The sequence below is a fragment of the Pinus tabuliformis genome, chromosome 5_1 (assembly GCF_031772625.1).
Source record: "Pinus tabuliformis cultivar Carrire ecotype Pingquan chromosome 5_1, CPIR1, whole genome shotgun sequence".
Lineage (NCBI taxonomy): Eukaryota > Viridiplantae > Streptophyta > Pinopsida > Pinales > Pinaceae > Pinus > Pinus tabuliformis.
Genome location: NC_142305.1, coordinates 73257761 through 73329849, shown reverse-complemented (window position 1 = coordinate 73329849; position 72089 = coordinate 73257761). Strand labels below are relative to the sequence as shown.

Here is a 72089-nt window from a genome sequence, read left to right as displayed (position 1 = left end):
TACAGTTTAATGAATATGTTTTCTTATTATCATATATGGTTTCATACTTTAACAAAACATTCACCAAGACTTCACAATGTTTTAGTATTCAGTAAAAGATTCGCCAAGATCTTACAAGATTTTATAATCCAGTGAAAGATTCTCCATCACTGTACAAGATAATATAATCTGGTGAGAGATTCACCAAAAAAATTATATATACATATTATATTATTGATAAAATTGCCTCCCATTTTTCCTATGTATCATGGGGATTAGCGCATTTATTATACATATAAATTTAGAGTGGTTCTTAAAATTTTCCTTGATCAACTCCATCGATGGCTTGATCCTCGTTCACAATAGGTGTAGAGACTGGAACAGAAGAACACAAGACAATGCAATCTGGAGAATCACTAGAATGCAAAGACAGACGTTGAAGTAAAAAATACATGTGACAACCCATGGGCCTCCCAACCAAATTTGTGCAGAAACTAAAAGCCGTGATGATGGGAGGATGTGACATTTGAACGGACGTGTGTGCATGTTCTCCCACATCACTATACGGTGGTGAAGTGGTGGAGTTGTTTGATAGGGGGAATGCAGATAGTCACTTGTGACAGCAACTGTGTCCACTAGTGATTGTGCAGCTCCATCATCAACGTATGTTGAGCGAGGCTTGAACTTCAACTTCATTTTGGGATAGAATGTTTGTGAAGGAAATATTCAAATCCATCCCAAATATATTGGAATTTCATCTAGCTTTTTGGAGCTTCAAACTGGAGTACACGAAAGCGGTGCCAAAAATCCATAGGCTGTTCATGCAGGGTCTTTCATTGTTTTAACAGTTTTTTGTCAAGAGGCTCAATATCAAAATGATGGAAATTCAATTAGATCACAGAGCTACTTAAATGAGTGCATGCAATTGTGAGGCAAGCTACGACACCATCATTGTGGGGATTCACGAAGTGTGGTGGAAAGCAACATCTTGACCTCAACTTCATCAAACTCCTCTGCATCCTCCAAGAATGTGAGGAAGTCATGTAAGTGCTCGGGCTAGGCCACTTCGCCTTCACCATCGTACGTGAATTCCGACAAGAGATCATAAAACTCCTTCATGATGTTAAACGGTTGTGCATTGGACAAACATCGCACAGAGTGGACTCTAACGATATCCATGATTGATGTGTGAAGGTTCAAAATAGGATGTGAGGACTTAGCTTTTCATCTAGCCCTCCTTCTAGCGCTAGAAATTTTGATGATGTTGGACCCACCAACATGTCAGGGGATGTCCCCGGTAATAATTCCTAACTAGACCTCAGACCGTTTGGAGTAAGAGTCCCAGCAGTGTGTAGTATGATATCTCCATGACTGCGGTTGCGCGCAGAGGTAAGTAATATGTCCTTGTTGGTAGCAAGGGTGTGACCTTGCAGCAAGTCAAGGAAGGTGCATGAAAGACTGCAACACATGGAAGGGGGGAAGAGTACGCCCCTTAGAAACTTGTGATAGCACGCAGCTTGAAAGGGAACACACGAGCAAAAAGACATCACGAGATGGAAAGAAGGATAGCCGACGATCCAAAGTGATGGTTTATATCAACAACATGCTTCGATAAGATTCATACAAACACATACGGAATAGTCCATACATACATGTGTAAATTACGGCTACATACATCATTAGATTAACCATGATAGCCGAACTACAATAACAACATATGCATGAAACGTGTTGGCTCTGTTATATCAAAAGAGTGAGAGATCCAATCATACATACAACCATGACTTCCACTATCCTTGATAATGGAATTGTTAAGTTATGGTATGTTCTATGCTTATAACAGTTTACTTCTTTTTCTTATTATATTCCACCGATTAGCAATCACATGTACATAAAGTAAAGTGCAGATAGAACATTAAACGATCGACATAAAACAAGCCAAGACAAGAGACACAAGATGTGGCGGCTAGCCAGGGACAAACCCCACAATGTGTGGGGAAACCCTTTGATCAAGTCTTCTTTTATCTTCAATAATTCAGCAGAGAGAAATAGTACAATAAATCTGATTCATATCAGCAGTAGAAAACCCTAGATCAGTAGCATCAGCCTTCTAGGCCACGCAAGTCAATCTTTACTTCTGCAGTTGCAGCTTCAGTTTCAGCAGTTTCCAACTTCAAACTAGGGCAGTCGATATCTTGCAAACCGTTCATCGGATTGACTTCATTCCACCACCAAAAGTTGCGGCTTTCAAAGGAGGTTCAGATGAACCTACAGTGCAGTTCCAAAGAGGAGATTTTCTAGGCCACGCAAGTCAATCTTTACTTCTGCAGTTGCAACTTCAAATTCAACAGCTTCCGGCTTCACATGTGTGTGAGAGAGAGACCCATTTCAGTGCAGTAGAGAGGAGACTCATATCTGCGCAGTAGAGAGAGAGAGATGTGATGAGATGAGTGAGTCCAAATGAGGAAAAGTCCTCTTATATTTATACACAACGTTGGTGGGTGAATAGATGCGACTGTTGGGCTTCTGAGCCTACATGAGTTGTAAGTCGGCTTGATAATAATTACATAATCAAAATAAATTCATATCTCCATGAATACTTATCGGAATTGGATGATCTTTATATCAATCCTACACCTCTCGACGAGAGGAATCTAATAAAAATATTATTAGCCATGAATAAGATGACCCACATGAAGTCTTTCCCTGGTTTCCAATTTTAACACTCCCTCTCAACCATGGAGAACTTCATCTGCAATCTGTCTATTGGTCATTACTATTCATCCATCAAATGCACTGCCTTGTACAACCTAACCCTTTCCCTGCTCTACTCTATTTTGCCTATTCTGCTTTGTCTTGTTCTGCCCTGCACTGATCTGTACTTTTTTTTGTTCTGTTCTGCTCTGCTCTTGCATTGTTCTGTTCTACTCTGCTTTTGTCCGAATTATGAAGAAGAAGAAATGATCGAGGATGTGTCATACTGACTCAAAGTCAGTCTCAGAGTATGTACCACTGGTCCGAGACTAGTCTCAACCAACCCAAAGTCAACGTCATAGTGAGTACAACTCCAATGGTCCCAGACCAATATCATCCTCCAATGACTCAAAGTCAGTCTCAGAGTATGTACCACTGATCCCAGACCAGTCTCAACGGACCCGAAGTCAGCGTCATAGTATGGTACAACTCCTACCACTGGTCCCAGACCAGTATCATTGATCCCATATCAATGGAGGTCATCCTAGCGTAGGGAGTACGGTAGTTACAACGATGCGTCCATCGGTACTACTATGGTCCCTAACTTCATTTCCCTGCTCATTAATCAGATGAGAGGTACTTCCCATGAGTCCCAGACTGCATGGATAGGATGCCTCAACACGAGAACTAATCAATCCTGTCCTCACAGGAGAACACATCAATCCTGCTACAATTGCCATGGAGAACACATCAATCCAGGCCTCACAGGAGAACACATCAATCCTGCTACAATGTCGCCACGGGGTGTACATGTATATCACCAGGGGATAGTGAATAATCCTGTGGTCATATGCTGCTCCAAGAAGCACCCCGCACCCCCCTGGAGCTCTCAGAGCTCAATGTATCATACATGAACCTCATTGGAGGGTCTTTGAACAACTCCAAGTTGTTCACGGAAATTCATAAATTTTACTTTCCCAAGGGGTTTTGTCAGAATGTCGGTGACCTATTCATCTGTACCGATATGATGGAGCCTTATAGCTCCTCGTTGCACCATATCTCGAATATAATGGTATCTGATATCAATATGCTTGGAGCGATCATGGAATACGGGATTCTCTGACAAACGAATCCCACTTTGGTTGTCACAAAGGATCACAGTGGTATCCAATGTGAATCCAAACAACTCACTGAAGAGCTTTCACAACCAAACTGCCTCACAAGAAGCCATGCTTGCAGCAATATACTCTACTTCGGCGGTGCTCAAAGCCACCGACTTTTGTTTCCTGCTCATCCAGGATATTGAAGCAGATCCCAAGGAGAAACAACACCCGGAAGTGCTCTTACGGTCCTCCACATTGCCTGCCCAGTCAGCATCTGTGTATCCAAATAGTCTCACATCTCTGGCAATGTATCTTAACGCATAAGTGATAGTGCCACGAAGATATCTCAGCAGATTCTTGGCACCAATCCAGTGTATGTGGTGGGGTTCAACCATATGTTGGCTCAACGTGTTGACTGCTGGACGGGAGTTCACTAAGAACATTAACGCTCCGACAAGTTGCCGATACTCGGTAGCATTTCGTAAAATAGGTCCAGCAGCACTACCTCTTAACTTCTTGAAGTCAAGCTCCATCGGAGTAGATACAGGCTTGCAGTCCACCATTCCGAATCTTTCCAATATCTTCACCACATATTTTCCTTGAGATAGGAAAATTTCTCCTGGCTTTTGCCACACTTCAAGTCCTAGGAAGTAGTGCATCAGTCCTAGATCTTTCATTTCAAATTCAGAGGCCAGCTCCCTCTTACATTTGTGAATGAGAGGGTCTGCACCTGTTAGAAAGAGGTCATCCACATACAACACCAGTATAAGAGGCTTGTCATCTTCAACCTTAAAGTAAATGTTAGGATCGGCTTCACTCCTAGTGAATCCCAACTTCATCAAGTAGCTATCGATCCTCTCATACCATGCTCGGGGTGCCTGCTTCAACCCATAGAGAGCTTTCTTCAACCTGCATACATGAGATTTTCGATCATAAATCTCAAATCCTTCGGGTTGCTCCACGTAGACCTCTTCTTTGATTGAGCCATGCAAGAACGCAGTCTTGACATCCATTTGATGTAGGTTCCATCCTTGTGAAGCGGCAAGGGCTAAGATCGAGCGGATGGTCGTATATCTAGCAACAAGTGCAAATATCTCATCATAGTCTATACCTTCCTTTTGGGAGAAACCTCGAGCAACAAAACGAGCCTTATACTTTTCCGTGCTTCCATTTGCTGCATGCTTTATCTTGTAAAGCCATTTGGAAGTAACAACAGTCTTGTCCTGGGGTCTGGGAACTACTTCCCAAACATCATTCTTTATGATAGACTCATATTCTTCGGTCATAGCATCCTTCCATACTTGATGCTTGACGGCATCTGAGAATGACGAAGGCTCATTTTGTATGATCGTGCTCATGATGGTCAGGTATCCTTGATACCTATTAGGTTTCTTACTTTCACGAAAGGTTCCTCGGGGTGCAGCATGTCCTTCAGCATCATCAAGTATCCCCCTAAGCCATGAAGGCCTCTTCCTAGAAGAGGAAGGCTCATGTGGATGAGGATCAATCAGATCCATGGGTTCTTCTACATCAGGCATTGATTCATCATCCTTTTCTTTCGGTTCCCTGGTGTCGGCTTCTTGAGAGCTACTCAAAGTCAGCAGATTGTCCACCTTGTTGAGAGCCATATCTTTGTCAAAGGTGACATCATGACTAATCACGACTTCCCTTTGACCGGTGGTGAACATTTCTTCAGGAGTTTAGGAACCCAATGCTTGATGAGGGCATCAATTTTGTACATATACGGCGGTGATTGTAGTTTCAGCCCATAGAAACTTTGGAAGTCTTTGATCATGTATCATGGCCCGAACAGCTTCCATCATCGTGTGGTTCTTCCTTCCCACCACACCATTCTACTCAAGAGTATGTGGTGTAGTAGTCTCCCTCTTAATGCCAACCTTAGGTATGCCTGAGTAAACCAATTGTAATATATCGAAGGTCTTGCTTTGGCTTGAGGGGAATGGTCCCCTTTTGAGCTTTCCTTTGGCACATCCCGGACATACACCTTCTTTCTCTACTTGGAATTCGGGCATCCCTGTTACCATCTATCTTACATCGGGTAGAGATTTGTAATGAAGGTGGGCAAACCTCTGATGCCAAAGTTCGGACTAAAGAGTTGTGTCACAAGACATGACACCTAGCGGACTTCCATCGACCTAATATAATGAATCAACACTAAACCCAAGAGTAAAGGCATCTTTAACATTATTTTTCCATATACATACCTTGCTATTGCTGAAGGTTACCTTGTAGCCTCTGTCTTCCATTGCCAAGATGGACACTAGGTTCCTTTTGAGGTCAGGTGCATTTAATACATCCTAGAATTTCTAGCCTTCTTGAATGCTTGTCCTCTTCCTTGATTCCCAGCTCTCCTCTTACCTTTGTTGTTGAATTTGTCATTCCTTTGATTGCCATCAGAGGGATTTCGAATTGCACCACTGCATACTGTACCATGCTTCTCTAATCATGATTATCATCATGTTGCCCATGTCCATGATTTTATCCATCATAATGCTGCTCAAACTAGTGTGCATCATCATCATGCTATCCTATATGTCCATGATCTCATGTTGCCCTTTATGTCCATGATCTCGTTCATCATGATGCTCATGATCTCATACATAGTGACTTGCTTTATCGCAAATGTAACATCGTCATTTTATTCTAGCCTAAGGTCCAGCCTTTCCTTTTGATTTAGTCCCGGAATTATTTCTTTTCTTTGCATGAGAAGAAAAGGCAGCAGGAGGACCTTTAGGCATGGGCATTTCTTGCACTTCTTCCCTTGTTTCTTCTTGAATTCATCTAGCCATTAATTCCTCGAAACCAGGAATTACATTATAGTTCAAAAGAGTAGTCCTGAACACATACCATTCAAATGGCAATCCTCCAAGAGTTGTGAGTGCCATTTCTCTGTCAGTAATAGTTTCCCCAATAGATAGGAGATCGTTCTTGATCTCGGTGATTCTTAAGAAGTATGCTTGCATACTTTCATCTTTATCCTTCTTGATTTCCCTCAGCTTATTTCTAAGAAACAAAACTTGATTTGCATCATTAACTTTAAATAAACTCACCAGTCTATCGTAGATTTGGAGGTGTCCAGTTCAGAGATGTAGGCCACCAAGTGCTTGTCGATAGAGTCCTGGATGATCTTCTTTGTTTTGACTTCTCCATTTTTCCATTTGTTCCAGGCAGCGACAGATGCATTTGATGAAGGCTCAACAATATTGCCTCTTACATGGTCCAGCACTCCTTGATCTTCAAGGGTTAGATCGATAGACATCTTCCATCCGTGATAGTCAGCTTTCTCACGAAGCTTGTCTTCGGCAGGAAAGAGTGTTGAGGACCCCATAGTTCTTTTAGGATAGCCTTGCCAATCTTCTCTTCAATGATTTCTCTTGCTCTTGGTCGGGCTTTGTCTTCACCTCAGCTCTGATACCATGTTAAGTTATGGTATGTTCTATGCTTATCACAGTTTACTTCTTTTTATTATTATATTCCACCGATTAGCAATCACATGTACATAAAGTAAAGTGCAGATAGAACATTAAACGATCGATAGAAAACAAGCCAAGACAAGAGACACAAGATGTGGCGGCTAGCCAGGGACAAACCCCACAATGTGTGGGGAAACCCTTTGATCAAATCTTATTTTATCTTCAATAATTCAGCAGAGAGAAATAGTACAATAAATCTGATTCATATCAGCAGTAGCAAACCCTAGATCAGTAGCATCAGCATTAGCGGCTTCATTATCAAACTAGGGCAGACCATATCTCACAAACCGACAGTCGGATTGACTTCATTCCACCACCAAAAGTTTCGGCTTCCAGAGGAGGTTCAGATGAACCTACAGCACAGTTCAGATGAGGAGATCTTCTAGGCCATGCAAGTCAATCTTTACTTCTGCAGTTGCAGCTTCAGTTTCAGCAGTTTCCAGCTTCAAACTAGGGCAGTCGATATCTTGCAAACCGTTCGTCGGATTGACTTCATTCCACCACCAAAAGTTGTGGCTTTCAAAGGAGGTTCAGATGAACCTACAGCGCAGTTCCAAAGAGGAGATCTTCTAGGCCACGCAAGTCAATCTTTACTTCTGCAATTGCAGCTTCAAATTCAACAGCTTCCGGCTTCACATGTGTGAGAGAGAGAGACCCATTTCAGCGCAGTAGAGAAGAGACTCATATCTGCGCAGTAGAGAGAGAGAGATGTGATGAGATGAGTGAGTCCAAATGAGGAAAAGTCCTCTTATATTTATACACAACGTTGGTGGGTGAATAGATGCGACTGTTGGGCTTCTGAGCCTACATGAGTTGTAGGTCGGCTTGATAATAATTCCATAATCAAAATAAATTCATATCTCCATGAATACTTATCGGAATTGGATGATCTTTATATCAATCCTACACCTCTCGACGAGAGGAATCTAATAAAAATATTATTAGCCATGAATAAGATGACCCACATGAAGTTTTGCCCTGGTTTCCAATTTTAACGGGAATGTTATAGTCACTTCCACCTGCTCCTCCAAAGAGATGTACTAGCTCTGCACTGTGGAGAAGCCAAGGCTCGTTACAGTATACTCCAAGCTTTCTCTAAATTATCCCTATAGGAAGCTTGGCTCCAAAAAGTTTGTAAAATGAGTTATGAGGTTCTATAAATAGCAAAGGGTGGGGTGACCCTTGACATTCCCCTTTGTGATTCTTCACTTACCCCCATGACTCTTCAACTACTACATGATTGTTACATTCTACTATTGACACTTGGGATTTCACTGTTACAACATGTTTACATTACAATCTGTACATGCACCCATGTGAGACAAAAATAGGCTTGAGCAAGCCATGTAAGACATCACTAAGACTCAAACAGATGTGGGAAGACTAACTCTTAGACATCCTTGTGATAATTGATGATGGTGAACTGATTCCAAACTTGGTAGTATGTTATGGTGTCTATGTGTTTTGTGGTGACATCCTTCTGAAATCGAACTCTTGCCTCCATTGCTTATGGGTACACGGATTTGGAACCTCTTTCTAACTTATCAGATAACATGCGCATCATAGTCTTGAGTGCAACCGTACCAACAACATACTAGCACATTTTGTCTGCGCTCATCTGCAAGTCTGCGTTGGTGGCTATGCACATCAACTGATCAAAGTACATGTCCAGCTTCAGTCAGACTTTGTTCTTTGACTTCACCTTGGTGAGTGTGTCAATGGATGGGATTACATGTGTGTGCACAATGACATCCATGTTCTTGAACACTCATGTATGTGAAGCCTACAAACTGGTGATGAACTACAGGAGTTCCTCATAGTTCTGGATCTGACTCCAGATGCATGCCTTCAAGTCTACCGCCTTTGGCTTGATCATCTTTGGCAAGTGCAATGGGGCTCCTTTGTACCTCATTGTCCATATTTTCATGTGATCAACAGTAGTGTGCAAATCTAATAAGATGTGTGCTCTCCTAGCACAGCATTGCTGCCAACTGTTGAGATGGACAACTGACTTGTGCACAGCGACGAATCTGAAGTACATCTTCCACATCACTGTCTCGAGACACAATACTTCATCTAGTATCACTCTCCTCGACTTTTCTTTGGCGGATTTTGTAACATGCTCTCCTCCCTGCTTGGCTGCTTGTAACTCCTTAGCCTTTCGATTATTCTCAGCTATAAAGAATCTAACACTTGAGTTGTTGGCTTCAGCATATGCTTTAGTAGCTTCGGCCAATGCATTTGGATGCTTATACACATCAGACACAATCACTCATTCTTCAAAATGCGTAGGAGATACATGGACATCCGGAGTAGGCACTCTACATGACTGCACAACTCTGTGTTGTGACTCGTTGAAAGATATGTTGTGCATCTCTGCTTCTGAATTGTCTTTAATGATTTATGTGTCTCCTTAATCGCTTGGGACTTGCTCTGCTTCTAAATCTGGTGAAGTCAGTGGGGTGACCTCTTCGTTCTGAGGCATGAGGTCAATATCCTAATCTGACTCTGGCTGAACCATATCTGTTTCCATCTACTCTAGCATCTGTTCAATCTCTTGAGCCAAGTCCTGCTCTTGCGACTGCTCATCGTGTCTACTCTGTGCCAGCTACTCGGATGAGTTAATAACCTATATGGGCGCAATTTCATCAATATGTGCATGTTGCGCCTCCTATTTTTCTTGTCCCTGTTGCGCTTCCTTCTATCTTTTGTGCAACTCTTGTTCTTCCCTGAGTTGTCACTTCAACTCCTACAACTCCTTTTTTGTTTCCTCCATATTTTGTTTCTCTCTTTTCCTTTGTGCGATCCTTCTGCCCCACTTTCACCTGTTAGCCTCAATCTCCAAAGTTGCTTTCAACACAAGTGGATCTTCTTTGAACTTGCAGCTTTGTTTTGCCTCTGCATTGTCAACAACCTTCCTCTTGCCTTTGTCACGTGCAGTGTTGCTACCCTTTGCTGCTACTGATGATGTTGTTTCCTTTTGTTTTGCTAACCATTGTACAGCTATGCTGACCGGTTCATTGAACCTTGAGAAGTGATAGCAGTATCTCCATGGGTCTTCCTTAGGCCAATGACACGCCCTGTGGATCCAAGGATGTTGCACTCTCGTACAATGATCCTTCACTAAGCAATGCGGGTCATATGGATTAAAACTTCTAGTGTCGAAGGTGAATCTCTTGAATTCCTTTGTCTCAGGTTCAGCATGCTTGAGATTCTAGATCTCATACAACCAAATCTGCAAAGGAAGAGAGAGCCAAGGTGCCTTCTTCTTCCTGTTGACAAACCTTTCAAGATGTGATATGACACTTCTTGCATGACCAACTTATCCATGGAAAACTTCGATAAAACATGTGGAGCCTTCTCTGCGTTGTACATTCGGATGAAGGTGCCAAGGGGTGAGGCATAGCAATCTTCTATATTGATCAATGCCTCCATCATTGCCTGTGACATGCAATGTGGATCCTGTTCAAATATTATCATGTATACCGAGGTGACAAAGTGGTCTAGTAATTGTATGATAACTCCATGAAAGTTACATTCAGAGAACAACCTACAATAAGTGTGCACAAAGGTTTCCAAAGGTGTTCATGCCCAACCCAAGCCTGGGAACTGTTGACGGACACAGACTGCATCAAGTATGTAAGCGGACATGTATATATTTGCTTGATGACCCTTGGGTGGATGTCGGGTTTCTGTTACCTGTTCCTTCAACCTGAGATCCAACATGTCAGAGCAGTTGCAAGGTATTCTTTCGCTCGCCAGTTGATCCAACATAATCACCCAACTCTGCGGGAAGGTTCATGTGATCTCTTGGTCGTATAAGTGGCACACAAATATGACCAAGAGCTAATATGCCTTCTGCAATATTGTCGTCTAGTAAATCTGGCTAGGTATTGTCCTGAACTTGTTCGGCTCTTTCACCCAGCTCTTCAATATGTCTCTTGAGTTTGCACTATTGCTGGGTCTAGTGAAGGGTGTATCCATCGTGATCATCGGTTGTGGAAAGTGATACATCTCCTGAAATTCCTTCGTCGTGAAGGTAGAAATTTGTGTTCCACTGATACTGCTTAACACCATTGTTTTTGGATCAGTATGTGAGACAATCCAGTGGATCATGTCTGTGCATGGGAATGTGGGATACCTGCATGCAATTCGATCCAAGCCAAACTTGTGTATGTTGACATAGACCTTGCAGTCTTTTAGGTTCTCTTCAAATGTTCCTAAAAAGGTGTCATTGATGTCCTTCCATTTCATCTTGATATCCTTATCTATGAATAGCTTAGTGTCTTCATAGATAGACAAGCTCATAGACACTTGCTCAATTGCATCTCTAATTGCACTCTCGATGATGTCCTTTGAGCCTGCTTTCTTGGAGGCCATTGTACCTGTACTGTTGAGAGATGGACGAACACCTGTGATACCTAGAGACATAGAAACATTCATGGCAAGAAATCTCTCAGTTGAAAACCAAAACAACTTGAGGACTGACATGCAACACACCTGGGTGACTGACTGGAAATATTGCGCAATTTTTACCGGGAGGCTAGAGGACTAACTGCCAAAATTGTGTTAGCATAGTCTGGACTATCAGTGGGTTGAATTACTGCTAAAACTGCAGAATGCATAGTCCAACTTGGCCTACTGGGAACTAAAACTGCACAATGCACAATTTCAGTCAGCAATGACTGCAACCCAGCAAATGCATTTGCGTAATTCCTGGGGCCAGCATGTCACTTCCTCTCAGAATTACGTAGAGAAATCCTAGAGGGTAGTAATGGGCCAGCTTTGCACAATTTATGGGAGGAAGGAAGAGCCTTCTCTCTCAAAAATGTGCATTACAAGCCGGGCAAGGCAAGGTTCGAGCCAAGGCAGCACAGACCCGCTGATGGGGACTGAAAACATGAAAAGCATGAATATATGGTGAAGCTAAGTGAAAACAAGAGTGAATGATCATACATGTAAACAGTGAGTGCAAGATTCAGAAAACAGAAAAACAAGCAAGTGTGTGAAGCGAGTCGCCGCAACGGTGACTGTGAGTGCAGAAATAATGTCATGCATGCGACAACGGTGAGATGTAATGAAAAACTTGAAACAATGCTTCTACAAGATAACATGAATTAAAATGATAGCACGCGTTCATTGAAACCAAGAAAATATCACTCACACAAACCGAAATACAAAAAGCGACAGAAAAGCAGCAAAAGACATGAAAAGCATACTTAACTGAAAAAAGTTGAGCTTAATGTGCCAAATGCTCCTAGATGCAATGTGGGATGTTAGAGCTCCAATATCGATGTGAGGAATGAGCTCTAAAGCATCGCATAAATAAGTTTTGATAAGATCGTGGCTTATGACGTGCATGCCACAAATCTAGGAAAAAACAACGCTTGGCGGGAGGTTTCTAAAACGAATTTTGCATGTAACCTCCAGCTACTAAAAATGGATCCCTAAAATCTAGGGATTCTTTTTTATTTTTGCCTTTTTTCAGGAAAAGAAACCCATGCATGCAAACAAATATTTCTCAATCGTAGAGGGAACTGGTCAACTTGGGAGCACATGCAGCAGCCTGCAAGCCTTGGAGTAGCTTTTGCACAGTTTCTGGGCTAAGCAAGTCTGGCTGTCCCTTAGACATTGTGCAAATTCTGGACTGAAGCCCTGGTTATCAGTCAGAATTGCACATTTTTTTAGATAAAGCCCATTATTGGGCTACATTACGCAATTTCTAGAGGGAAGGTTGCCTGATTGTTCTACGCATTTCTGGAGAGCAGCAGGCAGCCGATATGGATTGCACAATTTCCAAAGGGAAGGCTAGTTCCCTTCCAGAATTACGCAATTTTCCAGGTGAACATCACAACCAGAAACTGACCAAGTTCTGGAATGTCAACCTGCAGGTGGGAGGAAAACAAGTTGATAAGCTATTAAAACTCAACTATAGAATTTGTACTTGACAGCGCAATACATGCTGCTAAGAATGGTTGGTAGGGAGGCTCCAAAACGAAGCTAAGGCAAAATTTTGGAGGGTGGTTGTAGCTGCTACAACACAAATATAATCTATCTCATTGTGTCACAAGATGACCCTAGCCAATACTTAGCCAATTCTTCTACTTACCAAGCTCTTATTTCCTTGTGTTGTTTCCTTGGGAATTATCCCCTTATTAATTAGGGAAATTCCCAATTAGAATTGTGTGATCCCTATAGAACCTTCTTTGACTACAAGCACCACATATACAACTCGAAAAATTATACAACTGATAGCACATTGCTTTTGAACTCCAACCTCAATTGGTTAACTCAAATTTCATGCATGCAGGAGTTAATTATGGTTGATTTATCAGTTAACTGGTTGAATACTAAAGTTGCACCCCACTACTAGACCTCCTACTAGTTCCTTTAACAGTTGTAACTAGTTTAACTGGCTTTAACTCAGTTTAACTGAATTAAATTATTACAACTCAAATTAAACTCAACCTAGGCTCCTAAAATTTAGGAGCCACTCTACATGACTCAAATTAGGCTCTCAACTCAAATTAACTGAGCCAACTAAGTGAAACTAACTTAGTTTAACTCGTACAAGTTGTCTTGTGATGTAGACTTATAATTTTCTCCTAATTTAATTCAAGGGAAAATTAAATAAGGATTTTTTTGTTGCCATTTTCAATAAGACAATATTCTTCTTTAGACCTGGAACAAACATCACATCCTTGAATCTGAGACGGAACCCAACTCCCTCTGAAATATCACTATACCAATCTTAGTCGTGTTGTACTTATCATCATCTCCCATATCGATGTGCATCTGGAGGTCTTTCTCCTCCAAATCACTGAAAAAATATGTATTCCCCATCATATGGAATGAGGCACCATTGTCCAGGTACCATACGCTTCCCATCACTGTGTTGGCCATGCATGTAATGAGAGTAAAATAAAGCTTGAACTGTGAAGCCAAAGCGTCATCTACTGCTCCTCCTGAGGCCTTCTTACTTGTCTTCTTGTGTCGACACTTCATGGCATAGTGCCTGAATTCATGATAGTGAAAGCACTTGATTATGGACAATTCTTTCTTCTTGCCCCCTTGACTAGATTCTTCTTTGGGTTGGGACTTATTTCCTTTCCCTTTCTTTGCCTTTCCTTCCAAGGCACATTTCTCCTCATCCTCACCCTTGGATGAAGTCATGTCTCTAGTATTACGCCTTATTTCATCATGTACTAGGTCAGACCATAAGTGCTCCCAACTTGGTAGTTTCTCCCTACCATTTACCGAATCTTGATAACTATTCCAGCTCTTGGGAAGGCCCAAAAGGACTAGAAATACCAAGTCTTCTTCAGGTACATTAACACCGACCCCACCAAGTTCATCAACAACACTGTGTAGACTTGCTATGATATTATGGAATGGTGTCATTCTTCTGCATCTTGATACTTCGAAGCTTGTCCTTGAGTACCATCTTCCTGTGGTCACTATTATTCTCGAAAAATTCTATCAGTGATTTCCACATTGTGAACGGAGTCTCTTTTCTGTGGATATTTGAGACATTATGATCTCATACTCCCTCCAATATGGTTCTCCTTGCCTTGGCAACCTCTTTCTTCCACTGAGCAAGATTATAGGCATCAGATGCTTGGGGTTTTGCTACATCTGTCTTGATATATTTTAGCAGCCCATTGTCATCCAATATTGTCTCCATGCAGAACTTCAATGCAATAAATTTTGAGGTTCCTACCAAGGCATACTCTAGCCTGAGTCCATTGAAATCCATATTCTCAGTCTTAAAGAAAACCTGCAACATTAGTCTTCAAATTCGAACCTCCTTCAATGACAACTTTGAAATCTCTGCTCTATAGTGATTCCAGCTCTGATACCATGTAAAATTTAATGTGTAGATTCAAAACTGCTCATGAAATTTACTAAATCACAAGACTTGAAGCTACTCTACTAATCTACGAAAGTTAATTCACCATCTAGAACACAAATCATAGACATGCGAAATGAAACATCACACATGCACAAAAGGTTTATCTAGGGAAAAGAAACTACACAAAACCCCTTACTATCTCTATTGCATTAATCTGATAATAGAGATGAAATACATGTGCTTTCTCAAGCTTGAGCATACCTTGCAAGTGTATAATCTATCCCTCTGCCCGACTGAATGACTCTGCCCAACACTTAGCCATTTTTCAAGCCCTCCAAGCTCCTATTTCCTTGCGTTGTTCCTCTGGCAAATTGGCCCCTATTATTTAGGATTTTCCCACTATTGAATTGTGCAATTTCTTTATATCTTTCCTATGACTGTGTGCACCACTTATACACATTGGAATATGCTACAACTGATAGTACACTGCCTTGGAATCTCCATTTCAACTAGGTAATTTCGATTCTCTATATGCAACATTTATTTTTGGTTGATTGATGAGTGAACTAGTTGATCAGTGAGTGTGGTTGAAGTTCCACTTCTACAACTTGACCTCCACTAGTTCTTCTGACAGGTAGAACTAGTTTAACTGACACTAACTCAAATTGATTGAAATGGACTGCTACAAATTAGCAATCAAACATACTGAACTGAACTCAAGCGTCCCTAACTCGAATTAATTGAGTTAACTGAGTGACAAGTGCCATGTGACCTCATTTAACTACCTCCAAGATTTTTACTGAAATAGAAATTCGAATTTTCTCTAGTTTGACCAAGACAAAATCAAACTGAGTTTTTTTGCTGCATTTTCAACACCTCTAGAATCATCATGAAGGTTCCAAGAAGGTTTTCAAGACCCTAAACCTAATCTTTACCCTAATTATAGCTATCAAAAACTTAGAAGATAAGGGGAAAAGGTTCACTTTCTTAATAATCACCCATGATTCCATAGAACAAGCAAAAATGTGAAAGGGATACTTACAAAGAAAAGAAACATAAGCATATTATAGAGAACTATAGAATGCCTAGTGTCTTGCAGATAACAAAAAAGCTTAACTAACTTTATAATCTATGTTGTCATCTCCATGGTATAGAAAGCATTGTTTTCCATCCAAATTTGATTTTCCCATGTAAGTTTCTAGAAAAATATATGTTCTATTGTATGGTTTTAATGTTATATTCTATTTCATAAGTCACATTACTTTAAAACTTAAAATAACATATTTTTATTTTCATTTCTATTCAAAGTAATTAAAATACAAATAATATAATCACACATTTGTATATCCAAATATACTTCATCTTCTAAGTTATCTATCTACTTTGTTGAGTTATCTATCTACTTTGTTGAGAATTTGGCAAGGTTAGTTCTAGTGAGCTAGTTATTTGGGGCATCCTGAGTTATCTATCTACTTTGTTGAGAACTTGGCAAGGGCAGTTCTAGTTTGATCCCACGACTAAAACCCAGTGAGAATAATTTGTCTAGTAATTCATCCAGGATCTACAATTATGCTTCAATGTTTTGATTTATCATTTGATGAGCAGTCTTCCGTGCCATTGGCCAGAAAACCCCAAGGTTAAATCTGGTGAAGCTGAATCTGTGAAAGAATCCAAATCTGTCTACTTCTTGTGGCTCGGTGTCTACCAAAAAAAGTTACAGAGTTAGAAATAGACGAAGGTTGAATCTGCAACAAGTCCAGAATTGGCGCCACAAACAGTATTAAGCTCTTATCGCTTGTGGATTGTCACGGTTGAATTGGAACTACGTGTTGGATACTGGATCCGGTATGGAGCATTCAGGTTCGCAACATAAATTAGTGTTGGAAGCAAAGACCAGACCTGACCTCAAGTCGGGCTAACATCCAGTCGACGTGCTACAAAGAAATACCAACTTCGACCTCCATTGAATTGGTCGGAATGAACACTAGTCAGCGTTGAGATTGCAGGTGTTGTCAGCACGGTCGGGGATCGTTGGAGTCGAGAGTTGATTTGATCGAAGTGCTAAGCTGATCGATCAACGGAAGAGGACGGAATATTTTAATTGGCATTTGAGATAAATATTCAGGCGGCTTGCCTTTAGTCCCAAATCTCAGGTTTAATTTATGGTTTGCGTCTTAGCATGGGCTTTGACTTGGGCACATCGTGCATCTGCGTTGGGAGATCTACGCATGATTTTAAAGGAAAAAGCGATGACTAGTTGGGGGTGGTGGTGCCTATTGTTGTTGTTCAACAAGGCGGGAAATATGGGTTTAGTTCTGTAATATGAAAATGTTTAGTCGTGGATTCCAACGAGATGGGCAATATGTATAATAAAATAAAAAATAAGAAACATTTTCTATGGAGGCCTTAGCAAAGCCCAAATTTGAGGAAACATAGTATATTTTTATATATTTCCTTGTTTTGTTATGTGAAGATGGGTCTTGAAGAGATCTTAGAAAACACTCAGAAACTTATTGATGAATTAGAGGAAATATATGGTCCTTTACACACCAATATCTCCTTAAACCAAAATAATGGTCAAAGCAACAAACCTTTCTTGAAAAGAGTCTATGTCATTCTACAGCAGAAGCGCCCATGGGAAGTGAAGGAAGGACAAGGAAGAGGGGCTAAGTTCTTCGCACTTGGATCTTAATTACAGCGAATAAAGTCAGTGCCAGACCTTCATAAGTTGGAGGAATTAGAAATGTGTTTGTCTAGGGTGGGGCAACCAAAAATGAAGAAACTCAGTTGGGCTCTCAAGCCATCCATACTTGCATTGATACAACCCAAACTTTGGAAACATCCTTGCGAGGATGTCAAGTTTACATTTGTTGATTGTCTCAGCAGGATCATAGCTTTAACATCACCACTATGGCCTTACAATAATGGTATCATGAGGGATATATTGCAGCTGATAGTGGAAGCCCTTTAAGGGTTGAACAACATCATGCTTCATATCTTTCAAAAGCGGTGCAAAATCTTAGAACTCATGGCAGAGTTTAACTTTCTCACATTCAAGCTGAATTTGGAATGTGATGGCTTAATCTTCCAGGTGTTCCAAAACTTTTACACCAACATTACATCAACTCATCCAGATAGTGTTAAAACAAATATGCAAAAGATTGTGTCATTATTCTTAAAAGGAGATGTCGACATCTACAAGACACTGAGATCCAAAATGTTGACCATTTGGAGAAAGGAACTAATTTGTTAAAATTGGCAACTACGGCCAAACTCCACATGGGTCATCTCATTTATGACAGTTGATATTTTTATTAGATTCCTCTCTCGGAGAGGTGTAGGATTGGTCTAAAGATCATCCAATTCTGACATGTACAAATGATGTTATGACTTTATTTTGATTATGGACAAATTGTCAAGGTAGGCCAACAAACTCATGTAGGCTCAAAAGCCCAACATTCACGTCTATTCATCATCAATGTTTGCCTATAAATACATGATGCATTATCCTCATTTGGACATCACTCATCTTCACACATCTCTCTCTCCTCATCTGATTGGGTACGGGTTTCTGGGCAGCTTCTCTCTCCACACGTGCGAAGGGGAGGAAGGGTTTTTCTATTTCAGCGTTGACCAGGTTTGACCAAAAATTTCAGAGGCTGCTTTTGGGCTGCGTTGACCTGTCTTAGTGTGATTTTGGGTGGAGGAATTATAGCAGGGTGCAAATTTGGGCATAAGAACCGAGGCAACCTGACCTCATGTTTGACCAGCGTTCACTGTACTAGGGCTGGTCGCAAGGTTGACTTGTGTTGACCAATTTTGACTGGACTTTTTCACACTATTTTTCCCTGATTAGACTTGTTGTTGGAGGCCAAAGTTGACTGGATTTGACCGAGCTAAATTGAGGAAGAAATCTGCCATGTTGACCAGCGTTGAATTTTCTGGTTAGGGCTCTTTTGTTGTTGTTATAATTATCAAATTTGTAAATTGTATTATCTCTCTCTGCTAAACTATTGAAGACTAAAAGAAGATTTCATCAAGGGTTTTCCGACATTGGGGTTTGTCCCTGGTTGGTGCCACATCTTGTGTCCTCTTGTATTGGCTTGTCTTCTATTATTTATGTTTATGTTCTACCAGCATTTTACTTACATGTTTATGTGATTGCTAAACTGATATTGATATTGGGCTCATAAAGAAATTGAAGTAAAATTGCTCCCAAGCATAGAACATACCATTGTTGCCTAAAATTAACATGGTGTCAAAAGAGAGGTGAAGACAAATCCCAAGCAAGAATGAAAGAGCAATCACCAAAGACAGTTGGACAAGGACAAAAGACTCAATGGGTTCATCATCCTACTTCTCGACTAAAGACAAGCTCCATGATAAATTTGACTATCATGGATGGAAGATGTCTCTTGATCTGACCTTGGAAGAGAAGGAAGAGAAGGATTATGTGCAGGGTAAAATCCCTGAGCCTCCTTCAAATGCACCGGTTGCTACAAAGACCAAGTACAATAACGCTGAAGTCAAAGCGAAAAAGATTATCATAGATTCCATTGACAAGCCTCTGGTGGCCTGTATCTCCAAATTGAAGACCTCCAAGGAGATATAAGACAGGTTGGTCGACATGTCCAAGGTTAGTAATGTTAATCAAATTATTTTTCTTAAGAATAAGTTGAAGGATATTAAGAAGGGAAAGGACGAGGACATTCAATCCTATTTCTAGAGGATCACTGAGATCAAGAATGATCTACTCTCGATTGGAGAAGTCATTCCTGACAAGGAACTTACTCTTACCACCCTTGGAGGACTTCCACCTGAGTGGTATGTATTTAGAACCACTATACTTCAACAACAACGATCAAAGGAATGGCAAGTCCAATGGCAAAGGAAAAAGGAATGCGGGACATCAAGGAAATGGTCGACGCTCCAAGAAATCAAGGAACTCCAAGTATAATGAATCCAATGTTGTTAACAATAAGCAAAAAGAGTATTATCTTATATCGAACCTCTCCATTGCCTCTCCTCCAGACACTTTGGAAAATTGGTTGATTGATAGTGGTGCTTCAAGGCACTTCACCGGATACAAGGAAGCCCTCTCTAATCTAATATAAAAGGAAACAAACTTGGAGATCATCCTTGGAGACGATGCCACCTCTCCCGTAAAGGGAGTAGGGAATGTTACCCTTCAATTGAATCAAGGTAACACTATTCATTTGCAAGAAGTATTATATGTACCTGATCTCAAGAAGAACTTGGTGTCCATTTCAACAATGGAAGATAAAGGATTCAAGGTGGCTTTTATCAATGAAAAGGTATGTGTTTGGAAAAGAAATTTCAAAGATGCTTTTACTCTTGGGTTGAGGGTTGACACTTTGTATCAAGTTGGAGGAAGTCCATTGGGAGACATGTCTTGTGACACATCTCTACAATCTGAACTATGGCATCGGAGGTTCGTCAATTTTCATTATAAGGCCCTACCCGATGTGAGACAAATGGTGACAAGTATACCCGAATTCAAAGTAGAGCATGAAAGTGTATGTTCGAGATGTGCCGAGAAAACTTACAAGGGGACCATTCTCCTCAAGTAATAGCAAGACCACAGACATATTGCAATTGATCCACTTTGACATATCTAGTATGATGCCCGTAAACTCCTTTGGAGGATACTTATATTATCTCACTGTAGTATACCTAGGGGGGATAGTATGGGGTACAGAGGAAGGCACCCAAGGGAATAATGTAATAATGGGATGGGCCATAGTAATAAATAAAGTGGTTAACCTGTATCATGTAAGGGACCATAAGTAGTTAGCAATAATGTAATAAGCCTATGGTATTAGATAGATGGTATTGAGGGAATCATGGTAATGACCCATGGTATTGTATGAATGAGGCCTATATAGAGGCTAGAGACTCCCCATTGAGAGATGTCAAGGAATATTGTATGAACAAGCAGATGGCTTGTGGAGTGTTCTCCTTCCTTAAGGGGTGAATGTATGATGTTGCCTTACCTTAAGGGTTTGATTAATAAAGTGAAGCATTTATATATTCAGATCTTGTTATTTCTTGGGCTTATTTTTATTTTCATATATTTTCGGATCAGATCTATAACAAGTGGTATCAGAGCACTTTCTAGGGCCGGTGGTATTTCCATTTGTAACATATTTTTTTTTTGCTAGAGACGTGTTCCAGCATCTTTAAACCACTGGATCTGTCGTTGAGTGCATAAACCTGTGGATTTGGGGAGGCATGCACATAGGAAATACAAGAAGTGGTCACGCTTGTTGGACTCCCTTGTAACCCCTATGGGTACCCCTTCGAGTAGTAACGCATTAGACAGAACCGCGCACAGACTATCTTCCACGTACCCTCTGAATATATCAGAAGCCCCCTAGGCTCATTTGAAACCTTGCCGTAGATAAACCGTCGGTCGTCTTGCTTCTACAGTACACTGAGAACAGCACTCGGGGAGATTACTCACGTGTAAGATAGGGTAGTCGGGGAGTACGGCTAAGGGTATGGTTGATCCTCCTTAGTTAGTGCCCTGAAAGATTGGGTCGAGTACTATTGTTAGACCCTTATGTATATTGCGATCTGTAACATGTGACACTCCTTGAGACCATAGTTCCCTTGTCTCTCTGAAGATCGCCCATCATCTTCTTTGCCAGATCAGATCTAACAGATTGGGTTCTACACAACTGCAACAATCAAATCCACCAAAATACCATTCAGATCTAGCAGCATGGGTTCAGTTGCTGCCACATTCCTACTCACACTCTGCAGTTGAAGGTTTCGCAGACAGATCTGACCATTTGTGCAGGGAGGTACAGAGGGAGGTACCCCATACTATCCCCCCTAGGTATACTACACTCACCTTTGTGGATGATTATTCTCACAACCCCTGGATCTACTTCTTGAAGAAGAAGGATGAAGTGTTCACCTAGTTCCAACATTTCAAAGCCTTGATCAAAAACCAATCCGAGAAGAAAATCAAGACATTGAGGACCGATAATGGGACTAAGTATGAATCCAATGAATTCCAAGATCATTGCAGATAATCAGGCATTAAGAGGGATACTACAACACTCTATTGTAGAAATTGTTTGTGCCATGCTTCATGATCAAGGCCTTCCAAAGTTTCTATGGGATGAAGCTGCAAATACCACCGTGTATGTTCAAAACCGATGCCCTCATCAAGCATTGGACTCCAAGACTCCCGAATAAATGTTCACTAATAAGAAACCTGATGTCTCTCATTTTAGAATTTTTGGAGGCCCCGTATATTTTCATGTGTCGAAAGAGAAAAGAAGCAAATTGGGTGCATCTGGGAAGAAATGAATCTTTGTGGGCTATAGTGAAAATTCTAAGGGATATGGAATTTATGTGGATGGTCAAAAGGAAGTTGAGACATCACCTTCCACAAAGATATGGCTCTCAAGGAGATCAACAACCTTCCCATCCTAAGGAAGGAAAAAGACGCTGACAGGGAAAATCAGGGTGAAAAAGAGGACGAAAGGATGTCTGATGTTGATGAACCTATGGATCCTATTGATCCACTCTCTCATGAGCCTTCCTCCTCCAAGAGGAGACCCTCATGGCTTAGGGAGACTCTCGAAGACGTTGAGAGGCACATTGCACCAAGGGGGACTTTCTGTAAAAGCAAGAAGCCGAATAAGTATCAAGGATATTTGACCGCCATGAGCACTATCATTCAAAATGAGCCTTCATCATTTGAAAAAGCCGTGAATCATCAAGTATGGAAGGATGTTATGAATGAAGAATGATGTTTGAGATGTGGTCCCTAGACCCCAGGACAAATCTGTTTTCACTTCTAAGTGGCTCTACAAAATCAAGCATGGAGCTGATGGAAGTGCATAAAACTTCAAGGCTCGCTTTGTTGCTCAAGGTTTCTCTCAAAAGGAAGGTATAGATGCCGATGAGATATTTATACCTATTTCCCGATACATCACCATCTGCTCGATCATAGCCCTTGTTGCCTCGCAAGGATGGAACCTACATCAGATGGATGTCAAGACCTCCTTCTTGCATGGTTCAATCAAGGAGGAAGTCTATATGCAACAACCCGAAGGGTTTGAAGTTCGTGATCGAGAATCTCATTGATGCAGGTTGAAGAAAGCTCTATATGGATTGAAACAAGCACCCCGTGCTTGGTATGAGAGGATCAATAACTATCTGATGAAGCTGGGATTCACTAGTAGTGAATCCGATCTAAACCTTTACTTTAAAGTTGAAAATGATAAACCTCTCATTCTGGTACTTTATGTGGACGACCTCTTTCTGACAAGTGCAGACCCTCTCATTCACAAATATAAGAGGGAGTTGGCTTCTGAATTTGAAATGAAGGACCTAGGACCGATGCACTATTTCTTAGGGTTGGAGCTCTGGCAAAAGACAGGTAAAATTTTCCTCTCAAGGAAAATATGTTGTGAAGATATTGAAAAGAATTGAGATGGTGGACTGCAAGCCTGTGACTACTCCGATGGAATTTAACTTTAAGAAGTTATGTGGTAGTGTCGCTGGACCTGAATTGGGAATTGCTTCTAAGTATCGTCAACTCATAGGAGCACTAATGTTCTTGGTGAACTCCCGTCCGAAAATATGTTTGTACCTAACACATTGAGCCAATACATGGTTGAGGCCTCATCATATACATTGGATTTCCGCCAAGAATCTTCTGAGATATGGATTGAGATACACTGCCAAAAATTTGAGGTTGCATGGTTATTCTAATGTTGATTGGGCTAGCAGTGTGGTGGATTGCAAGAGCACTTATGGATGTTGTTTCTCTTTGAGTTATGCTTCGATATCTTGGATGAGCAAGAAGCGGAAATCGGTTGCGTTGAGCATTGCCGAGGCCAAATACATACCTACTAGTATAGCCGCCTGTGAAGCTGTTTGGTTAAGGAAGTTCTTCAGTGAGTTGTTTGGACATGTGTTGGATACCACCGTGATCCTCTTATGTGACAACCAGAGTGGCATCTGATTATCAAAGAATCTTGTGTTTCATGATCACTCCAAGCATATAGATATCAGGGACCACTTTATCTGGGATATGGTACAACAAGGAGCAATAAGGCTCCATCACATTGGGACTGATGAGCAGGTCATCGATATTCTGACAAAGTCCCTGGGGAAGGTCAAATTCTTGGCCTTTCGAGAACGAATTGGAGTCATGAAGATACCTTCTTATGAGGGTCCTGTATGAGATAGACATTGAGCTCTAGGAGCTCTGAGGGGCTTGGGGTACTTCTTAGAGAGGTGAGTAACCATAAGGGGAGTGGTTTAGCCTTCCCCTAGTGGTTTGCTATGTATAAGGTGAGTGGTTCATCCTTCCCCTGTGATACCCCTTGGCGACATGTGAGCAGGATGAGTGGTTCATCCTTCTCCTGCTGAGACATCCTACCCATGTAGTCTGGGACTCATGGGAAGTACCTCTCATATGGCCAATGACTAGGGAAATGAGGATAGAGACCATAGTACTACCGATGGATACATTGTGTACTACCGTACTCCCTATGCTAGGTTGTCCGATATTGATCTGGGATCAATGGGAACTGACTTCGAGTCAGTAAAAGTAGTATGAGACACTCTCTTTTGATTGGAACTGACTTCGAGTCAGTAAGAGTAGTATGAAACAATCTCTTTTGATTGGAACTGAGTTCAGGTCAGTAAGAGTGGTATGAGACATTCTCTTTTGATTGGGACTGACTTCGGGTCAGTGAGAGTGGTATGAGACACTCTCTTTTGATTGGGACTGACTTCGAGTTAGTAGAGAATGGTATGATACATTCTCGATCAATTCTTCTTCTTCATAGTTTAGCAAAGCGAAGCAGCGCTAAGTTGAAAAGTGCATAAATGGAAAAGATAGTACAGATTGGAAGATGGATTAGCAGATGGAGTTCTCCCTAGTTGAGAGGGAGTGTGAAAATTGACAACTAGGACCAAACTCCACATGGGTCATCTCATTTATGACAGTTAATATTTTTATTAGATTCCTCTCTCAGAGAGGTGTAGGATTGATCTAAAGATCATCTAATTCTGACATGTACAAATGAAGTTATGAATTTATTTTGATTATGGACAAATTGTTAAGGTATGCCAACAAACTCATGTAAGCTCAGAAACCCAACAGTGACGTCTATTCATCATCAACGTTTCCTATAAATACATGATGCCTCATCCTCATTTGGACATCACTCATCTTCACACATCTCTCTCTCCTCATCTGATTGGGTACAGATTTCTGGGCAGCTTCTCTATGCACATGTGCGAAGGGAAGAAAGGGTTTTTCTGTTTCAGTGTTGACCAATTTTGACTGAAAATTTCAGAGGTTGTTTTTGGGCTGCATTGACCAAGCATTGACCTATTTTAGTGTGATTTTGGGTGGAGGAATTTTAACAAGCCGCAGATTTGGGCACAAGAACCGAGGCAATCTGGCCTCCTATTTGACCAACGTTCACTGTACTAGGGCTAGGCGCTGGGTTGACTTTTGTTAACCAGTTATGAATAGACTTTTTCGAACTGTTTTGGGCTGATTATACTTGTTCTTGGAGGCCGAAGTTGATTGAGTTTGACCAAGCTGAATTGAAGAAGAAATCTGCCCTATTGACCAGCATTGACTTTTTTGGTTATGGCTCTTTTGTTGTTGTTATAAATTATCAAGATTTGTAAATTGTACTCTCTTTGTTGAACTATTGAAGACTAAAAGAATATTTCATCAAGGGTTTCCCCGCATTGAGGTTTGTCCCTGGCTGGTGCCACATCTTGTGTCCTTTTGTCTTGGCTTGTCTTCCACTGTTTATGTTTATGTTCTATCAGCATTTTACTTGCCTGTTTATGTGATTGCTAAACTGAAACTGATATCGGGCTCATAAAGAAATTGAAGTAAAATTGCTCCCAAGCATAAAACATGCCATTGTTGCCTAAAATTAACATAATTGTATCATCAGTTGCCTATGATCTAGTGGAAAAGTTGGTCATGCAAAACATAAAATTGCTCAAAAGGGTGTTGACTAAGAAAAAACTTAAAACAATTGATAAAGAAAGCAAGAACAAAGGTAGTAAAACCCGCAACATGAATGAACTAAGAAGGAGAGGACTATGCTTTATCTGCAAGGGACTTTGGGCACTTGACCATTCATGTTCAGGTGATAGGAAAGAGACAACAAGGACAGAACAAGAGGAGATTCCTTCAAATCACGGGGAGTTTTTTTATAGTTGGGTTTATTGATTTCTAGGATGAGCAACAACGTGATATTATTCGGGGAGACTTGCAGGGTGACAAGCATTCAAAAGTGCACGAGGAAATTCTACGTAATGGTGTTGATAAAGTAGACTTCTATGCAACTAAGTCCATAGGTCTCCAGAAGGATGGCCATAACGAATATGAACAGTCAAGTATAGATAGCAGTCCACCAATGCATCTATGTTCGACAATCAAAGAGGATGGACAACATATTGTTTTCACAAGTGGAGAAGGCTAGGGAGAAGACATTCAACGAAACTTAAGTGAGGAGCCAATAGCAATGGAGCAACATGATGAGCATGATCATGAGGGGCAACATGACAAATATAGTATGCAGGATAAACCATTTCTAAAGAGTTGGTCAAAGGTTCAAATTGGAGTTATGACAGTTAAACCTCCAGTACAGACAGACATAGAGGCATTCACTAGGGCACTAGAATTTCCAGTAGAGTACTTTCCAGAAAAGATCATGCATTTCAAGACGGATCTTATAATGTTGAAACAAAGAGTCTAGACAGTTCAAGACATTGTCTTATAGGAGAATAGGAAAATTGAGGAGCTCGTCACGATATGTGCTTAATCAACGACCGCATTGTCTAGTGTTGAGCTATGACTCAAGTCCCTCACAAGGCAGCAAGAGGAGTACAGTTGGGAATTTCAGAGCAGCCCTCTATAAACGTACATAGATAAGGCTTGCAACACTACCAACCCACCTTTATACATTGGGAAGAACAGGGCAAAGTTCTTCAAATGGATCATGTTGGGTGACCGAGTGGAACAACATGAGTTGAGCATCATGCAACATCAACATAGTAGACTTATTCCATGTGCAGGGATTCATGCATTAGATCTGTCCCATAAGATGGATTGGCTAGAGATTATGAGTTGGAACTCTAATGGGATGATTCCTAAGAGGATACCCTTAGTCGAGGGCATATTGCAGTTTGTGCCCTTAGGCACAAGCAGTGATGGAAGGCTGAGACGGTATCATAACCCACAAGTCCCGAGATTTAGGTGGCATTGGAATCCTCGTGAATCTATTGAAGGCAGGATTGGTCAAATGATTGTTTGGGATCCAAATATCGCAGAATCCATTCATGATCATTTAGCATGGAGGCATGGAATAATACATTGATTTGTATGGAATCTTGGTATCAGTGTATAGATGTTTTTGCTATGGATAGAAGTGGATTGCTTGAGAGGAAACAATCTTTGGGCTAGAAAATTTGTAATATTCTCTTTGCTTGATATGGTCAAAATAGACAGAAACTACCCATGGTATTTACTGTGATATTTGCCCATAGTATCCGCCCATGGTATTTGCCTTTGTTTTTCGAGGGAAACAATAAAATAAGTTTTCTAGAGAGTCCATCAAGCCTATAAAAAGGATAGGAACTAGGCATTTGGCAGCATCCTAAGTTATCTATCTATTTTGTCTTTGTTGAGAACTTGGCGAGGTCAGTTCTAGTTTGATCCAAGGTCAAAAACCCCATGGCAAGGTCAAAAACCCCATGGGAATAATTTGCCAGGTGGATCCCTCAAGGGTCTAAAATTGTGTTTCAATGTTGTGATTTCTCATTTGATGAGCAGCGTTGTATGCCATTGGCAAGGGTTTCTTATGTTAATTATTCTGGCATGTATTATTTGCAGTTAATAGTTAAATAAAGTGGCTGCAGTTCCAAATCCCTTATGTGTTCTTGTTTTTGTTGAAAGCTTATATTAATTGGAACACTATAATGTGATAGATCTGTTAAAAAATGTATTGTTATACAGTGAACTTTTCCAATTTCTAAGTTTGTTATTTTTAACTTACTTGGAATAACCTCCTATTGTTAGGGATACAGTGAACTTTTCCAATTTCTAAGTTTTGTTATTTTTAACTTACTTGGAATAACCTCCTAAAGAGGGGATTTCAGGATCGAGGTTTGTGCTCTAGAAGAAATTCATATCGTTGGCAATTTCAGATCAGTTATAGAATGGGTGCAGGGTCGGAATTCAATGGCTGTCCCTTCCTACATCACTGGCGGCAACAAATTTGGGCTTTGAAGGACTCCTTTCGACACATCACCTTCCGCCACATCTTCAGAGAGCAAAATGGCATGGTGGATACCAGGCGTTATCAGCTACAGCTATTCCAATAATGGCTCTGTTTGTAGTTCTGGGGCTTCATTTTTTTTATAAGTTGTGGCAGGGATTGGCTACTCTTTAGCTAGTTCTTTTATATCTGGTTTTTTCTTCTTTTTTGTGCCTCTGTTTTTGTTCCAGGTGCCAGCTTCGTGGTCGTCGGCAGTACTCAATGTGGGTTGCTTTAAGAGCAGGATTTGTATCCTCGTACCTTATTGGCCTGTTTCTGTATGAAGGTTCTGGAACTGTTTATCTTGGTTCCTCTTTTGTTTTTTTGTCCTTCTGGATGCGTTCAGTTTTTGGAGCATTTCTCATATGCTCTGTTTTGGCATTTTCTGTCTCAGCATCCCGCTATATTGTTGACAAGGCTTTTTGTGTAAGCATGTGTTTGTAAGTCCTTTCGAAAGTCATTTTCTTTGTTTGCTCTGGTATGCATATTGTTGACAAGGCCTTTTGTGTAAGCATGTGTTTGTAAGTCCTTTCGGAAGTCAGTTTCTTTGTTTGCTCTGGTATGCTTTGGATCTTCTGTAGATCTATGGAGTATGCAGAATCAGTCAGGCTTACGTAATTAGTTCTATTTTCATAATGAAAGCTAGAAAAAAATTTAACAACGTTGCTTTGAGGTGCACTTGACGTGAATTCCAAAACAGAATTGAATGATTCCATGTCAATCAGCATTTTAACTTTTGTCCAAATTTGTGTTATGCAGATTCGATCTCTGATTTTGATATTAACAGCAACGCGGTTTGAAAACATATTTGATTTCTCAAAATTATATTTTATCTACAGTTTGCATAATGAATTACCCGAGGTTAACACAATACACCGAAACGCAGAAACACTGTACAGAGTGGCATTGCTCTCTAACAAGGTTTGGAACTCTTCCAATGTCGGACACTAACAAGAATATTAAAATTTCAAAATTAATATCACATGCCATTTTTTTACCGTCAATTCCTTGACCACCATACGAATCTCTGCAACCTTTTTTTTCACTTCAATTTCTTGGCCACCGTATTTTGGCACTTTTTTCTGGTGGGAATTCTAAGATGGTGCAAAGCTTCAAAGTACCATAAGGATACCATTTTTTATCTCAAACCACTTTGAACTCTGCTCTGCTTCCTTGGATCTGACCCAAAGCTTTCTCTGTTTGCTAGTTCATCAAGATGGTCCAAAGCTTTAAAGTACCATAAGGAAACCAATTTTGATCTCAACCTACTTTGAACTCTAATTCCTTGGATCCGACCCAAAAGTCTGTCTGCTACTTCAACTTGAAGGATTTTTCAATCACCTCCAGTGGTTAAAAAACGTATGAATCATGCTTGTCTTCTTTGAAAAATATTAAATTAAATTTTGTTTACTTTAAGGATTCAAGTTCATTTGTATCCTTATTCACAAACTTGTATAGCTGTCTTATGGTAAACATGTATATTTTCTTTAAACGCCATGTTGATCAAGATATGGTCTTCATGCAAAGCTTTGATTTGAAGCTGGGGACAAGAAAAGGAGTATACACAACGACAAATTTATTACTTAAGTCAGGTAATTACAAATTGAATACTACATAAACCAAAATGTAGATAAACTACCACCAGCCTTATTGAGCTGTGACCACTACACAAACAATTTTCAACTGAACATGACTTCTGTTTCTCTCTCTTCTGCTACACTCACCTAGCTGTTGAAGTGTGATTACTACAAACAAATTTTTAACTGAACATGACCTTTATTTCTCTCTCTTCTGCTGGACTCTCAACAAAATACTCTTTACACAATGGTACAAGATTGATTTGGAAAATTACCCATAGTAAATGATTCTAAAAGCAGGGCAAAATCAAATCTAATCAGTTAAATTCCTGATAATTCTCCCACTAAACAGAGAGAGGAACTCACACATGACAAATTTATTCACTCATCAACCAAATACTTACAGATTGAAGCTGCCATAAACCGAATGACAGGCATGCTACTTCTTGGGACCATACCTGACTTATTTAACTGACACACAAAGAAATGTAAATCAACTGATCATCCCCACTTCTGTTTCCTTCTTCCTTCCACTATAACAAACCAATAAATACACTCACATTTTTATACAATGCCAGTTTGAAAATACCAGCAACGTATCCCTCATGAAATGGAAAACTCAAAACCTGGTTAACGAAACAAAGTCAAAATGTTGCAAAGTATACTGATGTACTGTAAGACTTGTGGTATAAGAATTCACAGCCTGTTTGATAGCGAGGTCCGGCATGATGGGGAGCCCCTTTTACTTGATATCTGGGAGTCCGGAGATGATATTTCAGAGCCTCGATCAAGCATACTCAAAAGAAATTGCCTTTCCTGCATGTGCATAAACCATATCCATTATCAAGTGAATTGTCACCTATGCAGATGAAATTTCTACATTTAACTTCTGAGAAAGTGCTGCAAGTTTACAGATCAAAAAACATAGCAAATCATTGGGTGTTACATAGTTTTATATAAGCTTAATAATGTTTTCATCACAGAATATAAGGTAGCAATTTACAAGACTCGGAGGTATTTTACTTACACTATCTGAAAACTGTGGACTAGGAATCCCATCAACAAAAGACCGGAAGAAGGGAGTCACATGTATGGGCGAGCAACACTCAGCGAATGAAGACATGGGGACAAGTCTCTCATCTTCTTGTTCAGTCTGCTCTGATGAAATTACTACCACAGCAAAAAGAACCCAGATACTTTAATTAAGACACAGTCATGAAAGATGATAAATTATGTTTTTTTTTTTTTGAAACAAAAAGCTGAACATTATAGAAATCCCAGCCTCTCAATACCATGTTGAGCTGCAGTTGAGCCACAATATCCATCCTTTCTTCTTACATGGACTTGTTCTTCTTCTTCAATATTGGCAGAGCTGGTCTGAAAACTTCTATTGTTGCAAACAAACACAGGTGCCGCAATTTGAAGTGGGTTGTTTTTGGGCATGTCAATGAAATTCATATAAGAATTTGAGCCAAGACTAAACTCAGAACTTTCCTGACAGGTCTTCTCACATGGTTCACATAGTTTAGGCATGGAAGGCATATGAAGCCTGGCAAGCACTAATATATTAGAGGCCAATATCGAAAAACAAAAATTTACAAATAAAGACGAGAGTTTTATTATTACCTCTTTGAAGGTATACAGGTTGCTTCTGGGCCTTTCTCCTTCTCAGTTAGAAGAGGTGTTGAAGCGTTTGGTCTAAGGTCAACACATGGACTTGATTCCTTCATCTCATCTTTTTTTCTCAAGTGACTGTCCTTTCCTTGAATCAGCATTCCATCCAGTTCCTGAACAATAGAACGTTAGGAAATAGTAGAAAAATGCGCCCTAAGACAATACAAAAACAACTAATTTGGAAACTAAAAATGCTAAATGGTTAATGATTTTTTCTTTTATTAATTTATTTTGAAATATTTCACTCTTTTTGCATATGCCTTTGAAGATGCATCAGGGTGTCTTACATTCGGATGTCGAATTGAGCAACAAGGAAAAAAGCCACAATATAGACGCTAGGGTAGAGTTGCATAAGAAAATTTTCACTACAGCCTCCATTATATAAATGAATGTGACTTAAGGATATATTACAAACTTACAAATGTACTTGGCCTCACCTCTGAAGAATTTTCATGGTTTTGATTCAATGTTTCTACTTTACGTTTCTGGACTAGTGTGCTTAAAAGTTCTGCTTGCTGAGTCAAAGCTGAAAGCTTTGGATCATTATTTGAAACAAACGCGTTTTGTAGCTTGGAACCTGCAACTTAACAGAATTTGAATGAGTTCATCGATCATAGCCAAAGGTCTTCGAGGCTTCAAAGAATGTTTCGATTACAAGATACTTGTTTATCAGTATAGATATTCTGTGAAACAGAAGAATAGGAGTAGCTATTGGTTCAGGAAGAAAACCTTGGTTGACTGGCCTCTCAATTGCAGCAAAGGGATCACGTGGGCTTGAATGGCCAAAGGATACCAAGAATCCTTTGTTGGTTATTTGATCATTTGGCAAAACAGCAAGGGCTGTTCTAAACTGCAACATGGATTCCGGCCCTCTAACCTCAGTCGTCAATTTAATGGCTCCATCCCCTGGAAATACTCCTGAGGTATTAATGGTCCTGCATACACCCAAGTTTGAAGCATTAGTCCATTTGAAGGGTTGACAAATTGTGTATGTGTGCGCTTGTGCAATACGTAGCAGTTTACAAATGAAATATTGCATTGATAACTTAAAAAGTTACCTCAATTTCTTAGGGCATACTGCAGAGTCCACTGTTTTAAGCATGCTTTCATTTTGAACCACAATCCTTTTGTTGTTTTCATTAACATGGATCTGTTCATCATTTTCCTTAGATAATGCTTCCCTTTTTGCTTGCTTTTTACACAACGCATTAAAACGGTTCTTGACAGCATTGTCAGTCCTGTTTGGGATCCAAAGTAATCAGATTTTGTTGTAGAAGGCTACCAAAATAAATACAAGTTTTGGAGCAGATGTAATAAACTTGTGAGACCAACGGTTACAAGAATAACATCATAGAAATGTTGAAACCTAACAATATCAATGATAAGTTATAAGACAGTAGTAATGCTGGATTACTAATTACATATTACAAATTTTAATTACTTGTCTGTCTCATACATATCTTATTAGTACAGCATGATTTTAACTGGATTACTGCCTACCTGCCCTGAACTACTTTTGCGATCTCTGTCCAGCGGTTGCCAAATTTTTTATGTGCCTGTGTTGAAAAAAATCAAAAGATTGTCACCAAGGCTAAACAACAAACTTCTTTTCTTCTACGGTCCTGGCATTTATAAGATAAACAGCTTGAATTCCAATGTTATGGTGAAATGGTTTAACTCGAAGGCTCAACTTTTGAAACATTCAATAGAATTCTAAGCAAAGGGCATTATTCCTCTCATACACCAAAGAATCTATGGCGGTTGACAGAGAGCAAACTATTATTGCATTTTAACAAAACATTCAATTTCTTACTTTAGGAGTTTTACCTCGAACAAGATTATATCCTCTTCCTGCGACCAGCTCCCCTTTTTATAAGCTGTACTCAAGTATGTGTTCCATCTGTGACATGGTCCATAGAAGTTTCAGATAGCTGTCAATAGCAAGAAAAATACTGACTAGCCTAACAAAATTTATCTCCAAAGCTGCATTCGAGTAAGAATCACTATTTTCACCTTCTCCTGCACTGTCTGCTTGTTTTGTCTTTCAATTGAGATGCAATGGTAGCCCACCTATATCCACAGCAGATGTACCCAAATTCAAGAAATGCCAGATACAAAAGTATTACCAACCAGGTATTAAATTTGGACCTCCATACTCAATTGGCACACGTTCAGAAATGGTTAAGAAATATATTTTATATCCCATTGTAAAAAGCACACCACAGACAATTGATTGAAAAAAAAATAGTAACAAACCCTTAAAGACATCTTTGATTTAAAAATATTGAGGAGAGGAAGAACGGTGCTGGACAAGAAATAGTATAATGATCTTGTCAAAGTTGCCTTAGATATCTGAAACTACAAAGGATCTGTCGCTGACATATCAAACAGGAAGCCAGCAGTCAACTTGGCCCATCTTCGAATTCAGAGGCAGCATAAGCCCAGTTAACAAGACATGTTAGCGTAGCTACCAAACCAACGGATGGGTAAATTGACCCACGACTTTCCTGGCCTAGGGAGAAAAGTAAGATGAAAAGAAAAGACATCATTCTTCTCCCGGTGGCAAAAAGGAAAACAGAGTAATGCACAACCAGAACGTTGTAGGAGACTCAATATCATCTTCAAGACATTACGTAGTCACAGTAGCCAAATGCATTATGATTCTGAGACAAAAAGCTCTGTAATCAATAATCTACTTAATTAAGAAGAGTATTTGTTTACTGGTGCAGATATTATATTCCAAGAGGTTTTTCTTCATGTAAATTCCTGTGTTACTGTGTACGTGCTCTATTTCCTGAGTTCATTATTACTTCATTGATATTCAGCGGAATCTTGAATGCACTGTTACGTCTGTTACTGTAATTCTAGAGTTTAGTGTTGTGTGGCTGTTAGACGCTTTGTTATGTGCTCACTCAATTATGTGTTTCTATTTCCTTTTTAGACCTGTTGTATGCATTGATGGTAGACATTGCAAGCATGAAATATTGCAGAGATTAAGTTGGTACTGCAATGCAGCATTAAAAACACTTGCAGCCAATATGCAGTGTTACATCACTGAAATTCAGTCTCTGCTGAATAAATTGATGGCAGGCATTGAAACCATGAAATATTGCAGAGATTAAATCGGTGCAGCAATGCAGCACTAAAAAACTTGCAGCCAATACGAAGTGTCCCATCACTGAAATTCAATTTCTGTAATTTTAGTTCTGTGATTTCAGATCAAGTCAGTATCAAAACCAAGTTCAAAATTACTTTGGAGTAATGCATGTATGGTAAAATCCAGGAGTAGGTATGAAAAGAGCATAGAACCACTTCAGCCAAAGTTGGAAAGGTACAGACAGCAAAAAATGAAAGAGTTTCCCCACGAAAAGCAATGCCAAGAGGACCCAAAGATCAGGGTTCCCAGTTGGAGGGAAAAATTGTTGTGCTAACAGAGACGATGACTGATCTCATGAAGACAATGGCCAAGAGAAAGGAACACTCAGCAGCCTCTGAGCTGAAGAGGAGAATCCTGACCAGGAGGACACCAAAGGTAAGAAACCTGAAACCTCCATTAATGACGTGGCTTCTTCTTTATCTTCTATTGCACCATTTAAAGCAAGAACGATATACCAACCTATGATGGACACGTTGACGGTGAAAATCTCGATGATTATTTCAGACAAGTGGGGGTATATTTCAGCGTCCAGAGACAAAAAGGCGAGGAAAAAAAAATACTTTGCCAGGCTGAAAATGATCGGCCATGCATTAGAATGGTGGGCTATATGGAGTCCCCAAAACAGCAAAAGAAAGCCCCATTGGCTTCTTGGGAGTTGTTCAAACAACACTACTGGAAAATCAGTTTTATCCCATCAGCTCTATCTGATTAAATGACAATACTTTACCAAAGTGATCGAAAAAATGGCCAAAACTAAGAAGGAAACCATAATGTTAAGCACGCATTGATGAAACACCAAGGAGGCTTGTGTGGCTTGCATCAAACAGGAACTAGCACTCTTCGACGTAGAGAATCTTGATGATCTCTGTAAGAAGGCAATTTTTCGTGAAGCTAAGAACAGGAAACCAGCACAGAATCAAGTAATGGGAAACACAAAGAAAGCTACCCAACAACATGACCAGAGCGGTCTGGAGAGAGACTTCTAGCGCTGCTCAGTTGAAGGGCAATGGTGAGAATCATTGCAACTATTGTGGTATAGATTGACATAGTGAGACTAAATGCTTGAAATTTTCCTTGAAATTTCATCCTAAAAATCAGAAGAAAGCATCAAAGCAAGCTCTCACCAATATTTAGGGACAATAATCAGAATGTGACTCCAATCCGGATGTCAAGATTGCTTGTATGAGAATGCAGAAACCACCAGCTAATGTGGATAAGTTGAAAAACTCAATGACAAGAGAGAACAGGTGTTCTACATCAATATCCAAATGAAGACGTTGAAGAAGGTCACTGCACTGTTTTCCCAGTGAAGTCAGAAGATAATGAATCTCATGGGTATTGGTTAAGAAATTGGGATTAAATACAGACAAGCATCCAGAACATTGTCCATTGCAATGGCTCCACAAAGAAATGTAAGTTCAAATTTGGCATATCAGTTCATTTCATTGATAAAGTGAGATGTGATGTAGTCTCCTTAGATTTCTGCAAGGTAGCCTTTTGCAGCACTTTTGTGGGATCGCAATGCCATACAGCTCAAATGAGTACATAAATTTAGGTTCATTAAAGATGGAAATCCATTCTAAGTTAATGCCTACCAAGGTAGGGAGAAAATATCTTTGGTTTCAGCCAGTAATGCCAAGATATCAATCAATGCAAGAGAACAACTCTTAAATACAGTTCTCAAACTTCAGGATAATCAAGCTCCAGAACCAAGTCTTCAAATACTGGTTTGCCTCCAAAGGGAGAGATGAAGCATGAAATGTGTCTTCAAATGGTGGTTTTCCTCCAAAAAGAGGTGGAGCATGGAACGCCAGTACCATTCAACTCAATTGAATTTTTGTGGAGCCAAGAACGTGCAAATTGAGGACTGATCTGTAACAGATCTAGCAAAGAAGAAGCCAGCAATCAACATGGCCCTCTTCGATGGGCAGTTGGCCTCCGACTTTGCTCACCAAGAGAGAAAAGAAGCCATTTTTCTTCTGGCTGAAAAGGATAAACAGAGAGGGTGTTCACAATCTAATGTTGGTAGGATACTCATAACCATCTGTATGCAGGCATGGTAACCAAATGCACTGAATAGGAACAGAGAGCTCTGTAATCGTTAATGATCTCTAATAAAACAGAGTGTTTGATTTGCAGTGCAATTTGCATATCCCAAGGGGCCTTTCTCCGCCTAAATGATAAATCCTTGTGTAAATGTGTGCAACTGCATACTGTATTTTCAGTGTTCATCATCATTTCATAGATATTGAGCAGAATCTTGAATGCAAGCATTTTTACTTCCGTCACTGTAATTTCAGATTTCAGTGCTACTGTATGCTTGTTCGAAGCTCTGTTCATTGTTTCGATTTCCCAGTTAGAACTGATAATACATTGATGTCAGGCATCGAAAACACGCAATGTTGCAGCGATTAAATCCCTACGGCAATGCAGTGGTAGAAACAGTTACAGCCCACAGGAGTTGTTCCAAAGGCAATCTCAGTAATTTCAGGTCAACAAAGGCAAACGAAGCTACCCTACTGCAAGGATCAGATTATCAAGAAATCGATAGGACAGGACTGCCTCTATGAAATTGCAAATGCGGGCTAGGAACAACAAGCACTCAAAAATACCAGGAAAATAATCATTGCCTTAAAACAAAAAGTAAGACGAGTCAAGTAGTGTGTGATACCAGTGAAATCCAAGTAAACGAGCATATACAACTGGATGATTCAACAGGTACGCAGGATTATGTACGATGTGAACAGAGTGGCAATGAGAGGTATATCCTTCTTAGAAAAACAACAATTTCAAAGGAAATATTCTTCTTAGAAAAACAACAATTTCAAAGGAAACTGCATCTGTAGAATTTGGATAACGTTTGCATCATAGTTAATGCCACTTAAAACTGAAATAAAAAAATGTATACTTGAGCAGACTCCCATTGCTTACCAAACAAAAAAAAGGCTAAATATTAAAACCAACGCTCTGAAAATACATGTTGGTTGTGTTAAAATTTACATTTCCCATAGACAAGCATCCTTCTCAATTGGTAGCTTACAATGTCAGTTTTACAAGTTCATTTCTCCATGTTTTACGTGGCATTATGACCAGGTTACCCCAAATAATGATTAACAGATCTAATTTTGATCTAAAATAGAGCGGAGGCAATCACATAAAAATCTGCTGTCAGAAATTAGAAAGAACACAGTTTCGTATTCACCAAAACCCAGATTCATGAACTCATGTGATTGTGGGAAACAAATGCTTGGGATACAGCCCTGCGTCTAGTTTTCCAACTGAGATCCTTCTCCCTGTGTCTGGTGAGCTAGCTATTACTATCTATACCAAACGATCCATTCAGGTGATGCAAATACCCTTATCCATAAGAAAACGTTGCATATCCCATGAAAGATTTGAAAAAAGGACGAGGCAGGGTAGCCATGTTTCTTCAAGCAGCTTCAATGTGTGTGAGACATGTGAGAGAGAGGTCACTGGGTGGTGACCAAACGACAAATTGTTCAGAACCCACCTGATATGGTTTTTATCAGTTTTAAGGCGCAAAGTTCATAACACCACCCCTGATCAGGTTTTTTCCCTGATCGTCTTGCATCGCTAGACCTACAAGTCTTATTAATCATTGCAAAAAATGTAAAGAAGAAACGAGCATCAGAAAGACAGAAATTCGTTTACATGACCTCTTATGAGTAATAGGGCAACAGACCATACCTAAAACATAATGAGCAAAAAAGAGCACACATATTAATCGGGAAAAAAAATGCAGTTTAAGACAAAGAGGATGTACTCTTTCAGTGCCATGTCTGAAACAATTGGGACAAGAGAGCGAATAACATGGAATCACACACTACATCGACTATTGCCGAAAAATAAAATCTTACAGAAAACAACTCTGCTAATAATCTGAACAACCCATTAATGGTCGGAAACGAATGCTCAATCGAAATGACCTTATTAAACCACTGGTGCAAAAATGAACCCAATCGGCCTCATCGATTTGATTCAATTAAATACCAAATCCCAGCAGAACCCAACATTACATTATTCACTGATTCATATAACACATCACCTCTCAGTTCCATGAATCCTAACCTGCTCCCGAAGCATGTTATCCTCCTGTTCAGACATCCATGAACCCAAAACCTTCAGAGATCAATCCTGTTCAATAATTACAGAATACTGAAACTAACAATAACTCATAGCTAGTTAGTTGGGATGCACAAAGAAGCTGATCAGACATACCTGTTCAGACCATGTAACAAAATGCCTGTCTCCCCGAGACTTATCAGGATTATTACAGTTGTTATTGGCGTGGAACTGAAACTGCCCAAGTGGATTCATCTCTTCATTCACTCAACATTCATTCATTCACTTGTCTGCTCCGAAAGCTGCGCCCTCAATCAACCAATCATATATATATACAACACTAGATATTCGTGGAGGCTCCCACCTGCACAAACTTAGGAGCGTCTCCACTCACTGTGTACTTCAATAATCGGCTATTTCTGTATGGATACCCAGCTCTATATCGCGTATATTCGTGCCAAATCCATTTGGGTATATATATTATGTATATATGTGCAGGTAACAGTATGAAGATCAGAACAAGAACAGGACAGTCTAATATGCTGTATCTCTAACTTATGAGAGCGGGCAAACAAAGGTTCAAAATACTTACAGGGGACGCTGTAATTTTCGTCTTTACTGTTTGGCCCTTGCATTGAATGTCCATAAAAAAACTTTCAAGGATAACCATGTGAGACGATACATGACGTTCACGTGACGACATGGTAAATTCACTTATGGCGTGGATACGGTCTCTAAACCGCCTCTCTGCTTTATTTATTCATTTTTTTCAAAATTTCACCTTCAATTCTGTTAAAATCTCAACTGTCAAATGTGTAAACTGAGATTTAAGGTTAATAGAAAATTGTAATGGTAATTTCAAGGATATTAGGTTGGGTTGAAGTATTAAGTTTGAAGTATGTTTTAAAATTGTTTTTGCTTTGCAGATGTCAGAAAATAGGTTAATGGTCTAAGATCTAGAGGAATTTGGCCTTTTTACAGAGTAATTTAAGAACTAGAGGCAATTGGCCCCTTTACAGACTACCAGCAATAATTTCAGGGGGCTTGGTTTTCCTTAACACTGATGGTTGTCTCAAATAATTACAGGGGGAGTGGTTTTCCTCGAATAATAGTGATGGTTGTCCCAGGTTATTACATAGGCGTCGTATAACGAGGCAGAGGAATCGCCCGAATGGCAAAAAGTGGCCAGAATCCGGGCAAAAAAAATTCAAAAAATTCAGTAGAGACAGTGTTTGAATCGTGTTTTTGATGGTGGACACAGAGTCAACACTATCAAAAACGTCTATGACACCTAAATTTTGGAGTTTAACAACTATAACTTGGATTTACAAAATTTCTTGCCGGATTTTCTCTAAATATGACCGGAATTTTCATAACTTTCCGGGCAATTCCTCCAGCTAGTTAGACTACGGCTATTAGAGATGGTGTGGTTTTCTTTGAATAATAATGATGATTGTCCCACGGAATCACAGGCGGTTTGGTTTTCTTTGAATAATAGTGATTTGTCCCAGAAAGTCACTGGTGGTTCGATTTTCTTTGAATAATAGTGATGGTTGTCTCAGTGCTTGTTTGACAAGTGATCATAAGTTTTACCACTGTGTAAAAAAAATATAAAGATATTAGATTGTTTTAGATCCATAAAATTATAAATTTAACTAAAATATTAGTGTAGGTTTTTTTTTGGGAGTAGGAATTTGGAGATATGATTATGGCTGACATTGTAATAATGTGGAAAACAATTCAACAGCTTAGGTTTTTTTTCCAAACATTTTTTCTAGTAAATTTTGTTCAAAACCCTGCAAATTTAAATTATTTACTCTGCAAAGCTTCAGTGCCTCATGGGTTTTTTGGGTGTTGATTTCATTTATGCATTTAAATGTGCATTTTAAATAATAAAAAATCACAATCTTATTAAAATCGTATAGCCAAATTTCAATAAAAAACTTATTTCCTAACCCATTTTTAAAAATCCCTTATACACTTTTATCATATAAATTAAATAATTTAAAATTAATTTTATATATTTATATTTTATTTATTTATTTTAATAAAATGCAAAACTTCTATTTATTCAAATTCCAAAAAAAACCATATACATCCTTTATTTTGATCACCATATTCTCCACAGTTTTTATTCTCTGGTTTGAATAGATTTCATTCTCTGATTTGAATATCTTGTTTAGTAGCTTCGTTTCAGCTGTAGACTTTCAATAGCATGGGTATGATACAGGGTTTCTGGATCCGTCACCATCATTTTCTATTGTGTTAACTTTTAATAACATGTGTGAGGATCAATTATCTTCTTCGTCTACTAAACGTAATCATGAATTCATTCAACGTATAAATTTATTTTTTATTTTAAATTTTAATAAAGAATAAGTGATATCGAATTATATTATTTTAAAGAAAAAATTAATAAGAATAAAGGATATTGAAATATTATTATTTTATATAATAAATTAAAAAATTTAGTTAAAATATATATTAATTAGATTTAATTAAATTTTAACAAATTTAATTGAAATGATATTAAATTATTATTATTTTAAATAATAAATTTAGAAAATTAAAAATTATAATTTTAATGAATATTAATTGAATTAATTAAAAGTTTAATTTAGTTTGGTAATAGTAATAATATATTTTTGGTTTAAATTAGATAATTTTTTCCACAATATTTTTTATTTTTAACTAAAATTTGGTAGAGATTTTTAAAAACTTGAGTTTAAGTTATTTGATGTGTAGAATTCAAATGTTATTTTTGAGGGTGTTAAATCTATTTATGCATTCAAAAATATATTTTAAACCACAAAAATTCATATTCTTACTTGAAAAAGGTTATTTGGTGTATAAGTTAAACTAAGCCATATTTGTTTTTACAAATATCATTTTCAAAATGAGAAAATTTATTTGAAGGAAAAAATTGAATTTAACTTGTTAAAAATAAATAATTAATTAGTATTATGAATTTAGGAATTTGTCTAAATAAATAATTCGTATTGATGAATTTATAAATTTGTTTAAACATTTTATGAGTTTACCTTTTTCTAAGTATATTTTCCAAAAGTTTTAATCAAAATTTATTGGAATGATAGATTGAGTTGTTAAATCTATATAGACTAAGTGCCCCAAAGATTTTTAAAGCTTTAAAATTATTTATGCATTTAAAAATGTATTACAAAAAATTAAAAATAATTTCACCAAGAATTATATTACCAAACTCCAACTAAAAATACAAAAACATATACTAGTTAGATCTCAAAAATATTACTACTTTTAATAAAAATAATATATATATAAATGTCAACAAAAAACCCATCTCAAAGACTACATCTTAGTATGTCCAATATGTCACCCTGATCTCAATTGACCTTGTGACTTCACATAAAGAAGTGCCTTAACAAGGCACCAGATCACCGTTTATCCAAAACCCCATATACAAATAAATAAACTATATAGTGAAACAATAGATATCACTAGAAAGTTTAAATTCTTAGCTTTGTTATAAAAAGGATAGATAAATATAATATAAATATTCTTAACTTTGTGATAAAGATAAATAAATATAAATATAATAGCAACACGCAAGGTAGATGAATGCCATAATTATCTTGGAAAAGCTTGCATATAAATGAACTCCAAGAATAAATCTAATGGTTAAAAATAATACATAATTATAACAATCAGACACATAACAATAATGCTCATAAACCCATGCACACTATGATTTACCTTGGAAAACCTCAATCAAGAAAAAGTAGCTTAATGTTATATCTATTAATATTGAGTAGAGAGGCTCATTATTGAGCTCGATTTACCTTGGAAAATCTAAATCAAGAAAAAGTAGCTTAATGATATATCTATTATTATTGAGCTTAGAGGCTCACTCTACAACCCAATATGATGTGTAAGCATGTTCGTCAGTCATTGAGCCGAGAGGCTCATTCTACAACCTAGTATGATGTGTAAGGGTGTCTGTCCATCATTGAGGCGAGAGGCTCATTCTATAGCCCAGTATGATGTGGGTGTCTGTCCCTTATCAAAGTTGAAATTTTGAGCGGAGAGGCTCATTCTATAGCCCAGTATGATGTGGGTGTCCGTCCCTTATCAAAGTTGAAATTTTGTTCATATCGACCAAAATAAAATTTAAAAAAAAATCTAAAAATTAAAAAAATCAAATAACTATACAAAACATTTAAATAATGTAATTTTAAAAAATCTAAAAAAAATAATTAAATAACTATATAAAATATTTAAATAATATCTGTATAAAAAAAATTCCCCACGTGAAGAAATTAGATCCCTAAATTTGCACGTGAATAAATTGGATCCCTCTAGGCTCATCTTAGATCCATATTTAAGGTCTTATGGCTTAAAAGAAGCCAAACGAGGAAAAATATGCTTAATAAAATATCTATTATTATCTTATGGCTTAAAAGCATCTATATTTTCACTTAAAAGCATCCAAACTAGGAAAACTCAATGTAATAATAGATCTATTATTATCTATGGCTTAAAAACACGAGTGAGCCCTCAACTCAACTGAAACATTCCAATGGAAAAACCCCAAGCCTTTTAAAGGTTTCGTCACATGTAATCCATGAGCTCTAATACCATGTGCCCACAATCATTGTCAACATAAGAACTTTGACTCTTTTACCGAGTCAAGTTTACCAAAACACTTTGGCCTAAAGGAATCTTACAATGGAGTCACCATACACTTAAATGTGAAACATTACATTAAAATACCATGGGAAAAGCAGTGGGTGGCCTAAACCTCAAGTCCGTAAATTATCAACAAGAGTATCAAGTTTACCTAACTACCCTAACAATTTCCCCTTTAAACTTGATTGGAGGAGATTAACCTTGGTCCCAATATTTTTGTTGAAATCCATATAAAAAAGTTACCATCCACTGCAATAAATGGGTAACTAGTCACCGAAAGTTTTCTATTTAGTACATGCCCCTATCTAGTACATGCCCTCAAGCTAGCATAGCATTCAAGTACACCTACCACCTTTGTACCTATTCAAGAAGTCCATTCCGCAACCTGGTCATACATCACTCCATGCACCACCCCATGTATGCCTAAATAACAAACAAATAAGCTTCAAACTAGCATATGAGTACACCTCTTACTTACTCAAAAGCTTCATTCTGCAACTTGATCCTCCATCCTCTCTATGCATGAGAGGGATATCATCATGTGCTATCTTGCTACAACATATATGTCCTAATAATAGGTGTTACAATAGCCTTTTGGAATCTATATTCAAGTACACCTACCACCTTTGTACCTATTCAAGTAGTCCATTTCACAACCTGATCGTACATCACTCCATGCACCACCCCATGTATACTTGAATAACAAACAAACAAGCTTCAAGCTAGCATATGAGTACACCTCTTACTTACTTATCCTCCATCCTCTCTATGCATGAGAGGGATGTTATCATGTGCTATCTTGCTACAACATATATGCCCTAATAATAGGTCTTACAATAGCCTTGGGGAATCCATTTTACATATAGCTACGCTTTACAACTTGGACCAAACACTCTAGGGTTCATGCACAAGTGCAACTCACCATAACATGTTGATTCCTTTACTAAGCTCCATAGGCTCCATATATATTTATATTTTATTTATTTATTTTACTAAAATGCAAAACTTCTATTTATTCAAATTTTATATATCTATATTTTATTTATTTATTTTACTAAAATGCAAAACTTCTATTTATTCAAATTCCAAAAAAAAAAACCATACACATCCTTATTTTGATCACCATATTCTCCACAGTTTTTATTCTCTGGTTTGAATAGATTTCATTCTCTGATTTGAATATCTTGTTTAGTAGCTTCGTTTCAGCTGTAGACTTTCAGTAGCATGGGTATGATACAGGGTTTCTGGATCCGTCACCATCATTTTCTATTGTGTTAACTTTTAATAACATTGTGTTAACTTTTAATAACATGTGTGAGGATCAATTATCTTCTTCGTCTACTAAACGTAATCATAAATTCATTCAACGTATAAAATTGTTTTTTATTTTAAATTTTAATAAAGAATAAGTGATATCGAATTATATTATTTTAAATAAAAAATTAATAAGAATAAAGGATATTGAAATATTATTATTTTATATAATAAATTAAATTTTAGTTAAAATATCTATTAATTAGATTTAATTAAATTTTAACCAATTTAATTGAAATGATATTAAATTATTATTATTTTAAATATAAAAATAATAAATTTAGAAAATTAAAAATTTTAATTTTAATGAATATTAATTGAATTAATTAAAAGTTTAATTTAGTTTGGTAATAGTAATAATATTTTTTTTTGTTTAAATTAGATAATTTTTTTCACAATATTTTTTATTTTTAACTAAAATTTGGTAGAGATTTTTAAAAACTTGAGTTTAAGTTATTTGATCTATGGAATCCAAATGTTATTTTTGACGGTGTTAAATCTATTTATGCATTCAAAAATATATTTTAAACTACAAAAATTCATATTCTTACTTGAAAAAGTTATTTGATGTATAAATTAGACTATGCCATATTTGTTTTCACAAATATTATTTTCAAAACTAGAAAATTTATTTGAAGGAAAATATTGAATTTAACTTGTTAAAAATAAATAATTAATTAGTATTATGAATTTAGGAATTTGTCTAAATAAATAATTCGTATTGATGAATTTTTAAATTTGTCTAAACATTTTATGAGTTTACCTCTAGTATATTTTCCAAAAGTTTTAATCAAAATTTATTGGAATGACAGATTGGAGTTGTTAAATCTATATAGACTAAGTGCCCCAAAGATTTTTAAAGCTTTAAAATTATTTATGCATTTAAAAGTGTATTACAAAAAATGAAAAATAATTTCACCAAGAATTATATTGCCAAACTCCAACTAAAGATACAGAAACATATACTAGTTAGATTTCAAAAATATTACGACTTTTAATAAAAATAATATATATAAAAATGTGAACAGAAAACCATCTCAAAGACTACATCTTAGTATGTCCAATATGTCACCCTGATCTCAATTGAACGCGTGACTTCACATAGGAAAGTGCCTTAACAAGGCGCCAGATCACACTTTATCCAAAACCCTGTATACAAATAAATAAACTATATATTGAAACAATAAATAGCTCTAGAAAGTTTAAATTCTTAGTTTTGTTATAAAAAAGATAGATAAATATAAATATAAATATTCTTAACTTTGTGATAAAGATAGATAAATATAAATATAATAGCAACACACAAGGTAAATGAATGCCATAATTATCTTGGAAAAGCTTGCATATAAATGAACTCCAAGAATAAATCTAATGAACACCATAATTATCTTGGAAAAGCTTGCATATAAATGAACTACAAGAATAAATCTAATGGTTAAAAATAATACATAATTATAACAATCAGATACATAGCAATAATGCTCATAAACCCATGCACACCATGATTTACCTTGGAAAACCTCAATCAAGAAAAAGTAGCTTAATGTTATATCTATTAATATTGAGTGGAGAGGCTCATTATTGAGCTAGATTTACCTTGGAAAATCTAAATCAAGAAAAAGTATCTTAATGATATATCTATTATTATTGAGCCTAGAGGCTCACTCTGCAGCCCAATATGATGTGTAAGCGTGTTTGTAGTCATTGAGCCCAGAGACTCATTCTACAACCTAGTATGATGTGTAAGGGTGTCCGTCCATCATTGGGCTTAGAGGCTCATTCTACAGCCCAGTATGATGTGGGTGTCCATCCCTTATCAAAGTTGAAATTTTGTTCATATCAACCAAAATTAAAAATTAAAAAAATCAAATAACTATACAAAACATTTAAATAATGTAGTTTTAAAAAATATAAAAAAATAATTAAATAACTATACAAAATATTTAAATAATATTCGTATAAAAAAATTTGGGCGTGTGAAGAAATTGGATCCCTAAATTTGCACGTGAAAAAATTGGATCCCTCTAGGCTCATCTTAGATCCATATTTAAGGTCTTATGGCTTAAAACAAGCCAAAGGAGGAAAAATATGCTTAATAAAATATCTATTATTATCTTATGGCTTAAAAGCATCCATATTTTCACTTAAAAGCATCCAAACTAGGAAAACTCAATGTAATAATAGTTCTATTATTATCTATGGCTTAAAAACAACCATGTCTTTACTTAAAAACGCGAGTGAGCCCTTCAACTGACACATTCCAATGGAAAAACCCCAAGCCTTTTAAAGGTTTCGTCACATGTAATCTATGGGCTCTAATACCATGTGCCCACAATCACTGTCAACATAAGAACTTTGACTCTTTTACTGAGTCAAGTTTACCAAAACACTTTGGCCTAAAGGAATCTTATAATGGAGTCACCATACACTTAAATGTGAAACATTACATGAAAATACCATGGGAAAAACATTGGGTGGCCTAAACCTCAAGTCCGTAAACTATCAACAAGAGTATCAAGTTTACCTAACTACCCTAACAATTTCCCCTTTAAACTTGATTGGGGGAGATTAACCTTGGTCCCAATATTTTTGTTGAAATCCATATAAAAAAGTTAACATCCACTGCAATAAGTGGGTAACTAGTCACCGAAAGTTTTATATCTAGTACATGCCCTCAAGCTAGCATAGCATTCAAGTACACCTACCACCTTTGTACCTATTCAAGTAGTCCATTCCACAACCTAGTCATACATCACTCCATGCACCACCCCATGTATGCCCAAATAACAAATACACCTCTTACTTACTCAAAAGCTTCATTCTGCAACTTGATCCTCCATCCTCTCTATGCATGAGAGGGATATCATCATGTGCTATCTTGCTACAACATATATGTCGTAATAATAGGTGTTACAATAGCCTTTTAGAATCTATATTCAAGTACACCTACCACTTTTGTACCTATTCAAGTAGTCCATTTCACAACCTAATCATACATCACTCCATGCACCACCCCCTGTATACTTGAATAACAAACAAACAAGCTTCAAGCTAGCATATGAGTACACCTCTTACTTACTTAGCCTCCATCCTCTCTATGCATGAGTGGGATGTCATCATGTGCTATCTTGCTACAACATATATGCCCTAATAATAGGTCTTACAATTGCCTTGGGGAATCCATTTTGCATATGGCTAGGCTTTACAACTTGGACCAAACACTCTAGGGTTCATGCACTAGTGCAACTCACCATAACATATTGGTTCCTTTACTAGGCTCCATAGACTCCATCTAACTTTTTCATGCATCTTAGAGGCCTCCTTACTGCAACTTGATTATCCTTATTGCAACTTGGATATGCTAGACGCATATATCCTAGGCCCATATGCCACACAACCTCTACTACATATAGCGTTGTTTCCTCAAATTGTGATACATTTCCTATAAAACGGGAGATGAATAACAAGATATAAAGATAGTAATGCATAAAAGCTATACGCTTAACATCATAACTTAAACTATCAACAAGAGTATCAAATTAACTCTGACTATGACAAATTTATCTAATTACCTATGAGAAACTTAACTCAAGAATAAAATATATTTAAATTAACAATTTCTTATATATCTTCACATAAATACTTATAGCTTTAAATTGTATTTAATCTAGGAAAAAAATAACCGAATATATTGTATAAAGTAATAATTCATCAATTGGGGTTATTTTGGGTGGTTGGGAAAAATAGTTATTCTCTTCCCCAACTGGTTCAAATCTCCAAGTGTGATATGATGAGTTGTGATGTCTTAATAAATATGTTTGTAATGACTTCATATCGATAAATATTATTGTATTGGCTTTAAGCTCTGTGAACTCTTAAGTGATACTTGTGGGCTATCAATAACCATGCAAATACCCTTAATATGTGAGAAAATTTGAACAGTGAAAAAGGTAATCCACTTCACTTTTGTTGTTTGAGATGTTGCATCTTCTATTTAACTTGTATTGGAGGGAAGTAAGTTTCTCACTTCACTTTTGCATATCATATATTTTATCTTTTAGTTAATGTGTTTAAATTTTTTTTATATAGAATGGCATTAAGATATTTATTAAAGTTAAATGAGTATTCGCATCATCACACTCAATTTTACTAAATAGAGCATGAAATGTAACTTAAAAAGATATTAAATGAAATTAATTTTTGAATCTCTTAAATTATTAGACAATTAAAATATGGCAATTTAAATCTATTTAAGAAACTATTTCATATTTTCAACATTTAAAATTTTTTATTTTAAATTTTTGTAATCCATATTAATTTCGATAAAATCTTTATGATTAATCACCATATAAATTATTAATCAAATGTGATTCATTCTCACAGCAATTAAAAAAAAAAAAAAAGTCAAATTTCTATATTTCCTTGGCCATTAATGAGCAACCATATCAATTCTCTAATTTCAAATGACCAGAAATATCAGATAAGAGTGGTATAATTTTAAATGACAAACAATATAAAAGAGCATGACTTTGTCTTTATTGTTTATTTGGCTTATTATAAACGGTCTTCGAACTAGCAAGAGCCATGTAGAGTGTACATATGTGAAGAATAATTATATACTTAATTTATATATAAAACATGCCTAACTGTAGTTCCTTTCCCTGCTTTTACGGAGCAAGACATACCTGTAAGTCAAACAAATTTCTTTCAATTATTTTACAATTTGAATGAGTGAAAAAGTTGCTTTGTTCTTTTCTGAACTTCATTATTAACTCCATCAGTATCCTCGTGAGAAACCATGATCACAATCTTTTGGGAAAAAAACTATTTGTCAAACATTGAAGCTATCAATTTATTTTAATTTAAAATTTGGAAGAGACTGAACTATTCAACTGTAAATTTTAATAATTCTGGTAGAAACTGAATTATTAAACTATAAATTTGATCATTTTTAATGTTGTATTAAACATGTTTCCTGCCTAGACTCTCGAGCCTTCCAAACAACAAATTAATAGTACAGGTCTGTCTGTAGGATTTGAATTTGCAAAAGCAGTAACTATGGTCAAACCTGAAATTATTTATAAATATAATTAGGAATAAGTACTTTACATCTCTGCCAGGATGTTGAGATGGTTGAAATATTAATGAGAGTAGATATGAGTCATAATAAAATGAACAAGTTTGTTTATATATATATATTTATTTTTTATTGAAGTTTTAGGTTTTAAAAAAATATATTATAATATATAAATTTATAAGATTTGAATTATAAAAATTATAAGTATGTTTGAATTGAAATTATTTATAAATATGAGAAAAATGTAAAATATAACTTACAAATGTGATAGTTATATTCAAACTTGAATGATTTACAAGTGCAAGTACAAGCATAAAGAAACCTTTTACATCTATTTTCATTATGATCTAGAAGTTGAGATAGTTGAAATATCAATGAAAGCAGATGAGATAGTCCAAATATTAATGAAAGCAAATGTGAATTCTAAAATGAAGTGAGTTAGTAAATAAATAAATTGAATGTTTTAAGTAATTTATGATTATTTAATAAAGTTATATTTTAAAATATATAATTTTAAAGTTTGAATGATCTGAATTTTTTTAATAGATTAGTTTAGATTTTTTTTTATTTTGGATTTACTGAGTGTCGAGAGGAGGGATCAAGTCTCTTTTCAGTTTAAAAGAGTAGTGCATTTGGAGAGATTTTATCCCTCTAGGCCCTTCGTAAATCTGGAGTCAAGATAGATATAGACTGTTTTTATTATTAATTATAATTATAATTATAAATTTTATATTTTATTTTAATTTTTAGTTTTATGTAATTTGACCAAGTCAAAATGTTTGATTGATAATTATCATTATTAATTTTTCAATTTTTATTTTTATTTTGACAGGGTCAAAATATTTATAGGGTATTACAACATCTCTACACACTGCGCTAGAGGACTCATTTCTAGGTAAAAAATGTTATAAAATAAAATTGAAATAAAATAATTTGATTTTGAAATGCGCTATAGTTTTTAGGCAAATGTTATTGCTAAGCGATGGTATTGTAATAAAATCTATTTACAAGTTAATAATATCCATAGTAAAATGAGGGTTAATATCTATGGTTAAGTATCTTGTTATATTGTATGCTTATTGTAAGTATTACATTTTAATTTTATAAATGAATTATAGTTTTATATATATTATTAAATGAGTTACGGTTTTTTGGTATGTGGTATTGATAAGCTATGATATTGGTCCATGGTATTCTAAAAAACATATTTAAAACGTAATAATATACATGGTAAAATGTGATGAATATTCATGGTTAAGAATCTTTTTATATTGTAAATATTAAATTCTTATTTGCTTATTAAATAAATTTAAATATATTAGTGAATCATTATTTTAATTTATATGGTAAAATAGATATTAATTTAAAACTACTATTTATATTTTATATATTTTAATATGAAATGTATATTATGTTACTAATTTTATTAGTAAAAATAAAATTATAATAAAAATATATTTACATTTATCGTCTAGCATCTACACATATATTTTATATTTATTTGTAAATTAAATCTCAATACAACAATTAAATAAATAATAAATAAATCCAATATTTTAATAAATTTATAATATTTTATTAAGTTTTATTTTAATATAATTAAAATCCTGAGTAAGAAAGGATTTTTTTTTTTTTTTTTTCAAAATTTCTATCAATAAAACGAAACTATATTATAGAAATAGTATTGCAGATAATTATGAAAGTTGTTCTCATTGGTTGGTGGTATTGAAAAGGATGTGAACTCTTTTTGAGGATCCAATCCATTTGGTTTTGATGAGGTTCAACCATGCAATCACAGCACCTGGACATAGCAATCTATTGATCTAACTGGATGGGATGTAAGTGGGAGGGATGTCCCCAGCAAACAGAAACTGACAAAACAACTTAGGGAATCGATCTAATAATGAGGCTCTCTGAAAATGAAACCATTACTTTCGTCGTGTAAATAAAGTAAGTAGTGATGTGATGATTTTAAAATAAAGTACGTTTTAAACTAAATTTGGTTTGCAGCTTTTCTTTTTTATTTATACAACTTTTGGGCACAAAAAGTTATGAGGAACGTTTGCGTATGTCAATAACGGGCTTATTTTAATGAGTTTTGCAAAAATTTTATTAAATAGGGTCAAAATTTTAAGTTTTTCTTGACTTTTTCAAATAAGGTAAAATAATTTTTTATTAAAATTTATAAAATAAATTTTTATCAAAATGGGAAAATTTATTTTTAGTTAAAGAAATTAAATATATAAAATAATTTAATAATTAGAAATCTAAATCTAAAGATTAAAAGAAATATTTTTTATTTTATTTTATTGAAATTAGTCATGTTTCTATTGAAAGCATGGTTATGTTTAGGTATTGATGTATAAGAAAAAGCTTTACAACATGGAAGTCAAGAGGTTCCCTAAAATTGCTTATAACTCTAGCCAATGCCCACATCTCCATAAAGATGCTTAATCTAGGCTTGACCATTGGGGGATAAAGGAGGAAATTATCTTGGAGAATAAGGATAAATAATTTTTTTGTATGTTTGGCATTGGTAAGGCTAAATCATGATCATGTCCAAGAATAACACCAAAATAGGGTAGAGAATTGAATAGGTGACTTAACATCCAAGGGTGTCTTAACAGTGCACCCCACAGTGTATCCAAGACCTCGTGGACAAGAAATTTAAGGATATAATAAAAATACTATTGCTTCCAAATTTAAGGATAAGTTGTGGGATGATAAGGAGCTAGAGGGAGAAAGGAAGTTAAGGTAGAAGAAAATGAGCATTGTGAAGATAGGAACCAAGTCTCATGAGTTTAGAAGTGAAATCGAGCGTTGGTCTATTCACAAAACACCTTTAGATGAAAGAGTTTGTCACTAAGAGGGTTGAATATGATAAACACTTTCTTTTGGATTGTCATGCTCTTACCCACATTCATTATCATTTCCAAAACATTTGACACACTACCAACATTTTTGAATTGTTAAGTCAATAAAACTACAATGGTCTAGGAATGCTTCTCTCCCTTCTTTTTGATCATAGAAATACAATTTTAATAAAGAGTCTCAATTAATCTCTTACTTTCTTAAGGTTCGATAGACCACATTGATCTTAATAGGCGTTAATCATTGTCATCATCATTATAAATTTAAAAAAAAAAATTATGGTTAAAATTTAATTTTAGATTATATAATTTTTTTGTGAATTTTTTTTTTTTTTCCTTTTTTAATAAATAAATGCATTCAACGGTCTCACAACCCCTTATTACATTCGAATTGTTCAATCTCAATAATTAAATATTTTAATATTTTTTTTATAAAATAAAAATACATTTTCATCAAAAGTATAATTTGAATTAAAAATGTATTATTTTTTAAAATAAATTGATTCATTATTTTTAATTTAAAATTGATTCAATATTTTTTAATATTTTTATAAAATTGATTTAATATTCTTGTCATAAAGAGGAAGTCCTTCCCCTATCAAAGGGCAATAGCTCGAGGCTCTAGTGGTAGCTAGCAGGTTTAATCCCCTCTCCACATGAGTTCTATTCTTCCTAGACATGTTAGCCTTTGTGGCAAAAATTGAATATGTTGAAAATTGTGGCGGAGTGCTTGAATATTGACGTGAATAGAATATCCAGTCTTAGCCCCCAATGCTATAATTTAAATCAATGAGGAGAAAAGAAAATCAATGTATTTTAAAGATGTCATCACCAATTGTATAGAAGATTAAAAGCATCTGTGTGTTCGTAAGAGTCTAAAGAAGAAATAAACATTGTTGAAATAAGAACTAAATCTAATGAGTTCCATAATAAATTTGGGCATTCGTCAATTACTAAAAAGAGTTGGATTGAATAGTTTATCTTTGTGACACTAAAAGGATTGAAGATGAAAAAAATCGCTTACAGTGCCTCACATATAGTGGGATTAGATCTATATTTCAAAATATTTATCACAAGACTAGTCTTCCTAACGTTTTAACTAAACAAAACTATGGTGATCTTGGAAAGCTTCTCTTAATATTCTTAGAGAAAATAAAATAAAATAAAGTATGATGATCTTGAAATGCTTCTCTTAATGCTATCCAAAAACCTAAAATAAAATAAATTATAGTGGTTTTGGAACATTTCTCTTAATGCTCTTTTAACATAAAAATAAAATTTGGAAAGAAATCATAGTAATTCCTTACGTTCTTAAAATCTAATAATCCAATTCATTTTTAATTGTAATTAATAATCATCATATTTAATATTTACAATTTTATTAATTTATATATATATATATATAAATCAAAATTTAAATTAAAATATTATTTTTTATTTTATTATTTTAAATTAATAAAAAAAAAACAAATTCATATATTCCCATTAATAATATATTGACAAAGAAAAACAACTCTTTGTAAAAAAAATTCTAGAAAATATTTATTTATAAGTTTTCAAGCAACATGCAAAAATATCTAAATGAGCTTGTGAAAAACATCATATAATATAATTCATATAAAATGTCAATTAATTATGTAAAAATAATATTAATGCAAAATCACCTTCTAATATAACACCATTTTTTTAGATATTATTATTAAGTTAGATGATCTTTCAAATTATATTATAAGAAGGAATACATCAATTTTTCTATGTTAACTGGCCTAACATTATAGAAACGAGACCAGTCACACAAAATTAGAGACTTGGTGTTATAAATTGTTTATATAAAGTCACAAAAATGACTAGATGTCAATGTATGGAAATGTATAAAACAAAATAAAGAAATCGATATCCCTTCTTTCCTATGGTCGCTGATAGGTTACTAAAAATCAACATTTTCTTGGAGACCGAGTCAACCTAAATGGTTTTAAGAGGACCAGTGTCGTCAAAGGTGTCCAATAACTCCAAATATGTCAGTGGTTTTTCCAAGACATGAATTTTTCATCCAGTGTTTTAGGTGTAGGAGAACTTCATCAATCCATGCATGCTTCACTTTCTACTCTATAGATTTCTCTTTGATCCCATGAGAAGTGAGATGAACATACATAGTAGCAGAGTGCTCTCTTCCTTGTTGAGCTTTAGATGTTGAGGAGAGCCTAGAAGATCTTCTTCCTCTTTTGTTGTTGGAGCTCGAAGCCCAGGGCATGATGGAGGATGTGACCCATAAGGGGACATCTAAGAAGAGTAAGGGAAGATAGTGAAGGGACTAAATCCTATAACATAAGAGAACCACCAAACTAACAAGGAAAAATCCTAAGGTGGCTCCTAAGAAAAGACAATTCAAACAAAGAAGAGACGGAATCGAGACCACACCAAGAATCCTCCAAAAAAGAGACCAAACTAAGAGCTCACAGTAAAAGAGATGAGCCACATAGCCCTTAAGAAACAACTACCTATATATCTACCAGAGGTGTCAAAAATCCAATTTACTTTTGGACAAACTAATGACATACCTAACAAACGAATGTGAACTTGTGTACATAACCAAAAAACGAGAGAACAGTATGCTAAAGAGTTAAGCACAAAACATATTAATAAGAAAAAGTGCTACCCTAATCAAGATTCGTCCCTGTTATAGGAGTTTCAACAAGTATGTCAACCGAGAGTCCTAGAGTTTGTGGATTAGACTGAAGGTGGCATAATAGCATAACTATTTGGACTGATCTCTTATAATTATTCCTTGTGCTAGTTAATCTACACTAGTTAACTCAAAAAAATGTAAGTCCTTGTCATTTAGAAACAACATTGTACCAATCATCCGAAAAAACCAAAACCAACAAGTCCAATAATTCCAAAACACCCTGAGATTACTTGCCTACATTTCTTACAAATGATTGAAAATCCTACCACATAGATCACTCATTTCCATCATTGTTAGGATCCCCAATCTTGATCTCTAACATATATGATGATTAATTGAAGTAGAGTAATTATCCTACTCTTAATCTTTAAATTCTCTCAAAACCATTTCATTCAACCTACAACCTTCATGAATCCCCTCATGTGTTGGCTCCCAAGTAAATGGATCTCTTAATCCCTATCCATCATAGTTGTTTAATCTTTTTGGTATCCCTAATTATTTTGATATTACTCGCCAACCATGAAAAATATAACAATAAATTAAAAACTATTATATAATTTATAACACATAAAATAATAATAATATAATAATATTTTAAATCTATTTTTCATTTAAAATAAAACCACAAGAAGTTATATATATATATATATATATATATAATTAAAAAAAAAATTATAAGTCTTCACAAACCTTAAAGAGGCTCGTTTTTGTTTGGTTTTTAGGGTTGGACATATAATTGTACGAAGATTAACTAAAAAATTATATATAAAAAATGAAAATAAACAATCATTTAATAATGAGTACACTTGTAAAATTATTATATACCAAAGCAATCAATCATACCATCTCTAGCATAAGAAATATATGAATCTTCCTTTAAGGAAATTCGAATGGTTCACTGATAGAATATCTAAACAACAATTTAAGATAGCATGCAACTCCATGGATAATTAATATGGTATAATACAATTTTGAGATACTGATTTTAAAATAAATTCCATTCCAACAAAATTAGAGATGGTATGGGATGAAAAGTTGCATTCAAAGTCATGGATTTTTAAACATGGTAAGTTGTGACATTTGAGATTATTAAAATGGTATAGATATTCAAGTAATTCATGATAAGAGTAAAGTGGCAAGTATGTTTATGTGATTCATGATAGAAGTTTTGAGATCGTATGTTATCAAGTTTATAATTATGTACTTAGATGGTATTATTATTTTGCCTAAAGTAAAGAAAGGATATTTAAAACATCTAAGGTTGGTATTTGGTTGTGTAGTTAATAAATATTTGATTAGTTAAAAAGATGTAAGCATGAATTTAGAGAAAGTTCAAAAGAATTTTGAATTTTTTTTTTTATCTCATTCAAAGTGAATGAGTTTTGATAATATTACATTTTAATATGAAGTTATGTTTATTTGGATAAATTTAAAGTCGAATAGAAAAAAATTAAAATTTAAAATATAAATAGTAGTTGGTTTTTTTAATTTTTAATAATGGAAAATTTTTCATAATTTTTTTTGTCAATCTAACAGTGAAAACATTATCCATAAATATAAGTTAACTCATCATTTTTATTTAAAGAATATCACATCATATAAAATTATAGATTTTATTAACTAATAATCTATAAAATTATAGATTTTATTAACTAATAATCTATAAAAACACAGACTTTCATTCTCAAATACAAACCATTTCAAAATATACTCCAACCTCACTAAAACATAAACAACTATATACACTAAATTTTAATAATAAAATAAAACATTTTAATAAATTAGTGGAAGAAACCATATAAAAATGCTCAATATTCATTAAGTCCAATCATACTTCGTCGAGAGGAGGAAGCACTAAATGAATTCTATACCAAGGGGATAGCTTAGTCGAAAGAATTGGCATAAATTTAAAATGACTTAGTGCATTTTAACTTTCAATTGCTTTTGAACCTTTTGTTTTTTAATTTATAATGCTTGAAGGCACAAAAAGTTATTAGGAAGGTTGGCATATGTCAACAACATGTTCCTTTTAATAATAGTTTTGAAAGAGGATTTAAAAGTGGTATTTGTTTTTTAATATTATTTTTGAAAGAGATTTCAAGAATGGTATTTGCATGTGCTGATAAATTATTGATTATTCGTTTAAATTTTTATTTTTATTTAATATAAATAAAATAAAATAAAGTAAATTATTAAATTTAATATAATAAAATAAATTTAAATAATAAAAAGCTATTACCTTGATATCTAATCTTGTGTAACACATTATAAAACAAAGAAAATAACTTTCTATAAAATCCACTCCCGTGAAAATTTGTCAATATAATACCAAGCTATGAATTTAGATGCCTTTGGGCAGAATTCTCAACATGTCAATAGTCTCCTTCCTATTTTATATGGTCATAATGTTTGGAATATCACATTTCAACTGCGTGCTATCATGTATGGCATTTCACACCCATCTGCTTATAACGATTATTTGTTTATGTAAATTCATAAATGTTATTTGTTTTTTTATATAATTATATGTAAATTTTATTATTATTTTTTTAATTTTAATTATATAATTTTAGATTAAAAAGCACCTACTTTCTCTTATAAATATTGCTCTTATTATTATAAAAAGTGCAATACTAACCACATTAAAGCCAAAAAAAAGTGCAAGGAGATGGCTATTAAATATATTTTCAAATTTGAGAACATTTAATTCAAATTTAATAATTACTAATAAACATTTTTTATTTTGCATGGTGGTGGTGGTGGTGGTTAACGTCCACTACGACTCAAACTTTGGTCTATCAGACCTAAAGAAACAAATTATTTAATTTGATTTAAGATTTTATTCCTATGCTCAAAAAGCTTGGAGAGAAGCCTCCCAAGCTCACTATAATTTTGACACTGTAAAAGGCTAGGAATGTCAGTATTGCAACAAAGATTATGGAACTGAGATCTAATGTGGTTGTACGCGGGGCACTCTAAGAGGAAACGATTTTCATCCTTGATATTCATATTCTTACAAAGATGGCAGATCCTTTCCATCCATGGTGTTTTAGGAATTGATATTCATATTCTCACAAAGATGGCAGATCCTATCCATCCATGGTGTAAGGACCTGCGGTTCCACCCAATGTGCGACTGCGTTCGACGATGGACGAAGGTCAGAGAAATGCGAAATGCGAAGCTCCACGGCCAAAACATGCGAGGTAACATGATATAATGCGCGTAGGAGGATGGAGCGAGACATGTTTTATAGTGTGGGGAGCGTGGGCTCAACCCACGAACTTAGCAAAGGCCGACCTCATACATTATGATGGAAAGGCGTGGTAGTGTTGACCAACCAACACTTAGACAAGCTTTGAACGATGCGTGAGGGCGTTGGCAGGTCGGCTAGGTAGCCAAGACCTCGCCTAACACACAGTATAAACAATATGCGATGGAGCTCATTTGGACAAGCATCGATCAAGCATTCAAGCGAGTCTTCAAGGAAGAGGTGCGAAGTTAAGGGCCGCAGCAAGGAGAAGGCGCAGGTCGTTATGCGCCCAAGTCTTGGGCATGTCGCTTAGTGGCACAGTCTTGAACGAAGGCATAGGTCGAGGAGTGCCTGCCGGTTGTGCGAAGGCGTGCACGGGTGAAGGCGTGGGCGCCTGGTTGTGCGGTTGTGCGCGGGTTCTTGGGCAGCTCGGGTGAGTGCCTGCCCATCGTGTGAAGGCAAATGCGTGGGTGTCTTGGTGACTCGGGTGAGGACGCCCGCCCACCGTGCGAAGGTGAACGAAGGGTGACTCGGGTGAGGTCGCCCACTCGTCGACAAGGTTCAGTTGTGAAGTTTGGTTGGCAGCTCATGTGAGGGCGCGCCCGCCTGACTTGGGCAAGGAAATCTTGGCTATCACACGGAGGTGTGATGATGATGTAAAATTGGCTAAGTATGAAACTTGGTGTTTCCAAGTATACTTGTAAAGCTTTGTAATATTGAAAGACTGTATAATATATTATTCGGGTAGACTCATTGTTTAGGGAGTTGCCCCTCCCTTTATACTGTGCAATTGTGTTCTCTTGTATGATTGCTGTTGATAATGAATGTGTATGGGTGTTCATTAGTATAAAGGAAACATAATAATTACTTGGTTGCGAAACACAAACTAAGTAGGATAAGTGGTTAGGCGTAGTCCACGAACATAAGTATTGGTGAAAAGAAAGTGTTCGGTGGTGCCGCACCTCGTCAAGCGCGGTTGAAAGACTACCGCCGGCCTGGGGGCGTGACAGGTGGTATCAGAGCTGGTGAACTAAATCAAGAAGCTGATTCTATGGAGACCGAAGACTTGGCAGGGAGCTCAAGTTTTGCAGGTGACAGGTGGAATATCTGGGTGATTCAGGTGAATAGTGAAACAGGTTTAGCAGAGGAAAAGTTTTGTGCTTGGGCCAAGCTGAACGACAAGGCATGGCAGGTTTGGAAGAATGCGAAGGGAAGCTCTTGCTTACCTTATACAGGTTGAAGCGGTTGAAAGAAGAGAATCCCCGGATTCGAAAGGAACTTGAAGTCTTGGAAAATAATGTTGAAAATGAACTTCTTCAACTTGGTTGGACAATGGAGCAGGATGAAGTTGCAGATTGTGCTGACAAGGAAGAGGAAGACGTGATGGTTGAAGATGTTGAAGATGTGACAACGATGGAGGATGAACTTGAGGTTGATCAAGTTGGACCAGGATCATGCAATTTGCAAACATGGATGGATGGGAATACTCACATGGAGGAGCCTCATGCTCATGATGATGATGATGTAAGTACAATTGATACTTGTGTTTCATTTGAGCTTTTGGTAGATGAACCACATGCAGGGAAGAGCAAAATCAGTTTGTCGATGCTAGGGAGGATCTTACCATGGATGACTATGATGAGACCTTGTACAGAGAAGCAAGGATTGTTGACTATTGCAGGACTTGTTGGGGTTGTTTGTGACCTTATGGTAGAAGGTACAAAGGCCCGTGACAAGGGAGGAACATGATGATCGCTGCGAAGGATTGGATCATGCTTTAGCCACATGGAGAACTGGCTAAGTGCCCGACATGACTCATGGATAGATTGAAGGGCACACACTTGGATATGATGATACCTGGGTGACTTCTCATGGCCGAGACCAAGAGCAAGTCTTGGTGGAACCTTTAGTAGGGGGGCTATGATGGAAGGGACTCGTGATGATGACGATATGGTTGGGTGACCGAGTTCACTAGACCAAAGATTGCAGACTTGGATGGGGATGACCAGATGTTGGGATGGAGTCTACATGGGTTGGACATCATGGACAACTAGAGTCATGGACATCAGGTTGGAGACATGGAGCATGGTAGTTTATGCAGGGACATTATGCAGGAGCATGGGTAGAGGTGTCATTCAGGGACATTCTATGAGGAATGTCAAAGCAAAGGATGTTGTGCAGATGCTGTTATGACATGGAGATGTATGAGCCAGTGGAGAGGTTGTACACTCTCGTGCAACAAGGCCATAGGCTGAACATGTTGCAGATGGGATGGAGTTTCCATAGACCTCAGCATGGGATTGGACAGATTCTTGATGAGTCCGAGATGTAGCAGAAGTCAGGGAAAGACTGATGGTGGCATAAGGATGTGCATTCTTGTGGTTTGGGCGTATGGTTGGATTAGCTACCCAACTAGTTCGAGTCATGAGGGGTATCGGTGTGTAGAGAGATGTTGTTGTTGAGGTCGATGTTAGGTTCCTATACCAATAGGTGTCATTTTTCATGATTGACTAGGAAGTGCCAAATATGTTCATCTTTTCATGCTGCAAAGGTTCCATATTTTGTAAAAAGGCATTAGTGGAAAGTAAAAAAATGTGAAGAGGGTATGCCCTAAAAGAATTATCAAAGGGCAAAAAGAGTAAATTGGCCAGAAAAAATGATAAAAATGAACCCCAAAGAAAGACCAGCAAAGTGGCTAGTCCAAGTGCCACTTCTAGCTTGATGGATGGCCCAATAGTTCAATCTGGACCATGCCATGTTTTAAATTTCTTGTTCTAGACTAGAGAATGAATATCTGTCCAAACAGTTCAAGCTTGGCAGATGAGTAGCTAGGTAGAGAAATGAAGGAGCCCAACTGCTTAATCTGGGCCCTTGGAATAGATAAGGGTACATTTAGATAGGAGGGTAGTCAAAAGAAAAGAAGATAATCAGGGTCTACAAGTCTAAGTGCACCCACTCAAAAGGAAGAAAAAATGTTAGGTGTATCAGGCTGGGTAGGTAGTTTAAGGTTGCAGAAGCAAGGTTTTGATCACCTCATGTATTGTCAAAGGAGAGCTCATCTCATCCATGAAAGAAATGTCAAAGCAGTTGTTTGATGGCACAATTTTGGAAGCATGTCTAATTCCCCTCTTTCCCCCATAAATCACTCACTAACATCCCCTTGAGGACCTTGGGATCTGCCCAACCAGTCCTGTTATCACTTCATTTTTGTAAAATACTAAGTCAAGCTTTGACTTTCTTCAATGAAAAGAAGCCACATTCCTGGTGTAAAAATCATTTCTCCATATTCCATTCAGTACTATGCCTAAGTTTCATTTCGTAAACTTAGCTTCATGCCCCTACACTTTCACTTCACAAGGTCATATTAACTCCTAACTCTATTATCTAGCTCCCTAGATCATTTCCTTATCCCCTATTATACAAAAAATTATATAAAAACCCAAAAATAATACATATTCCCATCCCCTGGCACTATAGCCCTATAACATCAGTTTGGGGAAATGCTAAGTTCATTTGGGGCTTGGCATTAGCCTTTCCGCGTTCAAACCTGGGATTGATTTAGCATTTGGTTAAATTAATAACCACCGGCACCCACTTACAAACCCATAAAACCCATATTACCCAAAGTCTAAACCCTCGCAGCATTGTATAAATATTCGAATATTCGGGCGGGTTTCGTATGTTAACAGCCCACTAGCTCGCAGTTCCGTCCACCGTCGGATCGGGCCCTCCCCATCCGACAGCCCTCGGCGATTTCGGAGCCACCCCGACGTTCGACAGTTAGCTTCCGATAGCGTAGCTGTTTCTCCGCCATACAGAAGACAGGTGTCTCGTTTTGGTTTCATCAGGAGGGCTCTGACAAATACCGCCCCCGTACAGAAGGCGGTCCGATAAAACCACAAACCACCTTCTGTCTCTCCTCCCCTCACGTCAGCGCCACGTCGCCGCTCACGTCACCTCTGCGTCAACCCGCCGCTGCTCCGTGTCACCGCCAGCTCATCTGTCAGCATCCCCACCCTGCCACCGTGTCATGTGCCACGTCGTCAAACCCGTCAGCTGCCACGTCACCCTGCCGTACTGCCAGTTCATCTGCCACCTGTCCTCCTCTGACGTCACTGCCACGTCACCCTACCGTACTCGGGACCCGCCGATGACGTCATGCTGACGTCATCACAGAAAAGGCGCAAAGGGCAAGAATTGCGTCAAAAAATGCCTGAATCGAGAAACAGAGGCACTTTTCGATGTGCGATTAGCGCTAGAGGCGCTAATCGCACATCGCTAAGAAAAATTACTCAAAAAGGAGAGCTTCCTATTTGCTCCGCTACCTGCAAAACCCAAAAATTTTCAAGAGGCAACGCTGGAAACAGAGAACTAAAAAAAGGATAGCAGGCAGAGGGAGTCAAGATATGACTACGACAATTTTATAAAAAGGCCAAGTATGCATACAGAAAGCAGGATAACAAAGTAGTGACTCAGCAAAGCACAAGGGCAGTAGGCCCAAAAAACGTAAATTAAAAGCACAGCCTCAGCCGACTCAGTTGATCCCAAAAGTCTAAATTCTCTTACAGAACGGATAGCTAATACCCTAAATATCTACTGCATCATTTACTCTTTCATCTACTATTCCTCAAGAGTTGGTAAAGAAGTTATGAGTTATTAACTCATCAGCTAGATATTTTGTAATTCATTTTTTGTATATATACCTCCCCACAGAACATATTTGGGGTTGGTCGTTGGTGATTTTCTCTACAAGACACTGCACTGTAAATTCTCAGACTTTATAATAAAATGGCCGATGAAGTTCATGGTCTCTGCACTGTCTGGATGTGAAAGTAATCAACTGTGTTATGCTACAGAATTCCTGTGTCGTTTAACGGAACAATAAGTTTTCCTAAACCATGTTTTGTCTATTCTTTGTTTACAAAATTTACATATATGTTTCATAATCTTAGAAACAGAGAGGAAGAATAGCTCAGGACTTGTTTAAATACACCCTCTATTCAATCCCTGTTTCTAATTATGTTTTCTTCGGAATTGGTCATAAATATGAATTCTTAATTGCTCATGTTTGCACTAATTCTCTCATTATGAATGCTGTTTAGGAATTCTTAGTTGCTCCTAGATAATATTCTCACACTTTCCCTCTATCAGAATAGTGAAAGATCCTTGACTGCCTTTCATTCCCTGATTTCATGCCATCATATCTCAGATTTCAAGGATTGTTCCATAGATGCCTGTCTGGCTATGTAGCATTACATTTTTCCATGAAACACTTTCAGCAGTACACAACCATTGACTCCGTTGCCCAATAGTTTAGACTGTTTTGAGACTGCATCCCAGATCTGCCTGAAATCATCATCCAACCAAATTTAGAACAAAACCCTGCACTTCATATCTAGCCTAACATAACAAAAAACAAAGTTAAATCATAAAGAGAGAGCCCTCTCTGGTTGCAGGTAGGCTAGGACTTGCAGCTAAAAGATTGGTTAGTGGTTACCTCGGCCGTATTCCCTTTGAGGAGCTTAGGGAACAACCTGAGTGATAACAGTCGACATGGTGACACATGATAGAAGTGTGTTGGCATGGTGGAGCACCTGACGAAAGACTGCAGGATGAGGACGACACATGATGGAGATGGTAGTTCTACATATGTTGCAGGGATGTTTGCAATATGTGGAGGAGTTGATATCATGGATAAGACTGTTCGGATATGAAAATCTTGATCTTGGTGGATGGCTACCATGATGGTATGTTGTCGAGGACAACAACGATTTCAGGTGGAGGAGGATGTAAGGACCCGCGGTTCCACCCTATGTGCGACCGCATTCGACGATGGACAAAGGTCCGAGAAATGAGAAATGCGAAGCTCCACGACCAAAACATGTGAGGTAACATGATATAATGCGTGTAGGATGATGGAGCGAGACATGTTTTATAGTGTGGGGAAAGTGGGCTCAACCCACGAACTTAGCAAAGGCCGACCTCATACATTGTGATGGAAAGGTGTAGTAGTGTTGGCTGACCAACACTTAGACAAGCTTTTGAATAATGCGTGAGGGCGTTGGCAGGTCGGTTGGGTAGCCAAGACCTCGCCCAATGCACAGTATAAATAATATGCGATGGAGCTCATTTGGACAAGCATCGCTCAAGCATTCAAGTGAGTCTTCAAGGAAGAGGTACGAAGTTAAGGGCCACAGCAAGGAGAAGGCAAAGGTCATTATGCGCCCAAGTCTTAGGCAGGTCGCTTAGTGGCACGGTCTTGAACGAAGGCATAGGGCGAGGAGCGCCCGCCGGTTGTGCTAAGGCATGCATGGGTGAAGGCGTGGGCGCCCGGTTGTGCGGTTGTGCACAGGTTCTTGGGCAGCTTGGGTGAGCGCCCGCTCATCGTGTGAAGGTGAACGCGTGGGTGTCTTGGTGACTCGGGCGAGGACGCCCGCCCACCGTGCGAAGGTGAATGAATGGTGACTCGGGTGAGGTCACCCGCCCATCAACAAGGTTCGGTTGTAAAGTTTGGTTGGCAGCTCGTGTGAGGGCGCGCCAGCCTGACTTGGGCAAGGAAATCTTGGCTACCACACGGAGGTGTGATGATGATGTAAAATTGGCTAAATATGAAACTTGGTGTTTCCAAGTATACTTGTAAAGCTTTGTAATATTGAAAGTCTGTATAATATATTATTCGGGAAGACTCATTATTCAGGGAGTTGCCCCTCCCTTTATACTGTGCAATTGTGTTCTCTTGTATGATTGTTGTTGATAATGAATGCGTATGGGTGTTCATTGGTACAAAGGAAACATAATAATTACTTGGTTGCGAAACACAAACTAAGTAGGATAAGTGGTTAGGCGTAGTCCACGAACATAAGTATTGGTGAAAAGAAAGTGTTCGGTGGTGTCGTACCTCGCCAAGCGCAGTTGAAAGACTACCGCCGGCCTGGGGGCATGACACATGATGTTTTAGGAATTGCCCAACGACCCATTTCACTATGGAGCTCATGAGAGTTCGTTCTAATCTTGGCTATATTAGTTTTCTTCTTTGAGCTAGTTAAAGCGGAGACTTTTGATCTTCTAGGGTGGGGTTGATGACCTCCTTATAATATCTTAATTTTCTTTTAGCTACTAAATCTTTCTCACACCACATTTTTTCTTTGAAATTAAAAGTAACAATATTTTTAATGTTATTAATGTTTTGCAATGCAACATTCTCGTCGATCTCCCAATATAAATATACATCATCATAAAATCTTACTATGATATATATATATATATATATATATATATATATATATATATATATATATCTACACTCTTCACATTTTTCTGATATATTTTGTAAAACAATTTTATAGTTAATTATATATGTGTGAGAATGAAATAAATTTAGAAATAGATTGAAATAAATGTTTTATATATTTTTGTATGTTTCCAAAAAAAAATAGTTTTTTTTTCAATTTCTTGATACTAGATTATCTAATATTAAAATTCTTCCAGCATAGTTTATCAAATTGGAAACCACCTCACCAGTAAAAGTTAATATCTTTTTACCTCAAATATCTATATACTAACAAGATGCATACAAAAACGTATATTGACCAAGATTTTGTTATGCAAGACATTATGCCACGGTAGTGATAACCATAAGTTAACTAAAATCATTAAAAGATGTGGAAATATCAATAATTCTTGGAATAGTTGGATTGACTAGAGATGCAAGATTTGGAGGTGCAAAATTTGGATTGTTGCAAAAATACTCCTACATACAAACCTAGTTCGAGAAAAAAGAAAAGAAAAAACTATAGTATAATTCAACATATCACTTATAAATAAATGGCTAAATAGAAATTGTGAATAAACATTCTAGAAATATATCAAAATTTTCATCCAAAAGTGAATCAAAACATTATGATCAAATTTTAGCCCAAAAAAAGTATATACAATCATTTTGCCAATATTTGATTAAAAAATTACTATATATAAACATAATTCACAATCACTTACACCGAACAAGCTTTCTTCCTGGAGGAATAGAAACTAGATTCCAAGTGTGGTTCCTCATCACTATCTAATTAGTGCAACAACTTGTAGTTCAACCTCCCAAAAAAAATAAGTCTAATCTAAACAATAATAATATTAAAATCATGGTAAAATATATTAAAAAATATTCTAAATTATTTATGAAATATTATAATAAATATGTATATATACTTATTCCAAACCATTGTAAAATATATATATATATATATATTAAAAAAAAATTCTAAATTATTTATGAAATATTATAACAAATATATATATATATATATACACTTATGCGAAACCATTGTAAAATATATTAAAAATATATATTTCTAAATTATTTATGAAATATTATATAAATATGTATATATACCTATGCAAGGTATACATTTTTAAAGTTAAAAAGAAAAATGCACAGAATGCTATTCTAAACATTAAACATTCATAGTAATACAGAAAAGAAATATTATATTTATATTACAATAAATAAAAAATAAAATATTTAAATTTATAAATATATATTTTTTATAAAATGATAATAAATTAAGGATGCAAAATTTGAATGAATGTATTGTTGTGGCAGTGTATGTTCAAAATGAAATGGATGACTCCTTCATAGCATCACATCGTGAAGCCACATTTCCTGTACATCAAATATTGTCCCTTTATTTGAATCGTTCTAATAATGAAGTTCCAGTGTAGTAATGAAATTTTAGTGCATAGAGGATTCCTTTACAGGAATAAAGTAAGCATTCATGGTTTCTTTCTTTAAAATGAAATTAAAGTCAAGTACTTGAGTTGGGATACCATTTATTTCATTTCATCTACTTTTATAAAGAATCAACTTTGGCCAGCATTTACTTTTATAAAGAGTCAACTTTGGCCAGAAGTTACTGCAAAAAGTCTCTGAATAAACTTCATAATTCATTTGACATCATTTCTTATGGATCCATATTGATCTTCAACCACAGTAAACTTTACTAAACCAGTGCTGATCTCAAAAAAAGAAAGATTTGAGGAGTTTTTCCCTTCTTAATTTGATTGATTCACTCTAATGTGAAATTATTTCCCCCTTTTAATTTCATACATTCACTTTAAAGTGAAATGACAAAAACATTGAAATTCGATTATTCACTAATTTATTTGTTTTAAAAGTAGGCTATTTTAAAGAATTTACATTTTTTAAAAACTATTTTATTTAATAAATTATAAATTATTTAAATTAATATTATTTATTTTTTTAAGTTTGATAGGATTATATTTTCATCATGTTTAACTTCTCACCTAATTTTCAGTTCAGTGATCAAATATCTTGATATGCAAATCTCTTTTAAAGTGAAAAGAGATTTGATCCCTCTAGGCCCTTGGTAGATCCGGAGTTAAGATGGATCTACTCTGGTTTAGTTTCCCCTTTAAAGAGGCTATATTCCACCATCTCCTGATATGCAAACCTCTTTTAAAGTGAAAAGAGATTTGATCCCTCTAGGCCCTTGGTAGATCCAGAGTTAAGATGGATCTGCTTTGGTTTAATTTCCCCCTTTAAAGAGGCTATATTCCACCATCTCTTGATATGCAAACCTCTTTTAAAGTGAAAAGAGATTTGATCCCTCTAGGCCCTTGGTAGATCCGGAGTTAAGATGGATCTACTCTGGTTTAATTTCCCCCTTTAAAAATGTTATATTCCACCATCTCCTGATATGGAAACCTCTTTTAAAATGAAAAGAGATTTTGTTGGACACCTAATCCTAAAGGGTTAGTGTGGAATTCGAATGGACAAAAGCAGTCCAAGAGACCTTGGGATCTGAATCCCAAGAGTCACGTATTGTACTATAAATGTGTATCTTATGTTAATAAAAAATGCACTCACTGATTTATCTTTCATATGTTTGAGCTGTCCATGTGTGTTTAACATGGTATCAGAGCCATGATGAGTGGCCTGTTTTCCCTGAGCAACTGGTCTGAGTTGCCTTGAATAGTGCTGACTAGTGCTGGCCTAGTCTTCATTACCTGTAACGCTCCTTTAATTGTGCCTGCCTGTTCTTCTGAATACAGAGCGTCATTACACCTACGCCTCTACTGTCTGACAATTCTCTGCGCTCATCATCTATGCGTTTTTCTGCCATTCTCAGTCTAATGAGTCTAACGCTCACCCTGCTCTCCCCATCGGTTCCGCTGGTCGCTCTGCGCTAACTGTTCTGACGCCTCTGCCATCAACGCCTCTATCCTCTGCGTTTTTTCAGTGAATTGCATTGTTGCATGCACAAAATTACCAGTGTGAAATGCATCGCAGGAATGAATCTTTGAGGTCCTGAGAAATCCACCAATCGTTTAGACCTTGAGAAATTCGTATTAAAAAACATGAAATCGATTGCCCAGGGTTTGCAATAAATGAAATGGAAGCCTTTTTCCTGGGACTCCCGTCAATCTAGGCCAAAACGAGCTGATTCCCCGGAAATGGAATTTGTCGGTTCAGTCCCTCAAAGACCATGAATATTCTCAAAGGTCTCTGCTCTTATCCTCAGATTTGAAGGGTGGCTTCACAGTTTTTCGCAGAAAGCCGCTGCATTTTAATCTGAATTGATATTTCCTGACGAGATGCTCGATTGCGGAGACTGCAGGTGACAGGAAATCCACCAAGAAACCTCAGAGGCGTATAAAGAAGAAAACAAATTCCTTCATTTAATGGAGGCGGAGTCCTAGAAAGCCCTAAAGGGACGGGGAACGCGGTAGTGAATAAAGATTTTATGAATAAGAAGGCTTTTTACTAGAATGGAGATACGTTGCGGTGCAGAGAGCTTGGCAAGCATGTAGTGAGATGAATAGATCAAGGCATGACCGAAATGGCCTCTAATTTCTGCGCTGCCGAGGAGCCAGGCGAAGTTGGAGAAGCATCGAAAGGGTCGTTCTAATGAAGAGCCATTTTTTACTGTATTGAAACGATCATTTGGTCGGTTGTTGTATTGAAAGGAGAGTTTGGTTGCAGCAACTGCTTCATCAATTTGGTTGGAGTGGCATTCCATAGCCAGTGCAACAATTCGCAATAAGATATCTTGATGTTGACCAGGCAACTTTGAAAGACCATTAAGTAATTCAGGAGCAAAATTTATCTTCTCCTCCATGTGCAAGCGATCAAAAGCCATCTCAATATAAACAATTGAGAAGTTCTTGACCATTGGTGAATCAGTACTCTGATATAACTTCCACAAGTCCCATATAGGTAAGTGTATTGCCGGCTGGTCTTTTACCCGTCTGTTTATGTGAGTTAGCATCTCCATTACATTTTGTCTGGTGGATGGGATAGAAGAAGACAGAGAGGAAATTGCGTAAGGAAGGAGCTTGCCAAGGACAACTTCCAACTTGGAGTCGTCTGTGAGCGCTAATCGTGTTAACATGCGATCCAGCATTGAATTCTGTGCGTTGAATGGCCCGTATTTTGTCATATGTTGGTGTTACACAAATTTTTAATGCGTTTCTCTGCATTGCTATTGGCATTGAATGTGTGGGATGAGTTTGGGATTCGTTTAAGAAGGCAAAAGCTTCTGAATGCTATCAATTTTTGTCTTCATCAAATCAGGTGTCCGAGCCTCTGAAGGATCACTGTCACATTAATTCGAGCTTTGCAGAACCTGCATTGCTATGTCAGCAATTATACCCCCCCGTGTTCTGGTATAAGTGATTGTAGCGGTTGTTATTCTTAACAGAATGGCGGAAGCTCCAATACTTCTTTATATTATTGTAAGTGATGAAGATAGCGCAACGAGCCATTGGCTTCATTCAATAACTGGAGATAAGAAAGGTTTTACATAAAGTTAAAAGGGACTGTGTATGAAATTCACGTAAAACTGATGAATTCAATAAATTAAATTGTCAAAAAAAAAAAATATGAGAATAGGATCACAGTGGACGATGCCCCCTTCTTCTTGCTTGCTTAAGCTACATTGGATATGAAATCAATTTTATGGTGTGAGACAATTCAGAATAATGATTTCCAGACTCCATGATCCTCCTCTGCTTGTGCAATCATAAATAGTACTAGTGCATCTAGCCGAAGATAAGTTTGAGGCAAAGTCCCCACTGAGATTGATGTGATGAGCAGGGCTCTGAGACTTGTGTTCATTACTGTAAGGTGATTCAGTTCTACCGTCCGTCCTCCTGTAGCGGCTTTTGACATAATCCTCTGGAATGAAAACGTCTGTAGCCAAATCCATACTGTACTTTCCTGATATCAATCCCAAATAATGAGAAATTTATCCCAAATAATGTTAAATTTTGAGTTCCAAAGCAAGATGAACAGAGATCAAATTTAAGGACCAATAGAGAGGAAGGTGTCCACTTAGTTGGCTGGTTGGCCATAACAAATTTTTTATGCCTGCCGCTTGCATCTAGAAGGTATTTAACAATGATGATGCACATTGATCGTGGATTGAAGGTATTTAGCAGCTGATAGTTTTTTGCAGCAGTCGAAGGATTTTTTCAAAATATTAAAGGATTTGGGCTCGGTGATAGTTGTATAATTTTCATAGTTTCAAGATATCTCTGGTTGTTTTTTTCTTTTAAGCTACAGGGCTTTCTTGTGTAAACTTGAAGATATTTAGCAGCTTACATTTTTCTGTGGGATTTGGAGGATTTTTAAGAAATGGCTAAGCCTGAAAGAATATTAGAGTTACTGAGAACTCTAATCATATCCACTACTGACAGCGCAATCATAATCAATAAAGACATTATTGCTGACATTCAGACATGTCTACAAAATGCACAGGAAAATATTGAGTTTTTGCAGCTAGAAACAAAGCTACAACAAGAAGAATTACAGCAATGGAGTCATCATTCTGAACCTGTTTCTGTTCAGAAGATTGAAACAGATTCCCATAAACAGCAAAACAATAATGTTACAGTTCATTCAGATTTAATACCCCATAAAGCAGCAGCTGTACATGCAGATGCAGAAACTCAGTCTGCACTTCCCAAGTCCATCATCAGACCTTGGGAACAGCTTGTCCACAACAAGCACAGAACTGGTCTTGGATATGACAAGGACTTGTCCTTTCATATTCCAGACTATGCCAAGCCCATTCAGTTTCAGAGCGCTAGATTCATTTATGACAGTTCACCTGCTCCTCATGACAATTCAGCTTCAGCTGATCCAGACTCTGCTCCTCTTCCACAACAGCAGCAGCAACAACAACAGATCGTGAAATGCCAACACTGTGATCGAGTTGGCCATCTAAAAGATCACTGTTTTGATCTTCATCCATGTG

The 72089-nt window shown here is 36.8% G+C and overlaps 1 protein-coding gene across 1 annotated transcript; it reads right to left on the bottom strand.

Moving 5' to 3' along the window:
* Positions 1-30024: 30024 nt before the first annotated feature.
* LOC149163510 (transcription factor MYB124-like) lies at positions 30025-39676 on the bottom strand. Its single transcript, XM_089431750.1, has 13 exons — positions 39549-39676; positions 39113-39393; positions 38940-38986; positions 33730-33786; positions 33544-33616; positions 33217-33272; positions 32775-32954; positions 32446-32651; positions 32154-32293; positions 31669-31829; positions 31335-31591; positions 31070-31212; positions 30025-30858 (listed from the first exon to the last, which is right to left on the bottom strand). The coding sequence occupies exons 2-13, from the start codon at positions 39209-39211 to the stop codon at positions 30739-30741; spliced, it is 1539 nt and encodes a 512-aa protein (XP_089287876.1). The 5' UTR covers positions 39212-39393; positions 39549-39676; the 3' UTR covers positions 30025-30738.
* Between the last annotated feature and the right edge of the window lie 32413 nt (positions 39677-72089).

Coding starts and splice junctions, on each gene's coding strand:
- LOC149163510 (XM_089431750.1), bottom strand. CDS start 39,211: ATGAATCCACTTGGGCAGTTTCAGTTCCACGCCAATAACAACTGTAAT. Junction 31,830..32,153: donor ACCATGAAAATTCTTCAGAG/GTGAGGCCAAGT, acceptor TCTATTGTTCAG/GAACTGGATGGAATGCTGAT. Junction 31,213..31,334: donor CTCAACTGCAGCTCAACATG/GTATTGAGAGGC, acceptor TTGCTGTGGTAG/TAATTTCATCAGAGCAGACT.